Consider the following 72,089-nt stretch of genomic DNA (forward strand, 5'->3'; position numbering starts at 1 on the left):
AAGCACCCCCACAATATGATGCTGCCACCCCCGTGCTTCACGGTTTGGATAGTGTTCTTTGACTTGCAAGCCTCCCCCTTTTTAACTCCAAACATAATTATGGTCATTATGGCCAAACAGTTCTATTTTTGTTTCATCAGACCAGAGGACATTTCTCCAAAAAGTACCATCTTTGTCCCCCTGTGCAGTTACAAACCGTAGTCTGGCTTTTTTTTATGGTGGTTTTGGAGCAGAGGCTTCTTCCTTCCTGAACGGCCGTGGTACCTTCAGGCGTTTGGAAATTGCTCCCAAGGATGAACCAGACTTGTGGAGGGCTACAATTATTTTCTGAGGTCTTGGCTGGTTTCTTTTAGGTTTCCCATGATGTCAAGCAAGGAGGCACTGAGTTTGAAGGTAGGCCTTGAAATACATCCACAGGTACACCTCCAATTGACTCAAATGATGTCAATTAGCCTGTCAGAAGCTTCTAAAGCCATGACATCATTTTCTGTTTAAAGGCACAGTCAACTTAGTGTATGTAAACTTCTGACCCACTGGAACTGTGATGCAGTGAATTCTGTCTGTAAACAATTGTTGGGAAAATGACTTGTGTCATGCACAAATTAGATGTCCTAACCGACTTTCCAAAACTATAGTTTGTTCACAATAAATTTGTGGAGTGGTTGAAAAACGAGTTTTAATGACTTCAACCTAAGTGTATGTAAACTTCTGACTTCAACTGTATATGTTCACTGTTCAGAGGGAAAACGGATGTTCTATAGGAAGAGTCCCCAGAGAAACACATTCTCAGAGCCTAGGACCCTGTTTGTGAGCCTCCAATAATGAGGCAACTTGTAAAAATAGTCCTGCACTTCATTTTCACATTCTTTCACTCTTAACAATTATCCCTTTCCCTTCTTCCCTCTCCTGAAAAAATGTCAGGATGACGAGCGAGTGGACCTGCTTGATTGGGTTTCAGCACGTTTGAGTAGAATCTGAGACAAAGTGCCAAAAAGTGCTCCTCCAGATCTTATCGACAAAGGAAGAAAATCCCCAAAAAAGACAAATAAACAAATGTGGGCTCGGTGTTTCTAGTTACAGAGAACTGAGAGAGAGCAGAAGTGAACAGGGAGCTCTAGCCTAAGTGGTGTTAGAATGAGTTGAGTCTTGATGATGAAATGATGCTTAAGTGAGTGTCTCTGTTTACCTTGGTGCTGCTTGATTTGGCCTAGATGCTTTAGATCCTTCAGGTGCCTGGTTTTACCCATTGTCTGTGGAGCATGAGATCATCTTCCCTTCAAGTAATGTCATCAGATGGTGGTTATGGGTTTTTACATCTCTAATTGGGCCTGTGTTACTTGTCAGCACCAGTAGCTATTTCCACCATAGTAATGGTAGTAGTAGTAGTGAGTGTGTGTGTGTGTGTGTGTGTGCATGGGTGAGGTGTGTGTGTGTGGTCATGGGGATGGCGGTGGGAGGAGGCTGGGTGTTTCAGAGCACATAGCAACATTTTCCCACTGCTTTTGGAGCCACAGTTCTGTTGTCTGGGTTAGGCAGCCTCGTTGTGCATTGTATTTGTGTCCTGTGTATCACTTCCTTAGTGAGATTGTGGATTGTATAGGGAAACAATGGTGTGTTTCGCCTTGAAAGGACACTTATATCACTCACTATGCTGTAAATCTGAAGTATACAGTCACTCAAAGACAAAAAGTACTTTTCCCACTGTTATCATTTGAATACAACAATCATCATCATGAATCATAATTTATATGGTATGTAATAGATGTTTATATAGATTTTGATGTAACCCAACAAACTAACAGTCATCATTTGCAATAACTTACATTGAGATATAATCGATTAAGACATGTGTTCAAGTCTTTGATTGCAGCCATCTTAGCTCAGTCTGCCAAGTTTTTCATCTCCAAAAAATACATGTGGGAAAAAAATTACGTTTCGGCAGATATAATTCCCCAACATCAGATTGTCATCCTGCCAATTAGTACTTGAAAAGGCTGTTTTTATCTCTTCTGTTCTCTGATAACAGTGTCATAGTCATAAATGGTCTTGTCTGTAGAAAACCCAAACCTCTGAAGCAGCACCTACTTACACTAGGCTACACTACCTGCTCCCTCCTGCCAATACAACCATCTCTGCAAACAATAATAAGTTGTAAGGACGTTACAAAATGGTTGCCTAAAGTCGTCAGGACGTTGCGTCGTGGTCCCCTGGAGGTTTTGTCTAGTTCTCGGTTGATGACATGGTCACCAGTGATGTTCTGAGAACTTCCTAAAGAGGTCCTGACATAGTCCGCAGTGACGTCCTGGGTATGTACTAGACAAAGGTCCCCAGAGAACGTTCCCTTGGGACCATCACGCAACATTCTTAAAACCTTCTCAGGACGCAGTGAGATAATGTTGCGCTGAAACCCTTAAGGAAACTAATGGAAACATTGCCAAATGTCCTCAGGATGTCCCCTGTTTGCTGGGATGCCCACCTCCACAACTATGCAATCAAGCACACACTTGTTGCTCTTGCAGTGCCCCCCCACCACCCCAGCCCTAGCCCCCCTCTTAAACAGAATGTTATGTATTTCCCACCCACACTAAAAACCATTGGAATGGGCAAAACAGAGAGATAGTGCTGGCTGTCGTCCCACCATCTCTTAACACATGGAAAATAATCAGATGTTTATCTCAAAAGCCCCTATGTAAGTAACAAGGGGAGCGGTAAAATGGTAATGATTATTTTATGGTCTCAATTAAATGTAATTGAGATCATAAAATTGATTGATTCATTGTTTTGACGATTGATTTATCATTTAGAGTAGAATGAAATCGTTAACCTCCACATCCACATTAAAGTGTGAATAGCATTGCAATACTTATAGAGTGGGTATGACACCAAACCACCATCCAAATCCTTGGGAATGGATTATGCAATTAGGGCCAAATATCAGGCCAGTGCCTACTCTGTCTCCCAGTATGTGAAAGAGTTCAGCTGGAAAACTCGGCTCTGAGTGACATAAAGGCATTGTCTGATAAATGAATATAAAACAACGGATGGATAGAGGTGGCATCTGAACATTAAATAGTTTAATAGGTTCATTGTGTTGCATACTTTGGCTGTAGATACATCATAGAGTTGGCTGCTGGCAACCTAATTGGGGAGGACTGTTCATAGTAATGGATGGAACGGAATTAATGGAATGGTATCGAACACATCAAACAAGTGGTTTCCATGTGTTTGATACCATTTCATTCACTCCATTCCAGACATTATTATGAGACGTCATTACCCAGACCAGGGCTGTGTCCTACTGATCCTGTTATCTGCCACCCCCTCATCTCCATGTTAACACAGTACACCTTCAGAGGGCCTCTGTACACCAGGAGGCTCCTGGATCCTTTAGACCTTAATCTGTTTGGATCACATGGTTGCATCTCTTTGTGGCTCCAGACCTTTGGATCCTCCCAACACCATTTGGGGTGTTCCCTTTAAATTGAAGTGTCCATGTGCAGGGCAGTGTAGGGCTGAGGGCAGCAGGCCAGTGAAGCTGGGCTTTTATAGGTGGGGTCCTGAATTCCTTTGTGGTGGTGGTGCTGGTGGTATAGTTTAGGAGTGCTGTGTTTTCAAGGGAATGAACCAGGTGGAAGGGGTTGTTGAGCTGAGTGGCCATCACCTCCAATACCTTGGAACCAGTTAATTGTTTTTTAGCATAATGCTAGGAAGCGCTTAAAGCAGCTCTAACCTCATGCATCTTTCACTGCCCTCTTGGTCTTTGTGCCCAGTATTGTCCTCTCCCCACTGAAATCCCATCATAGTGAGACTCTTTGGAGCACAGTCACAAAGGCTGGAGAAGCTAATCTGGTAACCCCCTCTTTTGCCCCGTGACCCCTCCCAACCACCAATTATCAATAGTGCTGCACCGCAAACCTGTATTTCAAAGGGTCTAGGTTGTGTATGGGGATGTGTGCGTGCCAGTGTGTGTGTGTGCGCACGTATGTGCTGGAGACGTAGCAAGAACTTCAGTCGTATCTTTAAAACCTTTTCACAGAGTACAGGAAAGCCCCTGATCCTGTGTGTGCTGCGTGGGTTTTAATTTGAGGGGATGATTACCTTACCTATACCTTCAGAGGGCCTCTGTAGTGGAGCAGCAGCTCCTGGGTAATCAAAGACTGGGGCCTAATTGACACTGTCTGTCTGTGGGGGGATGCTGCTGTATTGTTCCTGGCTGCGTTTTATGGCCGCGTAGCTTCTCCTCAGTGCTTAATGAGATGTTTACATGGAGTAGGGTGTGGGAACAGGGCCCATATGCTCCAGTGTTAGATGACAGGGTCTGGCTTTGTGTTAAGGGGTTTGAGGAGTCAAATCAAAGCCCTCCGTCCGTACTGGTGACTCTCTTTAGAGCTGGTCAGAAAGTCACCTTTTCTGTACTCACCTAACTTTCATCATAACCCTGGAGCTTCCATATACTCTTTTTCTCCCCTATCTTATAATTCACCTTGCTAAAGTACTGTACATCATTGGACGAAGGGCTTCTATTCAGTGTAATTGTTTTCTAGACAACAATACATTTTGAAAAGCCATTTTTATTTCATATAAAACAATGGTATTGAACTTTGTTGGGGGTTTCATTTATTTTGGGTTTAGCCGAGCCTAATTTAGGTCATTGTTTCATGTAGACTTATTGTGGTCTAAAAATGCTTTTAGTTCTCATTGTATGTCTCCGCAAGTTAAATTGGGATTTTGTAGCTGGTGGAACTGTCCGCTTTTGCTTGCCTTTGATTTCTTTGTAATTTTTCCCCCCAATTTGCTCAGTCTTTTCCATCGTAAGCTAGTGGAACTCTGTTTCACTCCAGTTCCCCAAATATCACCCCTTCTCCTGAGTGGCGCAGCGGTCTAAGGCACTGCATCTCAGTGTTAGAGGCGTCACTACAGACCCTGGTTTGATTCCAGGCTGTACCACAGCTGACCGTGATTGGGAATCCCGTAGGGCGGCGCACAATTGGCCCTGCGTCGTCCGGGTTAGGGTTTGGCCGGGGTAGGCCGTCATTGTAAAGAAGAATTTGTTCTTAACTGACTTGCCTAGTTAAATAAAAAAATATCTAAAAAATGTATTACATGATGAAAGCTCCAAAAGAGGAAGTAAGTTTGATTGAGAGCAGTGCATATTGGAGTCCTGGAACTCTTTGTACTGTAAACGTCCCACTACGTTTACAGTACATACCAGTCTAGACAAACATTAATACAGCAATCTCCATGTCAATAATCATCCTCAGTATACCCACTAGGCTTAGCCCAGATTCAAGTAGACTAGAGAAGGCAGATGGAGCCAGAGAGACAGGTGTATACACTGTTCTTATCAGTCTCAAACTATGTTGCAGGGCAATAAATGCTATAAAGCCATAATGGGCTATTTCACACACCTTTGTGCAGGTGCACCTGCTGCTGTTCACATACTGACCCTGTGAGACTGCCAGTGGTCTGCCCGCCACTGAACACCTGCTCTCTGTCTGTGTGTGTGTGTGTGTGTGTGTGTGTGTGTGTGTGTGTGTGTGTGTGTGTGTGTGTGTGTGTGTGTGTGTGTGTGTGTGTGTGTGTGTGTGTGTGTGTGTGTGTGTGTGCAGGGTTGTGGTAGCCTCATACTTATCAGACGTGTGGGGTGGAGTTGAGGTCAGGTAGTTTAGTTGGCGTGGATTAGGAGACGTTCTAGCACAGAGATGCAAACTGCATTAACTGCATGCCTGTATTTACTTCACTTCCTCTGTTTAAGGAGTGTGTGATTCACAGTCTAGTCTCTTGTTGAAGTGGTGTGGTTGTTGGTGTGTGGATGGGGTGGTGTGGGGTGCTGTAGGTGTGTGCAGTATTGGGGTGTGCTCAGCTCTGTCAGCGGGCTGTCAGGTGATCAAACACTCAGGTCCTCCAAAAGCATTAGCACTCTTTAGCATAGGTGAGATAAAGGTCCCAGGGAGAGAAATAGAGACATGCTCCCTTTCTCCTCTCTTCTCCTTCTCCTCTCCTCTCTCTGACCTGTGGGGGGAATGGTCTGTCACTGTCAGGCTTCACTGTTTTTATGGATGGCAATTTTAGATTATTTGTCCACCACCTTATAGGAGAGACGAGGTTGGCAAGCCACAACAAGACTGACTAAAGTTTACTATTTTTTGAAGATAAGAGACTCTGTTTGCATTCTTCAGGATAGGACTTGCAAATGTTCCTGTTGCACCAAGAAAGGTAGATCATAAGAGAATAGGTGTGACACAGGCAAGTTAACTTGTTAAGGATCAGATGCATGAACAAATCAACATGGCAATGAAAAAGGAAAAGAGTAAGGGAGAGAAAGAGAAGGGTGACTCCTCCTGTGCAGGTACATACACGCCAGGCGTGTGTAGCAGCGTATACTCAGATATCTGAATTAGGGATTTCCAACACTGACCAAGAAGAGAGCAGAGATGGCCAAATCCTTGAGCAATGCAATAAAAACATGTTTCACAGTGACAGCACGAGTACTATTTCACTGTTACATTTGCTTGAACAAACAGATAGTTATGTCTGCATTGCACACCATCCCAGATCTTTAACACTGAGCATTACTGGGTCTATCTGTGCAGGCTTCAGCAGACAGATATGTTGTTTTGTCTTTGTTCTGCATTAGAGCAGGCCAGAAATGCAAGAGGGGAATTTATCTCACTCTGTATTTCTTCCCAGCAAACGGGGGAAGTCCTGAGGACATTCGGCAACATTCCCATTAGGTCCCTTAAAGGGTTTCGGCGAGACGTTATCCATGGAACATTCAATGACCACAAGGGGGAGTTCCATAATGGTCAAGGGGACGTAAATAATGGTCCCAGCGGAACATTCTCTTGGGTAACTTTGTGTAGTTTGCTGTAAGTTCCCAGGACGTCACCAAGGAAAGTGTCAGGACCTTTTTCGGACATTCTCAGGAATTTCATTTTTACTAGTCCTTAGGACATTGCATGATGGCCAAAGGGAACGTTCTCTGGGGGACGGACCTTTGTCTTGTTCCTTGCAAGTTCCAAGGATGTCACCGAGGACTATGTCAGGACATTCCCAGGACTTTAATTTTACTAGTCATTAGGATGTTGTGTGATGGTCCTAAGGCAACGTCTCTGCAAACAACAATTTGCCATAAGGACGTCCCCATAACGTCACAAAAAAGATGCCTAATGAAGTCATGATGTTGTGTCATGGTCCCCTGGAGGTTTTATCTACTTCCCTGTTTGTCCTGGGGACGTCCCTGAGGACGTTTTTTCGGACGTTGTGTTATGGTCCCCTAGAGGTTTTTGTCATGTGATGGTCTAAGGTGTACCAAACCATTATACAGTAGGTGAAGTAATTAAATGGTTTTTTGGTAAGTGGTTTGCTGTTTGGCTAAAATAGTATAAAAATCTTTAATGAATGACAATATGATTAAATTCGACATAATCACGTAGTACTGACTTTTCAATATGATCCCCACCTGGGATTTGAACTCTCAACCTTTAGGGTATGCTGATCTTTCTGCTGTGCCACAAAGTCTGTGAATGTATTGTAATGTTTTTAAAATTGTATAAACTGCCTTAATTTTGCTGGACCCCAGGAAGAGTAACTGCTGCTTTGGCAACAGCTAATGGGGATCCATAATAAATACAAATACAAATCACTTTGATAAATATACTTGTTTTTTCTTGAGTGTATTTATAACAGAGCTGAGATTCACTTTGAAGTATAGGAATACAGGTGAAATCAGTCAATCGCACATACAGTACATGGTGCGTAACAGGAAGATAGGAATGTGGTGAACCAAAAGTTTGTGAGGACATCCCAGGTGAGAACATGTTTATTAATAATTACTGTATAAATAAACCTACACAATGTAATAATATACGTCAAAGAGTGTAAAATATGTACGTTAAAATCTCTGCGTGTGTCCTCCTTGATGGGCTTGGCAATAGTAACAAGGTCTGAGATGTAATGAAACTAGGGTGCGCATGCCCGGGGTAGAATGTTTTTTTTTGGGGGGGGGGGTGTTTCTTTGCGTTTCTTTTTCTTTGTTTGTCCCAGGACAAACCGGTAACCTCTAGGGGACCATTAAACAACGTCCCATGAACCTAGGGGACAAACTGAGAACTAGACAAAACCTCCAGGGGACCATGACACAACATCCTGACCACTTTAGGTGACCATTTCATGACGTTCCGGGGACATCCTAACGACAGATTTTTGTTTGCAGCGTTAATCCCTCAGACGTTCAGCTCCACAAAACATGTTTTCAACATCTCTGTAAGAAGGGTTGGTTTAGAAGACACTCTCTCCCAGGTTTCTTTAGCAATTTAGAATTAGAATCACATTTATTTGCCAAGTTCATCTACATTACTAGGAATTTGACCTTGTGAAATGGTGTTGACCACAATGAACAGGGGAGACTTGTTTCTGTATATAACCAACAGCACTGTATGTGGATTTTCAGTATGAAGGTAGTTGTGCATACCATAAAGTGTTACTTAACCCTTTACACTTGTGAGAATTGGCCTATGTGGATAGGGCTACATTGAAATGTTTCTTACAGAATAAATATGAAATGCATAGGCATGGTAGCAATTGAAATGGAACAGTTTGGAGATTATGGGAAAATTATTAGAACAGTTCACTTGACACAAGACTGAATCCAAACATTACACTGGGGATTTTATGTGCATTTTACATTTACTGTACTTTTTGCCGCATTTGTTGATAACAAAATCTGAAGATTCTTTGGATACATTAAGTAACACGATAAGAATATTCCTGGAAAATGTGGGGTAGTTGCAACATAAGACAAAGAATTACAAGGGTTTGAGTGAGAGGACTAACTGGTGTCTCCAAGTCGCCACACACCTTTCCAGAGTGTGCACAGTTGCTAAGTAATTTCAATGCACTTTATGACCCAAAGAATAGTCATCAACTGTCTCCTAGCTGTGCCGTTGAGGAACTAGAGCAAGCACACTTCTAGTTGTTTGCTTGGAACACAACTCTGCATCCCCACCATCACACAATTACTGTTGTTGTTTACGCAATCCAAAAACATCCCACTATAAATTGACGCTGTATATGACATGAGTTTTATGATATGGAAATGTAAAGTTCACATTTGGTGTTTGGCTTGCTTGTAAGACATCAAAGCAGTATTAGTTTAAATCCTCAACATCTCATCTTTCAAAATACATTGAGTCCTCTTAATTTACAGCATTTCCCTCAATTAGACAACAACATTTTTGCAAAAGATGCCCAATTAGCAGGAGGGATGGGTGCAACTTCTTGTCACGTGCTGTGTTCATGTTCAGAACGTCGGTCCGTCAAAACCCATACAGAGCTGTGAAGCGCAGAGCCAGAGCTCTGACGTCATTTACAGCATGTTACTGTACAGGCACTGCGTTCCAATTTAGGTGCTTATCAGTGCCCAAATCTACCATTTTAACCCGTATACACGTACAAGTATAAAGGGCTACAGCTGTAATTTATCATAACCCACACATCCTACACAAGGAATAAAGTTGCGTTACTTTTTAAATAAATATACCTCACTACTTCCCCCAGTTTATCAAGACCACTAGAGTTTCCCATGGTTCTTTATCATGTGTGATAAGAGCCATGATAAAGGGATGAACAGGGGATAGCAGATGAGAGGAGAGGGCTGGGGGAGAGCAGAGGAGAGGGTGTGGGGAGAGGAGACACAGGGCAGCCGTCTGCACCTGCTTCCCTGGTCGGGAGGGAGGAAACATCTGCTGGAGTGTGTCAGAAGCCACCTGTTGGACTGTGTCCTGGTCTTGACCCGGGTAAACACTGCAGCCTTTAGCTACTGGAGCTCTCCAGTCCACACTGTTGTAGGCTGGCTGGCTGGTTGGCTAACTGCCCCGAGCCCAGGTTAAGAGCTTCTTACTGTTACTGTAAGCCTAGTCCTGGTCCTGGTCCTGGTCCTGGTCCTGGTTCTATCCAGTTACGGTTGAACCATCCAAAACACAGTTGTCACTCAGCCTGCCTCATTCCTCTGCTCCTCTCAGATGTGAGGTCTAAGGAGAGCTGTTGAATATTAAGGAGATCCATACAGAGACCATGTGTCTTTCTCTATGTAACCTATGAAAGGCCTCTGTCTATCAGGTTTCAGGTAAGACCCAAGTGCAGACTGTGTTGAAGTAACAATGTTTATTGCAACAACAGGGGCAGGCAAACGACAGGTCAAGGCAGGCAAGGGTCAATAATCCGGATAGTGGGGCCAAGGTACAGGACGGCAGGCAGGCCCAGGGTCAGGTCAAGCAGAGGTCGGTAATCCAAAGTAGGGGCAAAGGCACAGGACGGCAGGTAGGCTCAGAGTCAGGACAGGCAAGGGTCAAAACCAGGAGGACGAGAAAAAGAGAGACTGAGGAAAAGCAGGAGCTGAGACAAAACGCTGGTAGACTTGAACAAACAAGACGTGAAAACAGAGCGTGATTTTGGAGTAGTGGGGAAAAATCTCGGCTTCTGGGGGTGTAGCCTCCTTGGGTACCGGTCGGTGTTGTGGAAGCGAAGTGGCACGGGCCTTACTGAACCCCTCCCGGAGGTCCTGGTACTCCACGGGAATGGCGGAGAGGTTCGGGGCAATTTCCAAGCCCCCAGGAAGACGTCCCGGGGCAGGCAGAGCTGATTTCAGGCAATGGGCATGGCATAGCGGGCTCCAGCCCATGATGGCACCAGTAGACCAGTCAATCGAGGGATTGTGTCGCTGGAGCCAAGATAATCCAAATACCACAGGAACCTGCGGAGACACAATTAGCAGGATTTGGATCGTCTCGCTGTGGTTCCCCGACACTCGTAGGTTGATGGGGTGGTATGGTGGGTGAGCGAATGTTCAGCGTTCTAACATCCATGGGAATGGAGAGGGGTTGAGTGGGGATGCCCAGCTCGGACGCCAGGGTAACATCTGTAAGATTCATATGGTCCCTGAGTCGATGAGTATCTGCAGAGACTTGGACTGGTCGCCCCACAGCAGGGTGGTATGGAGAGGGGGGCGAGTAGGGGGAGAAGCAACATTATCTTTAAGACCCACCAGAGTACTCATTCCAACCAATGAGCTAGGTCTCTTGAAGGGACAGGTAGACACATAATGACCAGCAGTACCGCAATACAGACAATTCTGGGTGTTAAGTCCGCGCACGCATTTGGCTGGAGACAGCCTAGCCCTGCCGAGCTGCATCGGCTCGGGAAGGGGCAAATCGGCAGTCTTCAGAGGCTCTTGGAGGAACTCGGGTAAATTCGGATCCTCTCGGGGACGTTGGGTTGAGGTCGGGTAATTGTGGAGGCCAGGTCATCTGATGCAGCACTCCATCACTCTCCTTCTTGGTCAAATAGCCCTTCCACAGCCTGGAGGTGTGTTGGGTCATTGTCCTGTTGAAAAACAAATGATAGTCCCACTAAGCACAAAACAGATGGGATGGCGTATCGCTGCAGAATGCTGTGGTACCCATGCTGGTTACGTGTGCCTTTAATTCTAAATAAATCACAGACAGTGTCACTAGCAAAGCACTCCCACACCATCACCATCACAAGAAGAAATTTAAGCAAAGTTGCTGTTCCTCAAAAAGGTTATTGGAAATGTTCTTGCGTTTTTTATTGTTTCTCGTCAACAAAAAGTTAAGAAGAAATTAGATTCTTGAAAATAACATTATTGGAAATGTCCTTAATTCAAACACAGCTAAACCCTTAAACTCAGGGCAGTGAGAGAAAACAAGCAATTGATCATGTTAAATTCACTCACAAACTTCATCTGAAAGGTTTAGTAGTGATTAATTTAAACCCAATAACATGTTTTAGAATAGTAATCTCAGTAAGAAATATGCTAACAGGGGCCTCCCGAGTGGCGCAGTGGTCTAAGGCACTGCAGTGCTAGCTGTGCCACTAGAGATTCTGGGTGTGAGTCCAGGCTCTGTTGCAGCCAGCTGCAACCGGGAGACCCATGGGGCGGCACACAATTGGCCCAGCGTCTTCTGGGATAGGGGAGGGTTTGTCTGACAGGGATGTCCTTGTCCCATCGCACACTAGCAACCCCTGTACAGTGTTTCCTCTGACACATTGGTGTGGCTGGCTTCTGGGTTAATTGGGATTTGTGTCAAGAAACAGTGCAGCTTGGTTGTGTTCAGGAGGACGCACAGCTCTTGACCTGAGTCCATTCTTGGAGTTGCATCGATGAGACAAGACTGTAACTACCAATTCAATACCATGAAATTGGGGTAAAAAAAAAGAAAGAAATATGCTAACATTATTGCCATTGCTAGCTAGATAGCTAGCTAAAACAGTTGACTAGCAACAAACATCTTAAGAAGATATTTGAGAAGTTCGTAAGAAAATCATTAAATCTTAAGATATTGTTGAGGAATTGCACTTACGAACTATCTTGTGAACTTCTTACATTTTTGCATAAGAAGTGTTTCATGAATCTGGGCCCTGGCCTCCACAATCACCCAACCTCAACCCAATTGAGATGGTTTGGGATGAGTTGGACCGCAGAGTGAAGGAAAAGCAGCCAACAAGTGCTCAGCATATGTGGGAACTCCTTCAAGACTGTTGGAAAAGCATTCCAGGTGAAGCTGGTTGAGAGAATGCCAAGAGTGTGCAAAGCTGTCATCAAGGCAAAGGGTGGAGAATCTCAAATATAAAATAGATTTTGATTTATTTAACACTTTTTTGGTTACTACATGATTCCATACGTATGTGTAATTTCATAGTTTTGATGTCGTAACTATTATTCTACAACGTAGAAAATAGTAAAAATAAAGAAAAACACTTGAATGAGTATGTGTGTCCAAACTTTTGGCTGGTACTGCAAGTGTTTAATTGACTGCTAATTGTATAGCATGTATAGCCTTTCAGTTTGATTAAGTAGATTCCCCTTTGTCCATGTACTCATTCCTGTTATTGACATTGTTTCTGTTACCTTTAGTAAAACCATCAACAAAACTATATTTTATCACCTGTCAGCTGTGACATTTGAAGCCTACAAAAGACCAACAAACCTATTCTAAATAAAAGGTCAAAGGGCTACCCTCTCCTTGTGTTCTTGTAAACATACCCATTGTGTTGCCTCCCACCCATCCTACCTGGTTTCTTTGAGCTATTTTTCATGTATTTTCTCTTGACAACATGTCAGTAACATAGTTATTATACAGTATTTTCGCCTCAAACACATATCTTTGGTTCTAGTTTGAATGGACAAAGTACAGCAGAGAACAATCATACAAAGAGCATATGACTTCCCAGAAGTGAGAGAGAACGAGGGAGGAAGCTAAATAATCTTACTTTGACACGTTTTATTCAAGTCACTGCACATCAAGAATGCATGCAGAGTATGTGTGAAGGTGGGTAAAAACATGACACCAATGCTCTTCCTGGTTATTCTTTGGCAAGCTTGAAAGATTTCATTAAGAGATAACTGAGAAATGTCCCTAAGGCACACAACAGAGTTCATGGGTACTTGATGACAATTGAATGTGTGTGTGTGTGTGTGTGTGTGTGTGTGTGTGTGTGTGTGTGTGTGTGTGTGTGTGTGTGTGTGTGTGTGTGTGTGTGTGTGTGTGTGTGTGTGTGTGTGTGCGTGCTAGCTTGCTGGCATTTGGGCTTTTCCTCTTGACTTACATTCAGGCTAATTAGTATGTCCTAACAATAAGGAATATTAAGTAATTGTGGGTATAGAGCCACATTTTTGCAAAAATAAAAAACAAATACCTTGTTTACATTCAGTACCAGTCAAAAGTTTGGACACACCTACTCATTCCAGGTTATTTATTTTTGTACTATTTTCTACATTGCATAATAATAGTGAAGACATCAAAACTATGAAATAACACATACGGAATCATGTAGTAACTAAAAAAGTGTTAAACAAATTAAAATATATTTTATATTTGAGATTCGTCAAAGTAGCAACCATTTGCCTTCATGACAGCTTTGCACACTCTTGGCATTCTCTCAACCAGCTTCATGAGGTAGTCACCCGGAATGCATTTCAATTAACAGGTGTGCCTTGTTAAAAGTTAATTTGTGGAATTTCTTTCCTTCTTAATGCGTTTGACCCAATCAGTTGTGTTGTGACAAGGTACGGTTGGTATACAGAAGATAGCCCTATTTGGTAAAATACCAAGTCCATATTATGGCAAGAACAGCTTAAATAAGCAAATAGAAATGACAGTACATCATTACTTTAAGACATGAAGGTCAGTCAATGTGAAACATTTCAAGATCTTTGAAAGTTTCTTCAAGTGCAGTCTCAAAAACCATCAAGTGCTATGATGAAACTAGCTCTCATGAGGACCGCCTCAGCAATGGAAGACCCAGAGTTACCTCTGCTGCAGAGAATAAGTTCATTAGAGTTAACTGCGCCTCAGATTGCAGCCCAAATAAATGCTTCACAGAGTTCAAGTAACAGGCACATCTCAACATCAACTGTTCAGAGGAGACTGCGTGAATCAGGCCTGCATGGTCAAATTGCTGCAAAGAAACCACTACTAAAGGACACCAATAAGAAGAAGAGACTTGCTTGGGCCAGAAAACACGAGCAATGGACATTGATCATCCTTGAGTTGTTTCTACAACTTTATTGGAGTCCACCTGTGGTAAATTCAATTCATTGGACATTATTTGGAAAGGCACACACCTGTCTATATAAGGTCCCACAGTTGACAGTGCATGTCAGAGCAAAAACCAAGCCATGAGGTCGAAGGAATTGCCTGCATTGCTCCGAGACAGGATTATGCTGAGGCACAGATCTGGGGAAGGGTACCAAAAAATGTCTGCAGCATTGAAGGTCCCCAAGAACACAGTGACATCCATCATTCTTAAATGGAAGAAGTTTGGACAACCATCTCTGCAGCTCTCCACCAATCAGGCCTTTATGGTAATGTGACCAGATGGAAACCACTCCTCAGTAAAAGGCACATGACAGCCCGCTTGGTGTTTGCCAAAAGGCACCTAAAGACTCCCAGACCACCTGACAGAGTTTGAGAGGATCTGCAGAGAAGAATGGGAGAAACTCCCCAAATACAGGTGTGCCAAGCTTGTAGCGTCATACACAAGAAGACTTAAGGTTGTAATCGCTGTCAAAAGTGCTTCAACAAAGTACTGGGTAAAGGGTCTGAATACTTATGTGATATTTAAGTTTTTTATTTTGTATAAATTAGCAAAAATTTCAAAAAACCTAGTTTTAATTTGTCATTATTGGTTATTGTGTGTATATTGATGAGGAAAAAATACAATTTAATACATTTTAGAATTAGGCTGTAACCTAACAAAATGTGGAAAAGGGTGGCTGAAAAAACGAACTCAGTCCGGCTTTAAACTTACTCTTGACAGTTGTCATAGTAAAATACACACGGTGCAATTTAGAAATTGGTTAGTGCATCATCAGTTCCTGTTGTCATGTTAGTCATTGCATTTGTCCAGATCAACTTGCCCATGTCAGCTAAAGTTTTTATATTTAGGTTTTTTAGGCCATAGACATTGTTGTAAGTTTTCTGTCACTCAAATATCCCCTTAATACACATTAGACATATATATATATGTCAAAATATATAGAATTGCAAGAAAATTTGCTTTAAAATGGCAAAATGTTCTTTGCACCCCATGACAAAATGTGTAGATTTGCAGGAACTAAGCTTTAAACCTGCAAAATTCTCTCCACCAGCAAGAGGGGTGTGAACAGTTTGTGTCATGAACAGTGCTTGTCCTGATAGAAATAGATGTTGTGCGGGGGGAGAATGCTTTTTTTGTGAAAAAATAATTGTTAATTTTTTTTATTTATGTATTTCATATTAATATTTTTCCCCCAGATTTTTCAGGGGGTGCTGCAGCTCCCTCAGCACCCCTACCTCCCGCGGCTATTTATATAGCTGAACCCAGGGGTCCTGCAACATAAACAGTAGAGGGTGCTGATAGACACTGTTTCTCTATTTATGTGTAAAATAAGCTGGCTACTCAGGTCTCCTGTACCTGCATCTTGGAGCACTCTCCACATACTGGACAGCAATGTCTTGTAATTGTAAATATTGATAATTGATTCAAGCCACTTATATAATGTCAGACTATTTTTGCAACAATCAACCATTGCACTGTAACTTTGACATTATTCTGTAGCAACATAAGGCAAGCATTGTTTGTAAAAAGAAATAGTCAGGTATAAAAACTGTAGCCTAACCTTGAAAAGTAAAAATAAACAAATATATGTGAAGACAAACTATGTTTTCTGATTATAAATGTATCAAACTCAGGCATAATTTGTATGACACTCCGCCCCCCGCCTCTACGGCTGTCTCGTGGCGGTTCCTCAACAACTGTTTGAACCAAGACTTTGTGAATGGTTTGTTAAGCTGTCAATCAAAGAGTCATCACTGGGCTTTGCTTCAGCGTTCAAACCGATCGCTTGCCTTGCTGTTGAGTGATTCGAACGGTGGGGGAAAGTCGTGTGTCTGGACCAGCAGTACCCTGCCTCGGGTGTCCCTAGTACGCATCTTATGTTACTCTTCATTCGGAGATATAGTAGGGAATAGATCACGCTTTCACATCGTGCATGCTAGGAGAAGACGATAAATCGGCGGTCAACTGCAGTTTCTATGAAATAAGTACATTTTTCCTAATGTTAGCCTACACTAATCAAACAGAGACATGTGGAATTGTATGGGGATGTCGAATTGCCTGTCAATAGTGTGTGTTCTTCTGACCGTGTGGACTGAGGTGAGAACTTTTTTTATTTTAATATTGTCAGATCAAATTAATTGATCGGCAGTTGGGCGAGTGGCTCATGCAGACAACGAGGTCTTATTCATTTTGTAAATTCAATTTTTAGAATTCCTTTCCTAATTCAATTACGTGTTCGACAGTTAAATCATGTGATCTTGGAATTTCTAGTTTGGAGCGTCCTCATGGATGAATTCGTTTTGCATTCTTTTTGCCCTGAGTCATTGTAATCAGCGTAATGTATCGACAGTGTTCATACCTGGGTTATAATTTATAATCTAGGTATTATCAGTTTTCATGGGTAAAAACGTGATATTAAAAAAAAACATACATTTCTAGTATAAAGCAACATTAATAATATCAAATAATTATAAATTAAAAACACAAATCTCCCAAAACCTCTTCACTTACTAGAAATGGATCTAAAACCACTTTGTTCATAGCCTACTCAGCCTTAAACAACTAAACATTTTGAAAAAATGTAATGTTCAAGTGTGCAACATGCTTAACCTACTGTAGATTACTTAAATACTTTACGCGCTTCATGTATTTATTTTCTATTCAAATGTTATTTATAGGTGTCCCAGTCCTCGGGCTATTTTGAGCTGCAGCTGATTGCGGTACAGAACGCAAATGGTGAGTTGTCGGACGGGGACTGCTGCGACGGAGAAAGGAACACGCAGGATCTCCGCTGTAACAGCGATGAGTGTGATACGTACTTCAGAGTGTGTCTAAAGGAATACCAAACGGATGTCACGACCAGGGGCTTGTGCATCTATGGAACTGGATCTACTAACGTTATCGGTGGAAATAGTTTTCAATTTAAGAGCGCCAAAAACAACCAAAACCGAAACAACGATGGTGGAAAGATCGTCATCCCATTCCAGTTCGCTTGGCCGGTAAGTTGACGATACTTCATTATTACAGCTGTTGATCCACTGCATAAGGCGTGCTATTATTCATTGACTCATTAGTAGTCAAATATAGTCACTAGCCGAGTCCTAACCGGATGAGTCTGTGAGCTCTTCATCTTTATTGCCAGTGTCCACTTGGCGACTTTGGAGACCACCTCTATGTGTAAGACTGTGCGTCTGTGCGTAATAAGGTGCTAAATGTTTTTATCGTGTACAAAGAAATGGTAGAAATGGCCTTTACATCATGTCTAATGTCAATGTTAGAGCTCAGTTGGTATTCGGCCTAGTGCATTCCAGAAAAGCGCACATGATGTGCATAAACCTGTGTTTATTTTACGCAGCACGAATGCCATGAACACATACACTTTTAACTCATAGCAAATTACATGTATTAAATTTGGTTTAGCTTTGGTTTTGTAAGTCAATGGCTACACGTGCCTTTCTCCTAAGGTCTGAACATCGAAATTGCTCGACACAGTACAATTGGCGCATGGTGGTTTCAGTCATTCATTGGTGCATCATCACAGTAACCTAGTAGTTATCTGCCAATCATATCTTTGGTTGGTTCTACACAACAGAGATGGGCCTACAGTCCAGTACAGACATGGACACTCACAATGCATCAAAGTGATGTTGAACAAATACCTCTCCTCATAAACAAAATGTCTTTGCTCATTTTGGAAATGTGAGGATTGTTGTATGTTTGGTTGGCTGTGTGACCTATCCATTCATCAGTCCTCATGGTCAGCTGTCAGCAGGAGGGAAAGATGGAAGTAGTAACCTGGGGCCCTTGGCAGATACAATTACCACTAAGTTGTGTGTGACATAGGGAGTGGATATCGGTGTCACCACTACTCAAACAAGCGAAAATCCCAGAAGATCCCTATCCATCTAGGCTTGGGGATGCCTTTACTTCTGGCCTCTCAGGTTCACTGGTCTGCCATTATTTGGTCATTGTCTCTATTCAGCGGGTCAGTATTATCCTCTATGTACACAGGACAAAAGAGAAGATTGTGGAGCTGAGAGAACCCTTTTAAGTTTTCTATTGTTGTGATTGGGCAGTCAAGGGCATATTAGTGGATGTGCTCATCAATGTTCTGACATTGGCCTCGAAATAGTTTTTAAAAGTCCAGAAGAAGGTCATGTTCTCTCCCATTAACTACTGTAACTGTAGCAGCATGTCATAACCATTCAAGTGTTGTGCACTTTTAATGTTGGTCCTAAAACCACCAGGGTGTGCTGAGCTTGCCAGGTAGTATTTCCTGTGTTGATGAGGAGGTGACTTTGGTTACTGCAGTGGGGGTGTTTTGAGACCACCAGTAGGGCACAGCAGCAACCTCATACTCCCAACACTACATGACAGCTGCATTTGGTTTGAGGATTTCTGTCAGACGCTAGGAGACCCCTAATAGTTTGTGTCCCCCCTCTTTCCACATGTATCTTTACATGAAAAATAATAGCTTCCCAGTTTACGTTCAAAGCAAATTACAGACATTTGTAGTAAACAGCATGTACAGCATACTGGCAGGCCTATTCTGTTGACTGATAAACCTAATAGAGTTATCAAGGCATGCCTTGTAGACTATAATGGCATCACCGGTTGGTCAGAAAATCTGGGCCACTAGCTCCTGACATGAATTAAAGAGAAAAAAGCTTTTGTTCTGTCACTCAATGATCATTTCTTCTTCATGGTTAACCCCTCAGGCTGTTTGGGTCTTTAGTGACATCTTTCTCATGAAATGGAGTGAGGGAGGGATGGATGCTTGTAAAGAGAGAAGCTGCCTCTTCTCTTCCCTCTGTGAGGATTTTGTCACAAGGGAGAGGTATTTTTAGGACCCACCCGGCTCTTCAGTCACTTAATTTGCTACCTGCTCCTCCTTATTCTTCGATGTGTGGTATATTGAGAGGCAATCTGTACTCCCATCACCCCTATGGGAGTAAATCAAATGGATGAGGGGCTGTTACTCTCCAGTTTCATGGCTGTTTCTCTACCCCTCTATCCCTGGCCATATTTCTTCTTTCACTGTAAAAACTCTGTCAGCTTTCATCATTCTGTGCTTGGGTGCTACAGAGTTAGAACTTCGGCTTAGACACAAGGATGACCTTTTCCCTTCTGTCTGGTTAACTATCATGTCGTACAGTGGTGCATAACTCAGGTGCATAAGCATAACGTCTCTGGTTTCTTGGTGCTGATGCTTAGCATGTTATTACACAGCCAGTTACTTTCATTTCCACTTGCCTCCAGTACCCGTTCACATGGTTAGTGGAGCTCAGCTGGAGCCAGCCAGCCAGCCCACCAGGCCAGGAGGACTACAGCAAAGCCCCCATCCCTCCCTCCCTCTCTCTGCTGCTTTGTGTTCAGGGCTAATTAAATCCTAGGCTTTATGTATATCATTAACTGAGACCTCACTCTACACACCGCAGCTCTCTCTCCCAATACTTGACATCAGCAGCTGCCCACTGTAATGTCATTGTATGGCTTTTGTATGCATCTCTGTCTTATACCTTGGTGGTCAAATATTATGGCATTTTGTTTTCAGGTTGTATTTTTGATAGTTAAATGGTTAGGAACTCAGGAAGGGTGTTGTAACACTGCTCTCTCCTCTGGGGTGAAGGGGGTGAGGGTTCATCCACATCAGGGTTTCTCAACGATTACAACATCAGGAGCCTCTGTCTCAGTTAATAGCCTTGTTACTCAACCCTTGTTGTAGGGAAGTGAGGGAACCCCGGTACATTCTGGATTTATCTCCAATTTATCATCCAACAGTCGTCGTGTGTGTGTGTGTGTGTGTGTGTGTGTGTGTGTGTGTGTGTGTGTGTGCTAATTACGTATTACGTGAGAGCCTCAGTTTGCCAGACCAGCGTACATTAATATATGTTCAGTCTTATGATTGACATGCGAGCATAGGCCTACATGCAGTGATTTGGGTCTAAAACTCATGCCCTAGCTGAGTTTCCGCTGCTGTGCTGAATAAGTTGGGTTTTCCAAACATGAAATATCAGTTTTCCGAGCCCTTGGGGGAAAAGCAGGCTTCCCCTTTGTCAGTCTTTCAGGCCAAACAATGAGTTTATACCTCCACTTTTGTCTGCATGTATTGTGTTATTTATAAAAACAAGTGGAGAGATGGAGAGAGAGAAGATGGCAGCCGCACTGGGCAAAATGTCAGGAGTGGATTGGAGAGCGTTTACATAAGGCCTCTCTTGTGTTGCGCTCCGAAGTAGGCCTGTGACATATCTCGTGTTCAACGCCTCACTCTGGTGTTGGGTATCCTGTTTGAAGTGAGAGGCTGTCGGCAGAGGACGCTGACTTATGGCTGCATTGGTGACCATTACAAGGTCCTGGGGAAACAAACAACAATACTGCTCTGTGGAGAGGGGCGGCAGTTCTAATACAGGTAGTGTGTGTCACAGAGAAAGAGGGCATGTCAGGCTTCGTGTTTATCAGGATATCAACATGGGCACTCGCTACTTGGTTCATATACTGTATGTGGAGTTTGAGCATGGTGCCATTCTCCAGAAGTTCTCAATGTTTGTTATCTTGGTGTCAGAATAATCTGAAATGTTAAATTTAAAAGATATGTGTGTTAATCACTTGAGGATAACAAAAATAAGTTACATTAAAAAAATATGTTTTCCTGTTAATAAGTTGTGAAAGATAACCTAAGTCTTACTGTACAATGTGGAAAGCTCTTTTCTAATGTGACTGAAGGAGACCCTGAGAAATAGAGTTTCAACAGCTTGGCTAAGAAACATTAACTGGGTCATTTTGGTCTTTAATGGACGCCCATGCTATTAAAGGCTTGATTAGATTAGTTTTGACTTGATTGCGGAATAAGTAGCCTGTGTATGAATATCATGTGGAGGGTGTTGGTTAGGAGAGGCCTTCCTTAGAGCGGGGCTTCTCTGTTAATAACGTGCTAAATTAGCCAGCCTCACTATACCCTACTGGGTTCTACATGTTTTATTCATTTCAATATCCTAACAGGTGTGAGATGACAGGTGTTGCTGTTTTCCCCCCTCTCATCTCAATTCTACTAAAGTTGTAAATTGGGTGTTAAAAGGATGTCGGACAACTTTCTGTGAAACCCTATTGCTATTAGTGTTAAAATAGAATGTTGAGTCATTTTTATGTAGATGACCCCTAGTTAAAGCAGTACCTATGTATTTGCAGTGTGTTAGGACACAGTACCTATGTATTTGCAGTGTGTTAGGACACAGTACCTATGTATTTGCAGTGTGTTAGGAAACAGTACCTATGTATTTGCAGTGTGTTAGGACACAGTACCTATGTATTTGAAGTGTGTTAGGACACAGTACCTATGTATTTGCAGTGTGTTAGGACACAGGCGATGGAAGGGGGACAGTCATTTATTCATTGAACAAGTGAAGGCAGTGAGGAGTGGGCTAATAAACTCATATCCCTCTGACTCCTATAAATTGGCTGGGAGGTGTCAAGTATCTAGTGCTACGTCTGCTGCCCCTGCCTGGTCCATCAGGTTACACTACAGTCAGACAGACACCCCACAGCCCCACCCTCTGCTCCAGTCTCTCCCAGACTCCAGCCTCTCCTCAAGGACATATACCCACAGGGAGCCCATCAGTGAGTCAGAGCCCAGAGAGGATTCTGTCTGGAATTCAGTCATTGTGACATTTCAGATTAATTAAAGAAAGATTGATTAAGATATTACACTGTTATTATTATTATGACTTATTATCAAAGATGACACCTTTGGGTTCTTCAGTCTCATAAATCATGGCCAGTCATATTTGACTGACAGGGAAGGGGATGGGAGGTGGTAGTCTGATTTGTCATTCACAGCCAAGCCTTGTTTCCTTGCGAGAGTTATTGGAGCCTGGCTGGGCAAGTGGAAGTGGGGAGACTAGGGAGGCAGGGGAGGACAGCAGAGGGGCACGGAGGCAGCCTCTCTTTGTGTCACACCCTCCACTGTGTTTTTCATGAAGAACACTCATTGTGTGATTTCATTTAGCTCTGATGGCGGTAGATGGAGTATAACAATGTATTGTAGACTGAGTATTACATCACCGACTCTGGTGATGAGCGGTTCTAGGTGGCTCAGGTCTTGACCTTTGAGTACTCTGTGGCAGTGTGAAAGACACATGCCTGTGGTCAGAATGTGCCTCCTCATCCTCTCTCTATCCTGGTGACTGACTGAATCTTGAGAGATGGGCCATACTAGTTAGATGAATGCAGATTACAGTGACAGACAGAATATGTGTAAAGAGACTAGAAGTGATGAAGGGGTACTGTGTCATAAGTCACTTCTGGGGGGGTGGGAGAGGAAGGACTGGAACGAGACTCCTCTGCCTTCCACATACTCAGCAGTTTAGCATTCTTAGAAGTCATAGTTGTGGAAGGTTTCCTCCTAACAGCTTTGAGCATCCAAGAATCCAAATGACAGAAATGTTTGGCTCCTTTTTCACCTGTTTGAATGTTCTCATTTTAAGCCAGAGGAGATTTTTGGTGAGCTTAGGTCAGCTTTGTTTCGCTAGTTGTGGCTGTGCTAGGTGTTTTTGAGGTTGAAGTCATAAAAGGTTTCTCTGGAAAATTACAGACCACAGTCTACAGCTCCCCTCCCCCTTCTGTCTAATCTGACCAGTGTATAATTTACCTCTCCAACCTGGACCTGGGGCATGGGAACTCACATCTGCTGGACTGGCCCCAGTCACTTGACAGAAAGCCAACTCCTTTCTGGCTTTGCTGTACTGATACCCAAATAACTCCCCAGGAGTTTCAGTTGGAGTAAGCCTGCTGCTGTTAGATGTTGTATTGTGTTAGTATGTGTGTACCTTTCAAGGAAATGATATCACTGTACAATAAGTACAGCAGCGAGTCTTGAGCTAACAGCCTAATCACCTGTGTTATATTGGAATGTGTTCGGTGCCAGTCGGTGGTTCAAAGTAGATGTTTATCCCCACAGTAGTTGCACTTGTTAACTAACCTCAGGCTGATATCCAGCTAATCAGTGACATCAGTGTGGGAACCAGAGTTATTTTCCCACCAGGAGCATCCACATTTACTCACAAACTGTGTGTGTGCGTTATCATCATCATCATGTGTTCCTTATGTAATGCATTCCACATTTTGTAGGAATTTGCATGGGTCCATGTCTGTCCGTGTATGTTTGTGTCTGTCTGTGCGTTTGTCTGTGTCAGTGTGTGGGGAGTATGAACTCTAATAACCCCCTGATGATCCCCTGTGTGTCTCCCTTCCAGGTTTCGTACACTCTGATCGTGGACGCGTGGGACTGGGACAATGGTACACACAGCAGCAGTGGTAAGTACAGTAGGCTTCAGCTTTCCAGGTATTTACTACCACATGAAAGGAGAGCTGGCCAGGCCTCAGTGTCTCCCATGAAAATAAGTCATTAGGTTAGGGGTGAGGGACATATTTAGAAGTGACAAGGGTTCTACACAAACTTTTTCCACTGGTGGCACTGGCGCTACATACTTTTTCAGTTGGTGGCACCAATTATTTATATATATTTTTTGACCTAATAATTAATAATGACCTGGTCTGTGTTCCATAATGTGCCTGCATTTCAAACAGAACCAGGCTAATAATGAATAACCATCTTTTAAACTAGCACACTGATGAAGTCTGTCCATGTGGTAGCTAAGTTAGCCTCGCCATTTCCGATGTTGAAGAGTTATTGAGGGGTTAATGTATCATATTTTAGAACGAGAAAGCGAACCGGGTTCACTTTGTAATGGAACACTTTGTATGGAAAACCAAGTTGAACCAACATTCAATGTTGTCTTGCTAATGATAACTGCACATGGTTTTACTAAAACAAGCACAACCAACAAACTAGCGCAAAACCCTTCAATTGAAACAGTGTGAAACAAACGAAAACTCTTAAATCTCTCATAAAAACGGATCAGAAATGAAATCACGGAAGCAGTAGAATTTCTAAACCATAACTTCAATGACTTTTCAAGGACCAAAGAGCGTAGAGGTGAGATCAATGGCTTACGTAACTTGACAAGGCTTTTGTGTTTTTCCAGCCAGTAAACATGTGATACACACCAATCCAAGATTCTATAACACACTCCTGTTTTCAGTGCTGCGTAACTTAGCCTTGAGTCAGCTCTAGATATTCACAGGAACAATGCATCTTCACACAAAGCAGCTTCATAGCAGCACAAGAGGAAGAAACGTCCCCAATGCAAAGCCCAAGCTCTAGATTGAAATGGACTGTCAATTTGAGCCGCCATAGACCAACCACAGCAAACAGACCCATACAACAACCAGCTCACCTCTCTGTCTCAGTGTTTGACCCCTCAACATGCATGTGCACTATGTCAGGTCAGTCTGTCAGCTGTAATCCCTCCACTTTCAACTCCGCTCACTTTTAGTGGTGGTAAGTGAGCGCATCAAACCTTTGTCTCTATAAGTCACAAGGATTTATAACACATGTTTAATCTGTTGATGTACACAGCCATTGTCTGGGATGCTGTGCATTCCTATGCTGCAGGCTGGCCGTTCATATTGCCAGGCTAGTTCCCACCCAGCTGGTCTGAGGGACTGTTTGTGCTCCATGTCTCTATATAAAACCTGTGAGCACATCACCTCGTTAAGCCATTAATTATGGAACACAGCTCTTTTTTTCTTTCTGCTGATGTCTGTCTGCTAATTACCGTCCCAGCAGCTGCTGTGCTACTGCACACCACTTCATTATCGCAGCCTGGACACTGACAGGCAGCCTTGACACTCTGACAGCCCTACTGCTGCTAAATTAGCCTGGACACAATGACAGGCAGCCTGTTATAGGGCGCCTCTGGACTAGAGGTCTTCAAGGGTCCAAAAAGCTTTCCCCACTGCCCCGATATAAATAAAAGGAAACCCGTTCCCAATAGAACAAGGACAGTCGACCTGTTCTGAAAAGCCCTGTGGAAAAACAGACCCAAACAGACCCATGCTGGTTCGGATCCCAGAGACCCATTCAGATCTGAGAGTTGAGCGAGAGATAGAAACCCCCAACTGGGCGCTGCCAGCGACATCAATAAACAAGTGATATTGGCCAAATTATCCACAATTACTGAGGTGTCCTTAAAAAGTGCCTATGACAAAACAAACGTTTCATTGTGCTTCAATATATAGCATATTAAAAACGGTATAGCCTATTGTTTTATTTTTTTTAAATTTCCTAAAAAAAGAATTGTCCACCTCACGGATCAGCTGTCAGAGATTTGAACACTAAATGCATCAGAGCATTGCATGACTATAGGCCTAAGCGTATGATATGAATATTTAAAAAATACATCTAAGGGAAGAGAAGCCCTAGAGAGAGCGAGAGAAAGATGGAGCTATAACGGGGCTATGTTCCTGACACCAACATGCATTTCTTTATCCTTTTCAGATAGGCTACTATTATACAGATAGGCATACAACAGGAGGCTAATTCATACATTTTCTATCAGAATATGAAGATAAGCATTATATTGTTAGATTAAAGGAGTAACTCTGGTACACCTAAAACATTTTTCCTCACCAAGTTAACCTGTCGGAGATAGTTGGAGCGCCTGTGCACACTGCCTTCATAGGGCTGCAGTAGCTAAGCCTAATAATAGACATGCCACACCAAACCTTCACAAAAGTTTCTGAACTTTATTAGGGTAATATGAAAAGTAAGTCAAGTCACTGTTTACAGGGAAAATACGAACAGGTTGTTGTATTGCTCCCGAGTGGCGCAGCGGTCTAAGGCACTGTGATTGGGAGTCCCATAGGGCGGCGCACAATTGGCCCAACGTCGTACGGGTTTGGCCAGGGTAGACATTGTAAATAAGAATTTGTTCTTAACTAACTTGCCTAGTTAAATAAAGGTTAAAAAAAGTGCTGCATTAAATTACGTTAAATAAATAAAGTTAGAAAATTGCATCAAACCTGAATAGTGAGTTACACACAGTCCATTTGGCCGCACCAACATTCTTCTCATCTTTGTCCACCCACGGAGGACATTCCACTTGTCGGCTTCTTTTCACGATACACTTTCTCCTCTAACTTTCATTTTACTTCAACGAAAAAGGCCTCCATCTTCGCAATCAACAGTAGCCAAAGGCCAAGGTTCCTTTCACTCGCTCTCTCTCTCCTCAGCAGCAGGCGCTCGTGAGGTGAGTGGCCGGAACCAGTTTCAGCTATACATTTTATTGAGTTGCAATTGGCTGACACAGATAACAAGCTCACAACGTTCTCACCACCTCATACATTAAATTAACAGAGGACGGGTCCAATTGGGGCTAGTCGATAGGGCATTGGGGGCAGTGGGCTGGATAGGGCAGTGGGTTGGATATGGCAATGGGTTTGATAGGGCAGTGGGCTGGATAGGGCATTGGGGGCAGTGGGCTGGATAGGGCAGTGGGTTTGATAGGGCAGTGGGCTGGATAGGGCAATGGGTTTGATAGGGCAATGGGTTTGATAGGGCAGTGGGTTTGATATGGCAATGGGTTTGATAGGGCAATGGGTTTGATAGGGCATTGGGGGCAGTGGGCTGGATAGGGCAGTGGGCTGGATAGGGCAATGGGTTTGATAGGGCAATGGGTTGGATAGGGCAGTGGGCTGGATAGGGCAGTGGGTTTGATAGGGCAATGGGTTTGATAGGGCAGTGGGCTGGATAGGGCATTGGGGGCAGTGGGCTGGATAGGGCAATGGGTTTGATAGGGCAGTGGGGGCAGAGGGCTGGATAGGGCAGTGGGTTTGATAGGGCAATGGGTTTGATAGGGCAATGGGTTTGATAGGGCAGTGGGCTGGATAGGGCAGTGAGTTGGATAGGGCTCAGGAAAAATAGTCTATGTTAGTGCTGTTTATCCTCCAGGAAGCCCCAGCAACTGGCTCTGTGTTTAAACACTAAACAGACAGGCTACCCGTTGTTTCTTTATTAGGTGGTGGCATGGCTATTAGTTTGAGTGTTTCTTAACACACAGTTTAACACCATCAGAGAACGATAGAGGGGATGGATAAATTGAATATGATCAGTGGGCTGCTATCAGGACTACTGGTAAATGAAGTTTAGAAAAGGTTGTCTTGAGGATATCTTGTTAATGAGTGAGCTAATGTTACTTGACTACTAATGATGTGTCCATATCTAAGTTTAGCATGCTGAAAACAGCCTGACAACAGACATTGGCTTAAGACAACCATGCCACTAGTCATGCACGACTAAATTATCTTGGCTGTTTGAAAACAGACAATTATGTCGCTCTTGACTTGGTCAACTGCTCGGTATTGAAGCCCCCTCATTGTTTGTGTAAGCCCGTGTTGTAGTCACCACACACACACCCCTTCTGCCTGCTCTCCCTAGTAACAGCGGCCTCTCTCTGAGTGTCTCCTTCTCCGCTGAGAGAGCCCATGATTGGTCTGTATTTTTATATCTAATTGCTGGAAATGAGCAGAGTGAGTGCTTGAGTTTTCAGGTGGGAGAGTGACTGATAATCTGTGCCCGTGTGTTAACTCTCAGTAAAATTGAGAAAATCAGGACAGCAAGTGACAATTTAAATAATTGTCAGTGTTTTTTAACTTCTTTATCATGAGTTAACTTTGGAAGTAAGCATGGCTGCCTGGACTGTGTAGTAAGTAAGATAGAAAGAGACAATAAAATAGTAATATCTGCATAACTGAAGGGAGGCTATACAGAATCCATCTAATGAAGAGGAGTATAATTCCTTAGAGTCCTGACCACCTGTCCAATATCAGCACACTATCCATCTAGGGGTGAGTACCTGTTTGCCCCCTCTTCAGTGCCCAGTCCTGGGTTGTGGATGTGGCTGTAGAAGCCAAGCCAGTTGGGTCATGGTGTTTCTGTTTCTTGAGAAAAAGCTAAAGGCCCTTTCCTATGTCGCCCTTCCTTGTCTGTTCCCGTCTCGTATTATTTCCGTCCTGGCTCCGAAGGAGTCATAGCTGGATTTCCTGAGAAAGGGGAGAGAGGGAGGGAGACGGACAAAACACATTTCACAAGCATGAAAAGTTTAAAAAGCATTTGGTTATCAAGCTCCCGCAGCTCTGGCCCTACACCCTCTATTTGTGTTTATTTTCCTTATTTTTTCTTTCATGCTCTTGGAAACAGTGGTGTTTGACCTCGGGTCACCCTCTGATCTCCAGCAGCAGATAAACAACAGTGTTCTCTCAGATTAGTTTCTCTCCTGCTTCTAGACACTACTAGGACTTGTACTGAGGCATACAGGTTCTAACATTGAATAAGGGGCTAGCCGGAATTCCCTTTTTGACTATTAAGTTGTATGCATGTTGTCAAGCGTCCATTAAAGAATGATGATCAAATCTCTTGGTTTTTGTTTGTTCATGCAGGTGAGGATCTGTTGATTGAGCGAAGTGTCCGTAAAGAGAGGATCAGCTCTGGAGACGATAGACAGACTATCCAATACAACGGTCTTACAGCCAGCTTTGAGTACAGCATCCGCGTGCGCTGTAACGAGAACTACTATGGCAACAAGTGCAACAAACTGTGCCGGCCACGCGATGACTGGCATGGCCACTACGTGTGTGACCAGTTTGGGAATAGAGGATGTATGGAGGGCTGGATGGGGACTTACTGTACAACTGGTGAGTAGATGAGCAGCCTGATACAATCCATGTGCAAGACATTTCAGAGTCAAAATACACACAGTGAAACTAATGCTTAGATATCCGTCTAATGATATTAGGAGTAAATGTGTGAATCCTTTTGTCAATGTCTCACAGCTATCTGCAAGCAGGGCTGCAACCTGCTGCAAGGATTCTGCAGTGCCCCAGGAGAATGCACGTGAGTCTGGGTTAGCTTCATTCTTTGTACCACTGTGTCCATTGACATCCCTTTGACAGAGATTTGTGTCTGGATGTATGGGCAGGATCTCTTTTTGAGTTCAATGAGGATGATAATGATGACACAGGATTGATCGCATACCAGAGCTTGACCCCCACATTCCCCCCTCCCCTCCCTGTCCCACCTCTCTATGGAACGTACAGTGTGTTACCCCCCCCCCCCCCCCCAGTCTGATCCAGGAGCTATTGTTCTCCTTCCTGTCCCAGACCTGGTCTGTAGCTCTAGCGGCAGCCTGTTTTTCACACAGCGTTTCCTCCCCTCCTCCATCGGTGTGTCAGGGCCCCTCTGCCCATGTCTGCAGCCCCAATCCCCTCTTCCTATCCTGGGCCTGTTTTGGCTGGCACACCCCACATGGGAGTGTGGACTCAATCCAGCAGCCTTAGTCACGTACATGTTAGTCTACACGGCTGAACCAACCAAGTATTCCATTTCAAATCCTCTTGTATGACCACCTTCTTGTGTATCTCTCTGATGTGAGTACTGTACCACACCTATAGATCTGTTCAGTAGGGATAGCTGTGAGTAAGAGCGGTTTGATTTAGTTCTCATAAAAGAAAGCATTTCTCATTGAAAATGGCAGGAGGAGTGGAACAAAGATTTTAACTGTGGCTGAGCTAAGAGCCCTTCATTGATGGGGCTGTGGTAAGGTGGTTGTTTGGTAATGGTAATGCCACCCTAGCCTTGTGGCCACCATGGTCTCTCCCTGCTCCCACTGTGACCATGGCCTCTCAATGCTGCTACTGCTACTGCTGCTTATTTTGGGAGAGAAAAAAACTCCAGGCCACTCTTGAACGTCTAAAACTATGGAGAAATGATAATGGTCCTATACGTTTTCAATAATTGCCCTTTTTCTGTCCCGCAAATTGCTTTTGACGAACAAATCGGTCCAGAAAAATGATGTGCTGCCCTCCACTGAATTTTGAAATCCCAATATGGCCCTCGAGCCGAAATGATTACCCACCCCTGTTATGTAGCTACTGTATACACTAAACCTCAGCACACTAACATACAGTAGCACACCACTGCACACTTCAGTACTTTTACACATGTACAGTAGTAGACTACAACACAAAGTAGTACTGCACCACGTCTTGTGTGACTGCAGTGCCGTATACTACAGAACATGTTAGCACACAGCACCCAGCAGTACATTCACTCCCTCCAGTACAGCATTTCAACTAGTAGTGTAGGGTTTGGTTGGTGTCCATTTGCAGGAGAGTGGTCTTAAAATAGCCCATGGAGAGAAGTGACAGGACAGGTGGGGCAAGGTTACCGCTGGCCTTGGAATAACAGAGTGCTGCCATAAACCAACAGATTAGCTAACCCTTCACCGTCCGCCTCCGCTAGCTTGCAATGCTGTCTGCCTCAGGAGGCTCCGTCCCCGTCCCTGGCCCTCTGTCTAAGATTAGGAGCCACAGAAGGGAAGGGGTGTCACTGGTCACCTTGATGAAGACACAATGTCTGGCTCCTGATGGAGATTACCTTGAGATTTACATGAACCCCTACTCCTAGGTTTGTCATGTGGTTGATGTATTGCAGAAGGCCTTGTCCTATGAGTCTTGGTTCAATTATGAACCATCTATTAATGAGACTGATGAATGATGTATTTCTCGAGATGTAGCAAGGCCCAGTGTCACAGTGTCTGTCCTGATGACATCCGTGCGTCTTTGACTCCTTCCATGTTTTGCACAAAATATGCACATCATATTAAGACCAGACAATCGGTCGTCCGTTCCTAATGTCTAATGGTGTCTCTAATCTGTCTTGCAGGTGTACGTACGGGTGGCAGGGTCCATTCTGTGACAACTGCCTGCCATACCCAGGCTGTGTCCACGGGACCTGTGTCAAGCCCTGGCAGTGCACCTGTGAGAAGAACTGGGGAGGCCTGCTGTGTGAAAAAGGTGAGAAGACAGAGCAGACCAGACCTGTCCCATTGTACTTTTAACACATCCTCTACAGTGACCCCTGACCTCACTGTAGTGTCACAGAGCACAAGGTCACCTCTGAGAGCCCCTCAGCAGCAGGTGGTCAACAGAGGTCAGTTTAGGTTGACTGCTAGAAACAGGATATCACTTACAGAGTTACAAGATGGAGAGGAGGATGGAGAGACTACATTTAGCAATGTGTAACAGTACAGAGGTAGGATCTTAATTTGAGCCAGTTTGCTACAGCAGGAAAATAATCCCGCAGCAACAGGAAATGTTCATTGTTTTATTGATTATAATTAGTGGAAATTTTTTGTAGGGTTTGATACGTTTTTCATTAGCGCAAATCAAGTCTGACATTTTAAAGTGGAAATTACAAACTTTAGAAGCCCTTTAAAACCTTGAATACACAACACATTCCTGCAACAACAGGATGAACAAATTAAGATATGGCATCTGTATGCCTTCATGTCCGACCCTATGAAGTCTTGTTATAACAATGTATTCAATCTGAAACATATCGTTTACCATCTTAACCCTTTGAATGTATTCCTATGAGACCATTAAAGTGTAAATGTAATCCTTCCTGTATGATTCTCTCCAGATCTGAACTACTGTGGGACGAACAAGCCGTGTAAGAACGGAGGAACGTGTATGAACACGGAGCCAGATGAGTACAACTGTGCCTGTCCTGACGGCTACTCAGGCAAAAACTGTGAGATAGGTGAGTCAGTCATTACTCCTCAAACAACTGGTCAAAGATCACAAATTCAATTATGTCAGTGCCAATGTCCTAGGGTTGATAGTTTGCTTGTATATTTTGTTATATTTGTGCTATCCATGTCATCTGTCACTTTGACACATCTCTCTTCACCTGTCTGTCCACTTATCTCTAGCGGAACACGCCTGTGTGTCTAACCCCTGTGCCAACGGGGGCACCTGCCACGAGGTACCTTCTGGGTTTGAGTGTCACTGTCCTGCAGGCTGGGCAGGGCCCACCTGCGCTAAAGGTGAGTGAGTCACGATCTTGCCCCTCCCAAAGTGTGTGCGCCCCCATGTTTTTACAAAGCTGAGCGTTAACATCATTGTGTGTGTGTTCCAGACACGGACGAGTGTGCATCCAACCCTTGTGCTCAGGGTGGGACCTGCATCGACATGGAGAACGGATTTGAGTGCCTCTGCCTCCCACGGTGGGCTGGGAAGACCTGCCAGATAGGTAAGCCTGAAATGGAGAGGTGATGGGGGAGAGGACTGGAGCAAAGCATGTCCAAATGTGGAGAAGATTATGTCCTGGGGAGCATCATTTGAGACCGTTTGCATGCTAAATTCAATTACGTGTTTGATTTGAAGTGATTGTGATATGTTGTGATGTGTTTTTGAATCTTGACTTGAAATGTTATTGATAATGCCTTGTTCCATCGTATGCCAGGAATATGTGCTCGTCTAGTATCTGGTTGTTTGTGTCTCTCACCCTGTTGGGCCTGTACTAGTACTATGGCGTGGATACTCATTTGAAATCGGTGTATGCATGTCCATGTAGAAAGCTGGACATTATGTGTAACCCGAGCCAGGTGACTTGAGTAAAGCTATAAATAACACATAGCCTGGCAACAGCTAGCCTTGGGGACTGATATAGCCTGACAGGGGGTTATCTTTGGCTACAGACTGGGGTAAAAGAGGTATGTACTCTAGTCTCCACCAAGAGCAGAGCCTCACCCCGCCACTGTTTAGCTACGTGGAGAGGAAACGCTTTATAACCTGTAAACACGCTGAGGGAGGAACACAAGCTCCGGGTCTTGTGTTACGCGCTCCATTATTTTCAGTGCGCAGGCGGTTCCCCTTTCAGCGAGCGAGTGGTACCTGAGAGAGGGGTGTCAGGTGTCCGCAGCCCAACAGGTGCTCCTCACTTCAGAGGGAAAGCAGTTGTGTTCTGGTCAGTCCAGGGAGAGGGTGTTAGTGACCATTGCCTTGTGAACTGACCACTGGGAGAGCTCTGGATGTCAGAGAATATGTCCATTCAGAAATAGTGTATGGAACTAAAATAAATGGTCAGGGAAGGAGGCAGAGCCAGCAAAATGGATGGCAAAAAATGCAATCAAATGTAACCGAGTTGAGAAAGTTCTCTAAAGGCAGCCTTGCACTATAGAGATCTGCTGGGTGGTGGGGCTTGGATGCTGGCTCTTAGGTCTATCTCTTTCCTTTCTCTCTCTCTCTCTCTCTGTCTCTGTCTCTCTCTCATCTCTCTCTCTCTCTCTCTCTCTCTCTTTCTCTCTCTCTCTCTCTCTCTCTCTCTCTCTCTCTCATCTCTCTCTTCACTCCGCAGACGTTAATGAGTGTATGGGGAAGCCTTGCCTCAATGCTTACTCTTGCAAAAACTTGATTGGTGGATATCACTGTGCCTGCTTTCGAGGATGGGCCGGCCAGAACTGTGACATCAGTCAGTATCAATCAATCATGTGCCTCTGTCCCCTTTGCCTGCAGCTAGCTCTGTCACCTACTTGGGCCACTGGCCTACTGTCCTGTTCCTATCTCAGGCTTTCTGCTTTATTATGGCCTACAATGCTTATCTAGATCCATGGATCGTGTTTTTACATGGCTATGAGAAGCACATCCTGTAGATATCTTTGAAGGTTTTTGTCAACCTCACTGGCTTTCACTGCATGCACTTTAACCAACAGCATCATGTCTTCCTGCATCTTGATAGTTTCTTTGAAGCATTAACCAAGTTGCACGTTCTATGTTTTGTTTGTGTGTCACATGCATGCTACCCCTGCATGTTCCCCTGTCCTATCTGTTGTACTGTATTTGTAAGTTCTCTCTTTTCACCTCTGCAGATGTCAACAGCTGCCATGGACAGTGTCAGAATGGAGCGACTTGCAAGGTAGGAAACTGTATTTAATAAGGCAATCTGGCCACCATGTTTGATGCCCTCCATTCATAGTATATCTGATCCCTAACATCATGAGTATGAAACCCACTGAGTGACATGGGTTTTTCTTACGCTTCATACAGGAGGGGCAAAGAGGCTACGTGTGTGCCTGCTCACCGGGGTTTGTGGGCCGGCATTGTGACATCCAGAGGAACAGCTGTGCCAGCGGCCCATGTAGGAACGGGGGCAGGTGTCACACCCTGCTGGACAGCTTCATGTGTGAGTGCCCACATGGGTACACTGGCACCACCTGTGAGGTGAGCTATAGTCCGTCCCAGACCTTCGACAAGTCTGATCTTCTCTTTTATACACAACCATTATCTATTTATACATCTGTCTATCCATTCATCCACCCTTTCTTCCGTCGGTCCATCCATAGGTGCAGAGCAACCCGTGCAGCCCTAACCCATGCCAGAACAAGGCCCAGTGTCACAGTTTGATGGATGACTTCTACTGTGCCTGTCCTGACGACTATGAGGGCAAGACCTGCTCTGAGCTCAAGGATCACTGTAAGACAAATCCCTGTGAAGGTACAAACCAATCTATAAACCTATTGTTGTCATCTCAACTCCAATAACTCAACCCCTTGTAAAAGTGCTCACCAGGCAGTTCTCTTGTCTAGCCTAAACTGAAACCTGCTCTTAAGCTGCTTAGTCCTCCGGTCAACCTCTAGACCAACACTCATTTCAACCCAATCCTCTCAGGCCTATCTCACCAACAGTCTCTTGTCGTTCCTTCTGTTTTGATCCCAGTGATTGACAGTTGTACTGTCGCCGTGGCCACCAATGGCACAAAGGAAGGGGTGTGGCACATCTCGTCCAATGTGTGCGGCCCACACGGACGCTGCATCAGCCAGCCTGCTGGGAACTTCACCTGCTCCTGTGAACCGGGCTTCACTGGAACATACTGTCACGAGAGTGAGCAGACACACACCATCATCATCACACTTCATTGTCATAATCATCACCATCATCATACCATAAGACTGAACATCCTGGTCCTTACTGTTACACACCACTGACTTACTGTATGAGTATCATCATCGTCTTCCTCATCCTCCACATTCTCTTTCATATGTCTCTCCTCCCTCACAGACATAAACGACTGTGTGCCGCCTCCCTGTAAGAATGGAGGAACCTGCATTGATGGGATCAGCTCTTTCAAGTGCTTTTGCCCTGACGGCTGGGAGGGCACGCTGTGTGACATGGGTAAGTTGGAGTGTGTGTGTGTTTTGTGTACATGTGTGTGTGTGTCCCTGGGTGGTTTTAATGTACCTCTCCATGGTGTGTGTGTTTCTCTAACTGATCCGTGGTGTGGTGTTCCAGATGTGAATGAGTGCAGTAGGAACCCCTGTAAGAACGGAGGTCGCTGTGTGGACCTGCTCAACCACTTCTACTGTCAGTGCCAGGACAGCTGGAAGGGCAAGACCTGCCACTCACGTGAGAGCCAGTGTGACTCCAGTACCTGCAGTAATGGGGGGACGTGCTTCGACCACGGGGACACCTTCCGCTGTACCTGTCTCTCAGGGTGGGGGGGCAGCACCTGTAACACAGGTGAGAAACCATTATTGCACCGTTCTGCCTATGTCGTTCAAGGAAAAGTCCAATAGACTGCTCTGGTCCATATGCTCCATAGGAGTCCTATTGCTTATACATTTTGTGAAATATAGGTTCTAAACTCATCATACTTTATTTCTCTTGTCAGCCAAGAACAGCACGTGTGACTCTAACCCGTGTGAGAATGGAGGGACCTGTGTCGGAGGGGGTGATGCCTACACCTGCATCTGCAAGGATGGCTGGGAGGGGCCCACATGTGCTCACAGTAAGGCACCATATACTGAACTATATCCAGGTTATAATCATAAACTAACACACTGATTTTAATTCTGTGTTATCCCCTTTTTTCACAGATGCAAATGACTGCAATCCTCAACCTTGGTAAATTGAATTTATTAAATGAACTGAAATACTTGTAAAAGTCTTTTAAACCTCTTGGCTCCTGTACTGGTTCTATTACAAGTGATGAGAGCTGTTTATGAGACCCAGCCTTCTTATCCCATTCCCTGTCCAGTAGCACACACACCCATATAAGATCATATTCCCTCAGTGTTCTGGTTTTAAAACAGGAACACATGACTCCCACACACCGCTCATCTCACAAATCTAATTTAATGCTCAGAGATTTCCCATTAAAGTTTGTTCTGTGAAGGTGTGTGTGTGAAAGGGGAAGTGTGTGTATCCCTGACTCCTCTACAGAACACTGCAGGGCCTGACAGCTGGGTATTCCATGGTCCCGTGGATCAGAGGGGCTGAGTGGACAAAGGCTCCCGCCACCACAATGACTGACAGGGGGATTAGCACAGGGGGGCAGTGGGGTGGAAAGAGACGCCCCTCTCCCTATTCTTCACCGCTGACCCCTGAGCATGGGGCAGTGTAGGCAGGAGAGGGGGGCTGGGTAGCAGGGGGTATAGGGCGAGCACGGTATGGGGTCAGTTTGGGATTTACATATGAAGTCTGAACATTGATAGGGGATCAGCTTTAGAGACCACAGTCTCTAGTCCCTTGCCTTGGGATTCTGCTGCTGGGATCTAGACCTGAGAATGTGAATGTATTCTCTTTGTAGTCTGAGCCTTCAGGCTTGTGTATGCTGCTGCACCTGTGCCAGGGTTTCCTATGGGATAGGCTGACGTATTGATGTGTGGCTCTGTTTCCTCCCTGCAGCTATAACGGTGGTGTCTGTGTGGATGGCGTGAACTGGTTCCGCTGTGAGTGTGCCCCGGGATTTGCCGGACCAGACTGCCGGATCAGTGAGTCCCTGGGAACCAGAGGGGTGTGGGGGGTCAGATTGGAGGGGTCAGGGGTGAAAGGGGACGGGGGGAGTTTGAGCTGATTGTTTGTGAGGGACAGATTAGGAAGCCTTTAGGAAGCCTGTCTTAACCTCCGACCTCTCTTGTGAGGAGAGGTCAGCTGTATTCTGCAAACAGGTCAGTTCAGTCTTACATTCTCAGGGACAATCCTCTTTCCTTTCCCCCTTTTCAGAGAAGGTCTATTTTTCACGTGGGGATGCCAGACATGAGAACCAATAAGCCTATCCCCTGTTGTGATGATATTCTAGCTAGGTGCCTTGCAGTAGACTAGAGATATGTGTATAGTAATGTCCTCTTGTTTCCCCATCAGACATAGATGAGTGCCAGTCATCGCCCTGTGCCTATGGTTCTACCTGTGTGGATGAGATCAACAGCTTCCTCTGTGTGTGTCCCTTGGGCCGGACTGGGCCTCACTGCCAAGAGTGTGAGTACACTGCAGCTATACACTCTTAGGAAAAAAACGTGCTGTCTTGAACTGAAAAGGGGTCTTCGGCTGTCCCCGTAGGAGAACCCTTTGAAGAACCCTTTTTGGTTCCAGGTAGAACTCTTTTGTGTTCCATGTAGAACGCTTTCCACAGAGGGTTCTACCTGGAACCAAAAAGGGTTTTACCTGGAACCAAAAAGGGTTATCCTATGGGGATAGCCGATGAACCCTTTTGGATCCCTTTTTTCTAGGAGTGTAGAGAGAACACCTTTATTACTGTATCCATGTAGTGGGGGAACTTTCTTCCTTTGACCTCATGCGTGGTAGGAAGAGTTTCTAAGGACTGAGCCTGATATTGCCTTAGTCCTAAACCTGCTCCTCTCTCTCCTCTCTGCAGTCATAGGGATCGGGAAGGCCTGTCGTTACTCCGGCCTGCAGTTCCCTCACGGCAGTCGATGGGAGGAGGAGTGTAATACCTGCCAGTGTGTCAACGGCATTGTGCGCTGTTCTAAGGTGAGACTTGCTTTTATTACACATAGTGACGGTGTGTGTGTGTGAGCTGCCTCCATGAACTCTGTTTGTGTGTACAGGTACGGTGTGGCCGACGGCCCTGCCTGCTGCAGAGAGGTGGTGCCGGTCCAGACACTAGTGCCCCGTGTCCTAGAGGACAGGAATGTGTGGAACACCAATTCCTCACCTGCTTCGCCAAGCCCTGCCACCAGTGGGGCGTGTGTTCCACCCCCGACCCCCCTCCGTCCCTCCACACCCAGTGTGAACCCAACAGTGGTTACCTGGACAACAGCTGTGCCCGCATCACACTCATCTTTAACAGAGACAAAGTTCCACAGGTGGGTAAACGTCATCATCACCTGACTGACATTTGATGAGAGATTTCATTTAAAAAAGACAAGATCTCAGTTGCAGATATTTTTTACTAGACTTGAATCTCCGACAACACCTTCCCGAACCTTTACCTGAGAATTCAAGTGAATGGAATTAGCGAGGAGGTGGCAGTCACTTCAGCTGAAAATGCTAATGGTTATCTCTTATTATTCTGTGTGTGTTTGCTAATCAAAGGGCACCACTGTGGAGAACATCTGCTCGGAGCTGAGGTACCTTCCCATCGCCCAGACCCTGGCTAAAGATTGCACGCTCCTCATTCTCTGTGACCTGTCCTACTCCAACAGTGACGCCGTGGAGGTTGCCATGGTGAGTGCCTGACATCCCCCACCACCCCTATCCCACCTCAGCCCCCCACGTTCAGACTCTGAGCTGTTGCCATCTGCCAATGATCCCCTCTTACCTCCTCCTCACCTCCCACGGTCGCCTGCAAGAATAGTCTCTCTCCCATCTCTTTTTCAGTTATCCCCGAGGACCACACCCCTTTAGGTTCTTTCTTTTACTTTATTAAATCACACACTTAATTGGTCATTGTAAATGGGATCCAGGGTAGACTTGTAAAAGTGGGGACTTTTGAAGCGCATCGTCCTTTGCCTGAACATCTGGATGCCATTTAGCTTTACTTTGGTCCACCTTACTGTTACTGTGCAGTCGCTCCTCCCTCGCTTCTCATAGACCGTGTATATGAAATACCTCTCTCTCGCTCTTTTTCCCTCTCTCTCTCCCTCACTTTCTCCCTTTCTCTGGGACTGGCGTGGCCACCCAGGCTCTGCTCTCCAGTCAGACACAGGGGAAATCAGACGCTACAGGGCACTAAGCCCTTAATGGAGGGGATTAGGCCTTTTCTTGTGATGTAGTCATGTTTGGGGACGTACAGGAAAAGGAGTGGTGCGTCTGACGTCCTGGTAGCTTTGTACTGAGTTCAATAATGAAACTCCTTAGACCCTATCAGGCTTACAGTCAAATGTTAGTTGTGCTTTCTTAGACCATTATGAAATAGTCTTGATCTCAAAGTGAACTCAACACGAAGTCACATCATTTCAACCTAATATGTATTGTGGATCTGGGTTTGGCAGAGTAGTCCCATCCAGCGGGCTCTATGTGAGTTCTCAGTAAGAGGCCTGTAGTCCATTCTGAAGCCCATAGGCTGTTAAATTTCAGAAAGTGGTGTGTGTGTGTGAATGAATGAGCTTCTGCTTACCCAGAAAGAGGAGTATTGCTGACTGACTGGCTACTGACTGACTAGCTAGCCAGGGAGCCACATCTCTGCTTGTTCTCCATTGTTCCTCCTAATTGAAGTGCACAGCATCCAGCTAATCTCCCTCTGCTCCCCGTGGACTCTCTGGTCCACTTATTAGGCAATTAACTAGGCCCGCTGGGTGTGGGTGGGGGGGTGCTCTACTGTGTTGACTTACCATCTCTCCTCCAGTCGTATGATCAGGATGGTCAGGAGCAGAATGGAGACCGTGGTCAGATCCAGGAGGCTGCCAGTGCCATCGTCGGTGCCCTGTCCAAACGCCACAACAGCACCGTCATGCTGGCCGTGGTGGAGGTCAAAGTGGAGACGCAGGTCATGCCCCAGTCTGTGGGTAAGTGACCGGACTAGACTTTGTTTCACTGTCTGCATGTTCTTATACTGTGCTTTGATTAGGTAGCATTACAATACATGATAGTAAAGTATAATTTTATGGACTTTCTGTCTCTAGACCACCTGGTGCCAGTGCTGTGCGTGGTGTTCAGTGTGCTGTGGATCTTCTGTATCGTGGTATGTGTGTGGTGGACCCGTAAGAGGAAGAAAGAGCGTGAGAGAGAGTCTGCAGCAGAGGACAGCACCGTCAACAACCAGCTGGAGCCACTGAGGGTCAGCCTGCCACAGCACAAAGACAACCGAGGCAAAGACATTCAGCACGAATGTAAGAAACTCATGAGCCCTCCAGACCGAACGTGTGACGGGGCTGAGGGAGACGAGGAGGAGGACGGCGAGGAGGAGGAGCTGAGGAGGGGAGGGATGGAGCTAGACAAGTTCTCCACCCAAAAGTGCTCCTTGGCAGGAGTGCAGGACAAAGTGATGGACAAAGGGGGAGTGATCTGTACGACGCGTAGTGCCCCTGTCAAACCCCCCCACCGGACAGCGTACAGCCCCAAAGACAACCGGTGTAAAAACCTCAACGCTGCCAACGTCAGTGAAGACGTCAAAGACCATTATGTATGAGCACAGCCTAGAGGTGGGACCTCTCAAACTAAAGACAATGTCTCCATCTAATAGAAAAACACAAGCACCAATAGTGAAGATTTCAGACACGTTTTACATTTAATTTTACATTCTTTGTCTGCAACATGGAGGCTTCTTATCTACTAAAAGCATTGCAAATGAACATTTCAGCAACAAAAAGAGACCTGAATTTCAGTTTAAATCACACTGTTGAAAATAGGAAAAAGGACACCTTTTTTTCTTTTCTTTTTTTTGTTTACAAACTGTCGCTCCCTTTAAAGGAGAGCTCTTCTTTTCACAGCATGTCACTGAGCAGTTTGTGTATTATGTGACTTTGGCGTGAGCACTGCCATTGGAGGACTATGGAGAGCCATTGAATGGCAGCTGTTGTTGTACTACTACATTACTACTAGTGCATTTAGTCCATATCTGCCTTAACCCGCACTGTGGGCCTTTTCTTTGTTCTCTTGGTATAATAATGTCATTTGTATAAGTAAAAAGTTACATATATATATAAGACCCTTTGAAAGCTATAAGCAGTATATAACACCTGACGTCAGCATTAGTTTATAAACATAAACATATTTTCCATGACATGTCAATGCTTCTAAAGATTTTCTGTACAGTATATCCCTTTAACATGCATTTTACTCTACCACTTCCTGCAAGCCTAGATGCTTTATTATTTGCTTGGTAGAAAGTGCCTTCAGCCTTTTATTATTTCATCTCATTCAAAACATTTATCCAGAACTTAATTAATATAAAGGGAAAATATGTCCTTTCACAGCTCTTCATATCACCATAAAGGTATTTCTTTGAACAATGTATATATGTAAATATAAAAATGGCTGTGTATATTTGAATTTAGTAACTTAAGTGACCCTTTTTATTATAGTTATTCGAAAGAATAAGATTGTTTTGTTTGTTTTTTATGATGTCATTCCGTTTTATTAGTGTCCGTTGACACAGGGCTGGTTTTATACAGATATATGGACAATATCAAGGGTCCCACTTACAGAAACAAATTAGCATTGACAGAAACAAATTATTCTAAGTGCTTGTTTGTTTTGCTTTATGATTTTATTTTGTTCCAACACTTAAAATTGTGAGTAAGCAGAGCTGTTAGTTCTAGTTCTAGGCTTGTCCTCGTCTGTTGCTTTAGTAGGAGCTATCTGTTGGGAGTTTCCCTGGCTCACCATGTCCCATTCACTATGCTACTGTATGTGAACATTAGAATGTCCTATTATATTGCAGGGGTGTACCAGTGCATGGAGGGGTTAGGTTGATCTGATACAGAAACAGTGCTAGCAGGCTTTCATCAACGTGATTTAGGTCGGAATCAGGAGTAACTACAATTCAATTCAAGGCCATTATCAGATCAATCCTATGGTTTAATTGTTGTCTGGGATGGAGCCTGATGATTACACTGCTGCTTTTCAGCAGCACTCAGTTACCAAGCCCTGCAGTGGTGCATTGGATTCCTGCTTTCAATACTGGTCTAATGAAGGGAACAAGTTTTATTGTTGTTGTTGATGTTGTGGTTGTTGTCCAGTGTTTGTTTTATATCCTGTTTCTGCACTAAGACAGGAAGATAACCCATTGAGCATTACCTCAGCGGTGGTAGTGAAAAGGATTTTTGTTGTTCTTTACAGTTTAATATTGTTATTCTCTGACAAGAACTGTCTTTCAAATGTTTTGATGATAAAGAAAATTCAAATCATTATCCAGTCATCATAATCCCACTAGCCCCAGAGCATGGGCTGAATGTGCAGAACATTGTAATTATTTTGTACAAAAGAGCAGTTGCATCTTGGTTTGTTAGTGGAATTTGTGTTTGTTCTTAGAACAATCCATTTATTTATTAAAGTATTTTATACCAATATCTTTGTTTTGTCCTCTTTATAGCATTGGAATTTGACCTTACGTTTCAGTTTTCCCACTCATTACCATTAACCGTAGCTCTGGAAATCAAATCAAATATGTTGAATTTGATTTGATGTGTTTACACTTTATAGATGGAGCTGAATCTGCTGTTCCTATAAGATGAATCTTTCTCTAGCTGATTGGTTGTCTATCTACAGACAGACACCAATTCAGAACCACTAATAAGGTAAGTCCCTTGCATGCATACATTTGCCCTTATAGGCCAAGTGCAATCAAAAACTAGATTTTCCTGTGTTTTACAGTGGCAAGAACAAGTATGTAAACCCTTTGGAAATACCTGGATTTCTGCATAAATTTGTCATAACATTTGGTCTGATCTTCATCTAGGTCACAACAATAGACAAACAGTGTTCTTAATAACACGCAAACAATTATACGTTTTCATGTCTTTATTGAACACACCGTGTAAACATTCACAGTGCAAGGTGGAAAAAGTATGTGAACCCTTGAATTTAATAACTGGTTGACCTGGTTGGCAGCAATAACCTCAACCAAACATTTTCTGTAGTTGTGGATCAGACCTGCACAACGGTCAGGAGGAATTTTGTACCATTCCTCTTTACAAAACTGTCTCAGTTGAGCAATATTCTGGGGATGTCTGGTGTGAACTTCTCTCTTGAGGTCATGCCACGCCACAGCATCTCAATCGGGTTGAGGTCAGGACTCCAGAAGGTGTATTTTCTTGTGTTGAAGCCATTCTGTTGTTGATTTACTTTTGTGTTTTGGGTCGGTGTCCTCTTGCAGCACCCAACTTCTGTTGAGCTTCAATTGGCAGACAAATAGCCTAACATTCTCCTGCACATTTTTCCATCAATGATAACAAGCTGTCCAGGCCCTGAGCCAGCAAAGCAGCCTCAAACCATGATGCTCCCGCTACCATACTTTACAGTTGGGATGAGGTTTATGACGTTGGTGTGCTGTGCCTTTTTTCCTCCACACATAGTGTTGTGTGTTCCTTCCAAACAACTCAACTGCAGTTTCATCTGTCCACAGAATATTTTGCCAGTAGCGCTGTGGAACATCCAGGTGCACTTTTGCAAACTTCAGACGTGTAGCAATGTGTTTTTTGGACAGCAGTGGCTTCTTCCGTGGTGTCCTCCCATGAACACCATTCTTGTTTAGTGTTTTACGTATCGTAGACTCGTCAACAGAGATGTTAGCATGTTCCAGAGATTTCTGTAAGTCTTTAGCTGACACTAGGATTCTTCTTAACCTCATTGAGCATTTTGCACTGTGCTCTTGCATTCATTTTTGCAGGACGGCCACTCCTAGGGAGAGTAGCAATAGTGCTGAACTTTTATAGACAATTTATAGACAATTTGTCTTACCGTAGATTGATAAACATCAAGGCTTTTAGAGATGCTTTTGTAACCCTTTCCAGCTTTATGCAAGTCAACAATTCCTAATCTTAGGTCTTCTGAGATCTCTTTTGTTCGAGGCATGGTTCACATAAGGTAATGCTTCTTGTGAATACAAACTCACATTTTGTGAGTGTTTTCTTAAAGAGCAAGGCAGCTCTAACCAACATCTCCAATCTTGTCTCATTGATTGGACTCCAGGTTAGCTGACTCCTGACTCCAATTAGCTTTTGGAGAAGTCATTAAACCTAGAGGTTCACATAAACTCAGCAAAAAAAGAAACGTCCCTTTTTCAGGACCCTGTCTTTCAAAGATAATTTGTAAAAAATCAAATAACTTCACAGATCTTCATTATAAAGTGTTTAAACATTGTTTCCCATGCTTGTTCAATGAACCATAAACAATTAATGAACATGCACCTGTGGAACAGTCGTTAAGACACTAACAGCTTACAGACGGTAGGCAATTAAGGTCACAGTTATGGAAACTTAGGACACTAAAGAGGCCTTTCTACTGACTCTGAAAAACACCAAAAGAAATATGCCCAGGGTCCCAGCTCATCTGAGTGAATGTGCCTTAGGCATGCTGCAAGGAGGCATGAGGACTGCAGATGTGGCCAGGGAAATAAATTGCAATGTCCGTACTGTGAGATGGCTAAGACAGCGCTACAGGGAGACGGGACGGACAGCTGATCGTCCTCGCAGTGGCAGACCACGTGTAACAACACCTGCACAGGATCGGTACATCCGAACATCACACCTGCGGGACAGGTACAGGATGGTAACAACAACTGCCAGAGTTACACCATGGAATTTCCAATCCCTCCATCAGTGCTCAGACTGTTCGCAATAGGCTGAGAGAGGCTGGACTGAGGGCTTGTAGGCCTGTTGTAAGACAGGTCCTCACCAGACATCACCGGCAACAACGTCGCCTACGGGCACAAACCCATCATCGCTGGACCAGACAGGACTGGCAAAAAGTGCTCTTCACTGACGAGTCACGGTTTTGTCTCACCAGGGGTGATGGTCGGATTAGCGTTTATTGTCGAAGGAATGAGTGTTACACCGAGGCCTGTACTCAGGAGCGGGATCGATTTGGAGGTGGAGGGTCTGTCATGGTCTGGGCGGTGTGTCACAGCATCATCGGACTGAGCTTGTTGTCATTGCAGGCAATCTCAGAGCTGCATGTTACAGGGAAAACATCCTCCTCCCTCATGTGGTACCCTTCCTGCAGGCTCATCCTGACATATCCCTCCAGCATGACAATGCCACCAGCCATACTGCTCGTTCTGTGTGTGATTTCCTGCAAGACAGGAATGTCAGTGTTCTGCCATGGCCAGCGAAGAGCCCAGATCTCAGTCCCATTGAGCACGTCTGTGACCTGTTGGATCGGAGGGTGAGGGCTAGGGCCATTCCCCCCAGAAATGTCCGGGAACTTGCAGGTGCCTTGGTGGAAGAGTGGGGTAACATCTCACAGCAAGAACTGGCAAATCTGGTACAGTCCATGAGGAGGAGATGCACTGCAGTACTTAATGCAGCTGGTGGCCCACCAGATACTGACTGTTACTTTTGATTTTGACCCCCCCCCCTTTGTTCAGGGACACATTATTCAATTTCTGTTAGTCACATGAGTGTGTGGAACTTGTTCATTTTATGTCTCAGTTGTTGAATCTTATGTTCATACAAATATTTACACATGTTAAGTTTGCTGAAAATAAACGCAGTTTACTTTTTCCAACCTACACTGTGAATGTTGAAATTATGTATTTAATATAGACAAGAAAAATACAATAATTTGTGTGTTATTAGTTTAAGCACACTATGTTTGTCTCTTGTGACTTACATGATGATCAGATCAAATTTGATGACCAATTTATGCAGAATTGCAGGTAATTCCAAAGGGTTCACATACTTTTTCTTGCCACTGTAGATACATTTTCACACTATGAGGTTGGAATAATACTGTGAAATTGTGAAAATCATGACTATGCTCTTTTAGTGTAAGCTGTTTGAAAAGACCGCCTGAAGTTTCAGCCTGTTTTAGTGGGATGGAGTTTTGGCATTCCATGGTGACAACACCATGCCGTAAATTAGTTGATAGGCCAATAAGCAAGAGTTCCAAACCTCACACCAGCTAACTCCCAGACAGTTCTAGCAAATTCTTGCTTGAGAAATTTCCCTTTGGTAGGAAGCTATTTGAGTTTATTTTTTAAAATTTTGATTTTAAAAAATCACAGTAAAGTACTTAATTACTTTACATTAAAGTACCTAAAAATGATTTGATATTGAGATAAAAACGTCTGCATTGGATCTTAAATGTAGTGATTTGCATTAGAATCATCCACTATATGATGGCAGTAATGTAGCTGCATAGACTCTGTAACGCTCCATGGTTTGAAATGTCTGGAATCCAGGATCAGATATCAGTTAAGTCACGTGTGTACAGTACAGGATCACTGACCTACTTGGTAGTACAATAAAAGAGAGAGCGAGGAGAGGGGGGAGGAGAGGAGGAGCCCATGGCACCCAGTACATCTCACTGTACAGTATGTGTTCCTACCATTCAGTATGTGCTATGTAAGCCAACATCAGATTCCACGAGTCACTGGCTACAGTCAAAGTGTCTGTCTAAGACAGGTTAGCCACCTCCACTCCACATATATCTAGTATCACACTGTTTTAGCTGTGATTACAACAATGCTGTCTGTTACTAGGAGCAGGGTGTGATACTACATATACTGAACAAAAATAAAAATGCAACAATTTTATTATGCCCTAATGTAATAAATTGATTTGGCCCTAATGTATGGATTTCACATGACTAGGAATACAGATATGCATCTGTTGGTCACAGACACCTTAAAAAAGGTAAGGGTGTGGATCAGAAAACCAGTCAGTATCTGGTGTGACCACCATTTGCCTCATGCAGCGCGACACGTCTCCTTCACATAGAGTTGATCAGGCTGTTGATCGTGACCTGTGGAATGTTGTCCCACTTCTATTCAATGGCTGTGTGACGAATTGGTGGGAACTGGAATATGCTGTTGTACACGTCGATCCAAAGCATCCCAAACAATCTCAATGGGTGACATGTTTGGGGAGAATGCAGGCCATGGAAGAACTGGGACATTTTCAGCTTCCAGGAATTGTGTACAGATCCTTGTGACATGGGGCCGTGCATTATAATGCTGAAACATGAGGTGATGGCGGCAGATGAATGGCACGACAATAGGCCTCAGGATCTTGTCACGGTATCTCTGTGCATTCAAATTGCCATCGATAAAATGCAATTGTGTTCGTTGTCCGTAGCTTATGCCTGCCCATCCCATAACCCCACCGCCTCCATGGGGCACTCTGTTCACAACGTTGACATCAGCAAACTGCTCGCCCACACAACGCCGTACATGCTGTCTGCCATCTGACCGGTACAGTTGAAACATGGGTTTCATCCATGAAGAGTACATTTCTCCAGTGGCCATCGAAGGTGAGCATTTGCCCACTGAAGTCATTTGCGACGCCAAACTTCTGTCAGGTCAATACCCTGGTGAGGATGACGAACACGCAGATGAGCTTCCCTGGGATGGTTTCTGACAGTTTGTGCAGATATTCTTCAGTTGTGCAAACCCACAGTGTTATCAGCGGTCCGGTTGGCTTGTCTCAGACGACCCCGCAGGTGAAGAAGCCAGATGTGGAGATCCTGGGCTGGTGTGGTTACAATTGGTCTGCGGTTGTGAGGCCGGATGGACGTACTGCCAAATTCTCTAAAATGACGCTGTGTTTACCTAAAATGGTAGAGAAATTAACATTTAATCTGCTGGGGAGGAAGATGCATCTGGTGGAAAATGGATAGCCCATTCCAGGATCTCATTCCAGGGGTATCCACATGAGGTAAACACAGTAGTGGTGATGGTGGTGGGTCAGTGGACCAGGGTTGTGTCCAAAATGGCATCCTCGTCCCTATGAATAGGGTACCATTTCATACACAAACCCCGGTCAGTAATAGAATGATCCAGGGTAATGCAGTGTCCACATCAGGTAAATACATGACACTGGGTCAGTAATAGACTAACCCAGGGTAGCGTAGTGAGGGCTATCGCAGTGCCAGGGCATCCCATACAGCACCGGAGTACCCAAGGTATTCCCTGACCTGCTGGTGCTTTTAACCACAATGACCCAGATACACAGGCCTGAACCCACCCAGGCCTTAAGGAATTTACCCGCCGATACTCCTCATAGAAATCACTTAATGAACAGATAAGTACATTTTTATTGAAGGGATTTCTCAATGGCGTCACCAGATTCAGAATCAAGTAGCATAGAGTAATAATGGTATGAATTCTAAGTGGAGGGAGTGTCCTGGATAGCGTGTGTGGAGAGAGAGAAATATTTAAGTCCCGAGGATAGTGGGAAAGGGAAAGAGGCTGGGTTCAATGAGATTCCTCCTCGTCTCAGAGGTGCTGCCACACCTTGGTCTGTGCTGGCGGCAGGCCCACAACTCCTCCCGTGATGGCCCAGAGAGGGTTAGAGCTGAATCCACATGTTCAAACAGAGATGAAAGGCGTTGTTAGGATGGTGTCAATGCCAATACAACCGCCTGCCAAGTAAGCCTTACTTAGTGCAATCCCAGATGTTCCTGACACTGAATATTCTCCTGTGAAATGCAGAGGGGGCTTCTGCCCGACCCTTCACATCAAAGTCTGGGGAGGAGGACTAAAACAATGAGCATTTACAGTCCTCCTGCAGCTCCAGGCTGTTCATGCTGAGGAAAAAATGTATATGTGATTTAGTACAATAAGAGGGTAGGGTCGTACATAGGAATAGCTGACGTTGATTCCTATTTCCTGTGAGTATGCATTTTTAGGCAGAAGGAAAAGTAACGTGAGCCAAGACATTCTTTACAGTAAGGCGACCCCCGTATCCCCTTCCTAATAACTTCATTATCTATGTCAGGGGATGTCCGTCAGTCAGTCCCCCCTCCTATTACAAAAACATCTGTATTAACAACACAACATCTGCCTTATGGAGCAGTCAGTCGCTCCTGTCTAACAAAGCCCAGTCAGAGCAGTGCTAGGTTTGAGAGTTTCTGCATTGGAAAACATGCAGCTCTCACTGACTACTGTAAGTCATCAACTTTTTAAGTTTACTTATGTAGGTATAAACAGTTTGAAAGTTCAATCAAAAAAGTAAAACCTTTACAAAGCCATATCAGGTAAAAATCCACCTGGTTTTGGTTCAGCAGATAGTAACAAGAGCTCAGCACCTTATAAAATCATAATCTATTTATTTATGACACAGCCTGCCTCTCTTACATGCACATTATCCCCAAGGCTACATAATTACAGACAAGCCCAAACCAATAGACCAGGGATGTGCAACAGCAGCCCTTCTGAACTCATCATGATGAGCTGCAGTGGGTCCTGGGTCTGCATACCCATATCCATACCCACACATGCAGCCAGCCCTAGCCTTTTGGCGGCCCCCTACGTTAAGAGCAAAACATTCTAGCGGCCCACATCTTGACAGTGAAGTCAAAAAAAAAGTTTTGAGTGAATCTCCTGCAATTCTACACATTTTACAGTTTTAAAGCAAGTGTGATGCAATTCTACACATTTTGCCATGGGGTTGAGAGAAGATTTAGCAATTGTATAACTCATTTCATGCAATTCTACAAATTTTGCTATGGGGTTGAGAGAAACATTTGCAGAGTTCCTCTGCCCAGTGTCTGTGTTCTTTTGCCTATCTTAATCTTTTCTTTTTATTGGCTGAAATGGCTTTTTCTTTGCAACTCTGCCTAGAAGGTCAGCATCCCGGAGTCGCCTCTTCACTGTTGACGTTGAGACTGGTGTTTTGCAGGTACTATTTACTGAAGCTGCCAGTTGAGGACTTGTGAGGCGTCTGTTTCTCAAACTAGACACTAATGTACTTGTCCTCTTGCTCAGTTGTGCACCGGGGCCTCCCACCCCTCTTTCTATTCTGGTTAGAGCTAGTTTGCGCTGTTCTGTGAAGGGAGTAGTACACAGCGTTGTATGAGATCTTCAGTTTCTTGGCAAGCTCTCACATGGAATAGCCTTCATTTCTCAGAACAACAATAGACTGACGAGTTTCAGAAGAAAGTCCTTTGTTTCTGGCCATTTTGAGCCTGTAATCGAACTCACAAATGCTGATGCTCCAGATACTGAACTAGTCTAAAGAAGGCCAGTTTTATTGCTTTTTTAATCATCATGACAGTTTTCAGCTGTGTTAACATAATTGCAAAAGGGTTTTCTAATGATCAATTAGCCTTTTAAAATGATCAACTTGGATTAGCTAACACAATGTGCCATTGGAACACAGGAGTGATGGTTGCTGATAATGGGCCTCTGTACGCCTATGTAGATATTCCATAAAATTCAGCCATTTCCAGCAACAATAGTCATTTACAACATTAACAATGTCTACACTGTCTTTCTGATCAATTTGATGTTATTTTAATGGCCAATTTTTTTGCATATATATATACAGTGGGGAGAACAAGTATTTGATACCCTGTCGATTTTGCAGGTTTTCCTACTTACAAAGCATGTAGAGGTCTGTAATTTTTTATCATAGGTACACTTCAACTGTGAGAGACAGAATCTAAAACAAAAATCCAGAAAATCACATTGTATGATTTTTAAGTAATTCATTTGCATTTTGTTTTAGATTCCGTCTCTTACAGTTGAAGTGTACCTATGATAAAAATTACTTTGTAAGTAGGAAAACCTGCAAAATCGGCAGTGTATCAAATGCTTGTTCTCCCCACTGTATATATATAATTCCAAAAATGGATGTAGCAACTATAGACTGCCCCTTTAAGTCTATCAAAAGTGTGCGAGTTCGAACATGTGTCCATTAGGCCTATGGATTGTTTTTTTTATCAGCATGAATTAGATTGAGCAATAAAAGCCCCACTTTTTTTTCCATAGGCTGGGATCCGCACTATGCAGCTGTTGCAAGAGTGCATTTTTCACTGGCTGTCCACTGGTTTCAAAGACAATGATTGATAGGCAGCTTAAACTTTTTGAATTCAACCATTATTGGGTTCAAATACACATTTAGATTTGTGAAGAGCCATCCACAACAACCACAATCCGTAAGGCGCAAATAGCTCAATGAGAGAGCAGCAGTGTGATTCACATCATTGCGCTATGTACATATCAATAATATGTGATATCCGTACAGCCGTAGACTACACCACTGCTATCATCCTTACCTCCAAGCATTTGTTTATAATCTTTGGATGCCGACTGTAGCCTACAAAAGCCTATTCCTGCTCTTATCTCGCAATCCATCAAACCCATTTGGTGTGTCATCGTAGTAGTCTCTGACTCATCGTAGTAGTCTCTGAAGTAATCATCTAGTTTTTCAAAAGTATCTGTAATCTGATTACAATATTTTTGCTGGTAACGTAAGGAATTACAGTTACCGTTTTTTTGCAATCCCTTAATCCTCAACCTCTGGAAACAGGAGACAAAGGGCTGTGAGATAGAGGTATGAAAAGTGGGATGTATACAGAGAGCCGATAAAACGAGGGTAAAGTTTACGGGACTCCACCCGGAGGTTCAGATCCCGAGTGGACAGCCATATCCTCTGCCCGAGATGATAGCAGGGAGCAGGGGTCCGGTGGCGGTCCGCCTTTCGCCGATACCTGGAGGTGGTCTTGAGAAGAGCGGACCGGGCTCTGTTCCAGATACGGTGACAGAGGCGGACAAACATCTGGGCCGAGGGTATGCTGACCTCTTCCTCTTGTTCAGGGAAGTGCGGGGGCTGATATCCCATGGAACACTCGAAAGGCGAGAGACCAGTGGCTGAGCAGGGAACGGTTTTGCTGGCGAATTCCACCCACACGAGTTGCTGGCAAAATTCCACCCACACGAGTTGCTGGCTCCAGGTGGTGGGGTTGGCGGGGACGAGACAATGAGGAGCCGTCTCCTGGTCCTGATTGGCTTGCTCCAACTAGCCGTTGGACTGGGGGTAAAACCCGGAGGACAGGCTAGCCAACGACCCAATGAGGGTGCAGAACGCCTTCCAGAACCGTGACGAGAACTGATGACCGCAATCGGAGACCATATCCACCGGAAGTCCATGGATCCGGAAGACGTGATGCACCATGAGCTGGGCCATCTCCTTGACTGAGGGTAACTTAGGAAGGGGAATGAAATGGGCGGCCTTGGAAAACTTATCTACCACCGTAAGGATAGTGGTATTGCCATCTGATGGAAGGAGACCAGTGACGAAGTCCAGGGATATATGGGACCTGGGTCGGTGAGAAACAGGGAGTGGTTGAAGGAGGCCAGCCGGAGCTTGCCGCGGGGTCTTATTCTGGTTCAACATGTCATGGAGCACATCGCTAACCAGGGCCTGGAACACTGCGGGAGCATTGGTCAGTCCAAATGTTATAACAAGGTACTCGTAGTGCCCTCTAGCCGTGTTAAAAGCTGTTTTCCATTTGTCTCCTTCCCGTATCCGAACCAGATGGTAGGCGTTCTGAAGGTCCAACTTTGAGAAGATTGTCGCCCCCTGGAGAGGCTCGAAAGCAGAGGAGATGAGTGGTAGAGAGAAACTCCTTTAACCGTGATGTCATTAAGGCCCCGGTAGTCAATACACGGGCGCAGGGTTTTGCGCCGGCGTGGGAGGCAGAAGGACAAATACTCCCTGCAGCAAGAGAGTCCTCAATGTACTTTCCATGGTCTTGGTCTCCGGACCTAACAGGGAATAAATCCGCCCCAGAGGCGGTGTAGTTCCCGGGAGAAGTTCGATAGCGCAGTCGTGTGGTTGATGCGGAGGAAGAGATGTAGCGCGGGCCTTGTTGAAAACCTCCCAGAGATCCTGGTTCTCCGTGAGAATGGCGGAGAGATCCGAGGCTTCTCCCAAGCCCACAGGAAGACATGCCGGGGCAGGCTGCGCCGACTTCAGACAATACACGTGGCAGAATGGGTTCCAACCCATGATAGAACCAGTAGCCCAGTCAATCAGAGTATTGTGCCTCTGGAGTCATGAAAACCCCAAAACCACGGGTGCATGAGGGGATGAGCAGGAACTGCACAGACGCACTGTGATTACCTGACACTCTCAGGTTAATGGGAAACATATTGTGGGTGACTCTGCCAAAAGAGCGCCCATCCAGTGCTCTGACGTCCATGGGAATAGAGACGGGTTGTGTGGGGATTCCCACCTCCGACACCAGGGTAGCTCCAACACCAGGGTAGCGTCCATGACGCAGTTGCAGTAGCTTACGAGCAGCCTCTCAATCCGGACAACAGAGAATCTAACACCTTTCTAACCTCCGCCACAGACTCCTCCAGCCTGAGGCATACGGTGGATTGTTGCTCCCACACCGCCGTAGCCCAGGCGAGAGCCCTTCCAGACATCAGCGTTATCAAGTACGCTGTCCTGGAGCGATCTAGGGAAAACGAAGAGGGCTGCAGCTCAAAGGTGAGAAAACACTGGGAGAGAAACGCCCAGAAGGATCCTGGATCTCCAGCGTAACGCTCCAGAGGAGGTAAGATGGGTTCTCGGGAAGCCGGGGTAGATTGGGGAGAAGCTCCGCTGGTAGTGGGTTAACTGACAGTCTGGGTGGTTACTGTTGTGGCTTGCTACTTAATAGATAACCTGCGGAGCTGCTCCAGCAACGGAAGTGAAAGCGTGATCATGGCATTCCGCCAAGGTCTGGAGTCTTTCCATAAGATCTTGAAGTACTTCCTCGTGTCTACCAATGGTGATTCCTTGGACGACGACAGTTATGCTTAGCTGGTCCGAGTCTGCTGGTTCAGTCGGTGCCAGTTCGTACTATCACGACTCAGGATATGACCCAGATGCAGACACCATCGCCTGGATGGTTCAGTTCTCAGATAATGTATTATAACATGGGGGGACAGGCAAAGGGCAGGTCGAGGACAGGCAGAGGTTCGTAACCAGGTCAGCGTCCGACAGGTAAAGGATGGCAGGCAGGCTCAGGGCAGGCCGAGGTCGGTAATCCAAAACAGTGTCAATAAGGGACAGAATGGCAGGCGGGCTCAGGGTCAGGGCAGGCAGAATGGTCAGAACCGGGAGGACGAGAAAACATAAACTAGAGATACTGGAAAATGGGAAAACACGCTGGTAAGACTTGACAAGACAAGACGAACTGGCAACAGACCAACAGATATAAGTACATAGGGGATAATGGGGGAAAATGGGAGACACCTGGTGGGGGGTGGAGACAAGCACAAGACAGGTGAAACAGATCAGGGTGTGACAGATGTGATGCAAAGTGATACAAGAGTATGCACATTCATTTTGTAAATTATATACGTAGATGTTTTACAGTGTTTTGTCAGTACAATGGTAGAATACATTTATCCGTTAGAATTTTAGTAAACATTAGGGTAACACTATTGTATGCATTCGCTAAAAAGCCCAGCAATGTGTGATGGCCCTTAAACTGCTCTAGTCCAGACATCATAGCAAGCTTCTAGTTCAGTGGATGCTGCAGACAGACACCGGGTCGCACGAACGTGTTGACTTTCTGACCTCTCTCTCTCTCTCTCTCTCTCTCTCTCTCTCTCTCTCTCTCTCTCTCTCTCTCTCTCTCTCTCTCTCTCTCTCTCTCTCTCTCTCTCTCTCTCTCTCTCTCTCTCTCTCTCTCTCACTCACTCACTCACTCACTCACTCACTCACTCACTCACTCACTCACTCACTCACTCACTCACTCACACAGACTGAACAGCCTTACGTCATGCCATTTGCACTCACGGTGGCCGAGTGGACAGAGCCTGAGGGGTTGGCCCAGGACATGGTGACCGTGGTGCGATCACCGGATTGACTGAGCTCTGTGTCAACAGTTGGCCGGAGGTGCAACAATAAGGCTTAATGCGTGATTAAGTCCCAAATCGCCTGTCATAATGGGACAGCATGTCAAGCGTGAGAGTGGTGTGGCTCTTTCACAAAACCCTGTCAGTGTCAAAACCTGCACTGTGCTCTGCTGCTCATTCTGTGTCTGTCTCTCTGGGCTTCTCTCTCTGTGTCTCTCTTTGTCTCACTAGTCTGTCTCCCTCTGATTCAAAACATTACTTTCACTCTGCAGTAAAGGTATGAAATCCATATTGCTGCTGTCAGAGTACTGAGGTGCATTTTTGTACATGTGGTTACAGAATAAATTAAATGAAATCAAAACCTACAACCACAGGCAGCAGCTAAAATGTGAAAATGTACACCCTCAAAGGAAGACGATATTAGAAAGGATGATACAAATCATACATTTTTTTCAGAGTCATTCATTAGAATCCACCCACATGTTGAGCCACTGTGATATTTAAATGCATTTAAAAAAAATAGTATAAAGGAGTGGGCCTTTTTAGAAGGAACAATGTATTCTGATTATTACATCAAACACAGTATATGGCTACTGCGGTATCAGGACATGACATTATTGGTTTGATCACAGTAGCAGTCTAGCTCCAGACAGGTTCATGTATAAACACGGATCAACCTGACACATGAACATGACCAGCATTAAAGAGGTTTCCTTTGATGTCCGAAACAAGAAAGAACCTGTGTTTTTCCACCGTGTGAAACCAAATAACTAATTTGGGAGTCAACTTTCTGCTGACGTCTGACTCTTAGGCCTTTGAACCAAACACCTCTTTCTCTCTCCATATGCCTTTCTCCAATATTCCCCAGCTTGGCACTGGATTGCTAACTTCCTCTGAAAGGGTGGACCTTCTCTTCGGAATGGCAAGCTGAGACAAAGGAAACATGTTAAGTGACTCCTGTGAACTCACCCCTGCATAGAGTGGAGTAGGCTACAGAGGAACACTTTGAGACAGGTCACGGCTCTCTTCACCCTTCCCCTTCATGTCACCTCTCTCTCAGACAGCATCATGCCTTTAAGGAGGAGACATGTCATCATAGCCAGTGGCATACCACAGTTTCGCAGCCCATCAGATGACTGGCCTGTGATTATGTTCTGGTGTCAGTTAGTTCAATGATTAACACAGAGCTGCAGCCATAATGTGATGGATCATCTGGTCTGTTCAATGTTTAACCAGCCATCTAACCTGAAGAACTTCACAGAGGTTACTGAAGGAATTTGCAGAGGATCTAGCTCCAGTGGTCACTCACTAACATCTGCCCTTTTCCTAAGGTCCCCATTCCTGGAGAGAAAAGGGATTGGTGACCAATCTCTATAACATCCTGTCTGGGCAAAGTCAGGAAAGGCTCATTGTCAAGAAGCACATACCATTTGCTCTTGAAGAATGCAAAAAACAGTATGCATACTTGCCTAAACACAACACAACAAATGTGCTGGTCATAGCCTAACACACCTGGCTTATAGAAACAGACTCAAAGAAACCCACAATGATCCAGATTCTGTTGGCAGACGTGTTGACCATGTTTAACTCCTCCAGCATCTGGCCAGTCTGTGTCTGTGTCCAAGGCTATTAACCTGGCTTCACAACTCCACAACAGGGGGAACACAGAGGGTGACTACAAATGGAATGTACAGCTCATGGACAGCGGTAACATCTGGGGTCCCACAGGGTGGGGTCATCTTGTCTCTTCCTGCTCCACAAGTCCACTCAGAGAGTCATCTTTGGTGGTGGTGGTAGAGGTGGTGATGGTGGTGGTAGAGGTGGTAGTAGAGGTGGTGGGGGGGTGGGGTGGTAGAGGTGGTGATGGTGGTGGATGTGGTGGTGGTGGTGGTGGTGGTAGTGGTGGTGGTGGTAGAGGTGGTGATGGTGGTGGTGGTGTTAGAGGTGGTGATGGTGGTGGTGGTGGTAGTAGAGGTGGTGGGGGGGTGGGGTGATAGAGGTGGTGATGGTGGTGGTGGTGGTAGTGGTAGAGGTGGTGATGGTCGTGTTAGTAGAGGTGGTGAGGGGGTGGTGGTAGTGGTGGTAGAGGTGGTGGTGGTGGTAGAGGTGGTGATGGTGGTGGTGATGGTAGAGGTGGTGGTGGTGTGGGTGGTGGTGGTGGTAGAGGTGGTGGGGGTGGTGGTGATGATAGAGGTGGTGATGGTAGAGGTGGTGAAGGTGGTGATAAAGGTGGTGGTGGTGGTGGTGGTATAGGTGGTGATGGTGGTGGTGATGGTAGAGGTGGTGGTGGTGTGGGTGGTGGTAGAGGTGGTGCGGGTGGTGGTGATGGTAGAGGTGGTGATGTTAGAGGTGGTGAAGGTAGTGGTGGTGGTAGAGGTGGTGGTGGTGTGGGTGGTGGTAGAGGTGGTGGGGGTGGTGGTGATGGTAGAGGTGGTGATGGTAGAGGTGGTGAAGGTGGTGGTGGTGGTAGAGGTGGTGGGGGTGGTGGTGATGGTAGAGGTGGTGATGGTAGAGGTGGTGAAGGTGGTGGTGGTGGTGGTAGAGGTGGTGGGTGGGTGGTGATAAAGGTGGTGGTGGTGGTGGTGGTGGGTCAGTGGACCAGGGTTGAGTCCCTATGAAAAGAATGATCCAGGGTAATGCAGTGTCCACATCAGGTAAATACATGGCACTGGGTCAGTAATAGACTAACCCAGGGTAGCGTAGTGAGGGCTATCGCAGTGCCAGAGCATCCCATACAGCACCGGAGTACCCAAGGTATTCCCTGACCTGCTGCTGCTGCTTTTAACCACAATGACCCAGATACACAGGCCTGAACCCACCCAGGCCATAATGACTTTACCTGACAATACTTTTTGTAGAAGTCACTCTCTACACAATTATTTTTGCCCAGATCATTTGCACAGATCACAGTCAGGAAAGACAGCAGGCTGAACTGCCTGAAATTCTACACATTATGCCATGGGGCAGAGAGAAACGTGCAGTTTTATAGCTAATCTACACATTTTGCCTTGAGGATGAAAGAAAATGTTGCTGTTTTTATATAGCTAATTTCCAGGGGGCCCCCAGCTTGTGGGCACCCCCGCATTGCGAGGGCTGTGGGTGTGTGTGGTACGCCACTGACCATAGCTCCACACCCTGTGCTCTAGTCGAACTCCTAGGCCTACTGGCTAGACAGAACAGGCTAGTGAGTTGGACACTATTCAAAGGCAGCCCCACTCTAAAGATATTCACCTATGAAGATGATGTGTCTGTCTGTTTGGGGAAAGTTTGAATCCCAGCTGTTCCACAAGTTCAGCAGCAGAATGACAGGCTGGACATCCTTCTACAGCCATGGGCTCCAGGCCAGCTACAGCCTCACTCCCTGTCTCCCCCTTAACCATCTGCAGACAGGGTTAGCTTCAGCATTATTAATTTACCACGTTTTCCCTGCATGTGCTGTACTTTTTTGTCATTTTAGTCATAATGCCATATCCAGGCCAGAACATTTAGAGAAATCATAAAGTGACAGTCGCAAGGAGAAACAGGTTTACCTCAGAATTTTCCCCCCCATATTCAAATATTAGGGATGAAAGCTTTAAGAGGAGCCAGACACACCAGGACAAAGTACATATTATCCTCTGGTGTAGGAGTTAAAAATCTTGTACAATGTTACAGGTCAGTAGAGTTTGTGGTGATCCTAATCTCAAACCTTGTGGGCGTTTGGCCAGGTACCCTTGTCCTCAGTCCTTTCCCTATCCCCCATTCCTCCTGTTGTTGATCAGCTCCAGTCAGAGTGTTCCATGCTGGGCTTTAGCTGACAGCATCCAAGACCGTGGAGCCTCACCAGGTCTCCCAGCCAGCTCCTCCTCCTCCACCTCCCCTTACTTGAGATCCTGCAGGCAGCCCTGGACAGACAGGTTAGATGGGGCTATACTCCACTCACTCCTGACCCAGGAATTTCCAGCACATGGTTCGGATTCAGACCCAGGCTCCTGACACATGGATGGTGTGATTGGTAACAGGCTCACTCATCACTCCAATAGAAACTCAGACAGAGAGGGATGCTTCCAAAATCTGCTTGGCTTGTGCTGATATTATCAGAAAAACAAACCTTAAGAAAGTCACAGCTGAGCTCTGCAGTCTGTTGTGATGCACAGACCTTTGACCTGAAAGGGAATCTGAGACTCCACAGACAACCCCAGCTCACAGATTCCCCTTCATGTTCCTGCAGTGGTTGGCCCTAGCAGCTGAGTGAATACATATTAAAAACACTGTGACCTGGGTATGGTAACAGGAGTGTGTTGGTGTTGATGCCGGGGACATTGTGTGTGTCGGTGTGTGTTGGTGTGTGTGTCATGTGTCAGTGTGTGTGTGTCAGTGTTCGTTAAGGTTGTTAGGAAACTGGTCAGGCATGGGGTCCACAGCAGCTGCTGCCCTCAGGAGTGTGTGTGCATGTTTCTGGCAGACAGGGCATCAATTATACTAGAGTTTGCACATATAGCTTGAGATCCACTAGGTGGTGGGTAGCCTTGACTTTAGAGGGTTGGGCGGTAACCGAAAGGCTGATGGTTTGAATCCTGGAGCCGACAGGGGGAAAATTCTGTTGATGTGTCCTCGAGCAAGGCACTTAACCCTAATTACTCCAGGGGCACTGGACAATTGTGACCCCGCTCCCTGTGGGTGTCTCAACAGCAGTTGGGAAACACATTTCCATTACACTATTGTGCAAGTGTGTACAGGACAAATATAAACACCCTCCCCATGATTAAAAACCCTAGAATCGATTGACGCACAGGTGCCTCAATCTAAGTAACATAATAAAATAAAAAAATCTGTCAGTTTAAGCTAAAGATATCAGTTTTTTGTATTGGATGCGTCTTAATCCATCACATCCGCCGATGTCTCACTTCAGCATCTGTGGTGAAAGGTGGTAGAGCAGTGTTTTATTTGATTTGACCATGAAACATCCCAAAAATTGGTCTTCTCACGAAAACGTCTGTAGCGTCTGAGCGGTATGACCTAGAAACTTCTCACGAGCACGATGATGGTCTCCGTTTTGCTCTACAACCCCGACAAGCATCAGGGGACTCGCCTGAAGTCGGTACCATCGATGTGCCAACTTCTGTTTGTAGCATCCAAATCGTTTGAGCTACAAACTAATTTTATTTTATTTACTTTGATTTCACCTTTATTTAACCAGGTAGGCCAGTTGAGAACAAGTTCTCATTTACAACTGCGACCTGGCCAAGATAAAGCAAAGCAGTGTGACACAAACAACAACACAGAGTTACACATGGAATAAACAAATGCACAGTCAATAAGGGGTAGGGTAGATGAGGTAGTTGGATGGGCTATTGTCAGATGGGCTATGTACAGGTGCAATGATCTGTAAGCTGCTCTGATAGCTGATGCTTAAAGTTAGTGAGGGAGATATGAGTCTCCAGCTTCAGTGATTTTTGCAATTCATTCCAGTCATTGGCAGCCGAGAACTGGAAGGAAAGGCGACCAAAGGAGGAATTGGCTTTGGGGGTGACCAGTGAAATGTACCTGCTGGAGCGCGTTCTACAGGTGGGTGCTGCTATGGTGACCAGTGAGCTGAGATAAGGTGGGGCTTTACCTAGCAAGGACTTATAGTTGACCTGGAGTCAGTGGGTGCGGCGACAAATATGAAGCGAGGGCCAGCCAACGAGAGCATACAGGTCGCAGTGGTGGGTAGTATATGGGGCTTTGGTGACAAAACGGATGGCACTGTGATAGACTGCATCCAATTTGCTGAGTTGAGTGTTGGAGGCTATTTTGTAAATGACATCGCCGAAGTCAAGGATTGGTAGGATAGTCAGTTTTACGAGGGTATGTTTGGCAGCATGAGTGAAGGATGCTTTGTTGGGAAATAGGACGACGATTCTAGATTTATTTTTGGATTGGAGATGCTTAATATGAGTCTGGAAGGAGAGTTTACAGTCTAACCAGACACCTAGGTATTTGTAGTTGTCCACATATTCTACGTCAGAACCCTCCAGAGTAGTAATGCTAGGCATGCGGGCAGGTGCGGGCAGCGATCGGTTGAAGAGCATGCATGTAGTTTTACTTGCATTTAAGAGCAGTTGGAGGCCAGGGAAGGAGAGTTGTATGGCATTGAAGCTCGTCTGGAGGTTAGTTAACACAGTGTCCAAAGAAAGGCCAGAAGTATACAGAATGGTGTCGTCTGCGTAGAGGTGAATCAGAGAATCACCAGCAGCAAGAGCGACATCATTGATGTATACAGAGAAAAGAGTCGGCCCGAGAATTGAGCCCTGTGCCACCCCCATAGAGACTGCCAGAGATCCGGACAACAGGCCCTCCGATTTGACACACTAAACTCTATCTGAGAAGTAGTTGGTGAACCAGGCGAGGCAGTCATTTGAGAAACCAAGGCTGTTGAGTATGCCGATAAGAATGTGGTGATTGACAGAGTCGAAAGCCTTGGCTAGGTCGATGAATACGACTGCACAATATTGTCTTTTGTCGATGGCGATTATGATATCGTTTAGGACCTTGAGCGTGGCTGAGGTGCACCCATGACCAGCTCGGAAACCAGATTGCATAGCGGAGACGGTACGGTGGGACTCGAAATGGTCGGTGATCTGTTTATTACTTGGCGTTCAAAGACCTTAGAAAGGCAGGGTAGGATAAATATAGGTCTGTAACAGTTTGGGTCAAGAGTGTCTCCCCCTTTGAAGAGGGGGATGACCGCGGCAGCTTTCCAATCTTTGGGGATCTCCTACGATACGAGAGAGAGGTTGAACAGGCTAGTAATAGGGGTTGCAACAATTGCGGCGGATAATTTTAGAAAGAGAGGGTCCAGATTGTCTAGCCCAGCTGATTTGTAGGGGTCTTTCAGAACATCAGCTATCTGGATTTGGATGAAGGAGAAATGGGGGAGGCTTGGGCAAGTTGCTGTGGGGGGTGCAGAGCTGTTGACCGGGGTAGGGGTAGCCAGGTGGAAAGCAAGGCCAGCTGTAGAAAAATGTTTAAATGCATAGATTTATCGGTGGTGACAGTGTTTCCTAGTCTGGGAGGAGGTGCTCTTATTCTCAATGGACTTTACAGTGTCCCAGAACGTTTTGGAGTTTGTGCTACAGGATGCAAATTTGTGTTTGAAAAAGCTAGCCTTTGCTTTCCTAACTGCCTGTGTATATTGGTTCCTAACTTCCCTGAAAAGTTGCATATCGCGGGGGCTATTCGATGCTAATGCAGTACACCACAGGATGTTTTTGATCTGGTTAAGGGCAGTCAGGTCTGGAGTGAACCAAGGGCTATATCTGTTCCTGGTTCTACATTTTTTGAATGGGGCATGCTTATTTAAGATGGTGAGGAAAGCATTTTTAAAGAATAACCAGGAATCCTCTACTGATGGAATGAGGTCAATATCTTTCTAGGATACCCGGGCCAGGTCAATTAGAAAAGCCTGCTCGCTGAAGTGTTTTATGGAGCGTTTGACTGTGATGAGGGGTGATCATTTGACCGCGGACCCATTACGGACGCAGGCAATGAGGCAGTGATCGCTGAGATCCTGGTTGAAGACAGCAGAGGTGTATTTAGAGGGCAGGTTGGTCAGGATGTGAGGGTGCCCGAGTTTACGGATTTGGGGTTTTACCTGGTAGGTTCCATGATCATTTGGGTGAGATTGAGGGCATCTAGCTTAGATTGTAGGACGGCCGGGGTGTTAAGCATATCCCAGTTTGGGTCACCTAACAGTACAAACTCTGAAGATAAATGGGGGGCAATTAATTCACATATGGTGTCCAGGGCGCAGCTGGGGGCTGAGGGGGGTCTGTAACAAGCGGCAACAGTGAGAGACTTATTTCTGGAAAGGTGGATTTTTAAAAGTAGAAGCTCAAACTGTTTGGGCACAGACCTGGATAGCATGACAGAACTCTGCAGACTATCCCTGCAGTAGATTGCAACTCCACCCTCTTTGGCAGTTCTATCTTGGCGGAAAATGTTATAGTTGGGGATGGACATTTCAGAATTTTTGCTAGGACATCAGGGTTGGCGGAGTGTGCTAAAGCAGTGAAAAAACAAACTTAGGGAGGAGGCTTCTGATGTTAACATGCATGAAACCAAGGCTTTTACGGTTACAGAAGTCAACAAATGATAGCACCTGGGGAATAGGAGTGGAACTGGGGACTACAGGGCCTGGGTTAACCTCTACATCACCAGAGGAACAGAGGAGGAGTAGGATACGGGTACGGCTAAAGACTAAAGGCTATAAGAACTGGTCGTTTAGTGCGTTGGGGACAGAGAATAAAAGGAGCAGATTTCTGAGTGTGGTAGAATAGATTCAAGACATAATGTACAGACAAGGGTATGGTAGGATGTGAGTACAGTGGAGCTAAACCTATGCGTTGCGTGATGAGGAGAGAGGTTTCGTCTCTGGAGTTATCAATAACATAAGTGAGGTCTCCGCATGTGTGTGGGGTGGGACGAAAGGGCTATCTAAGGCAATTTGAGTGGGACTGAGGGCTCTACAGTGAAATAAAGCAATAAAAACTAGCCAAGACAGCAAGGCATATTGACATTAGAGAGAGGCATAAAGCAATCACAGGTGTTGATCAGGAAAGCTAAGACAACAACGGGTAAATGGCAAAGAAAGGGCAGAGCGGGTCAGTTAGACACATACAGGACCTGAGTTCGAGGCTGGGGCCGACAGTTAAACAAAATGAGGTATCGTGTTATTGAAACAGTCCAGGGGGCATCAGCTGTGTAGCCGAGTGATCATAGGGTCAAAAGAATAGCAATAGGTGAGATATTGTGCTGTACGGTGTTCACTACTACACTGGGCGAGCAGGAGACACAGTATTCAGAAAAAGCTAATGGGCCAGGGCTAGTAGATGGTTCTGCGGCGATATCGTAACAGAATAGCCTGTTGAGTCCACATTGGGCGATCACGTCGGCAGTCCAGTCGTGATGGATCGGCGGGACTCCGTGTCGACAATAAAGGGTCCAGCCAATTGGCAAAGAAGGTAATTGTAGCCCTAGAATTAGTTTGTATATGGGCCTCGCTTGAGGCAAGCTGGTGGTTGCTTCAGGACAGAGGCGTTAGCTAACAGTAGCCACTCGTTTGCAGCTAGCAGCTAGCTAGGAGTAATGATCCAGTGTAATGATCGAGAGCGGCAGGAATAACGTGATATGGTAGAGAGATGCAGTCCAATATGCTCTGGGTTGATATCACGCTGTGCAGACTGGCAGGTGATTGTCCGAGCTAAGGCTGGCTGATTCCGGGGAAAGCTAGCCGTGGCTAACAAAGACTAGTAGCTAGTTAGCTGGCTAGCTCCTGATGGAAGTTCCAATTATAAGGAATAAAAATAACAGATCCGCACCACATTGGGTGAGGCGGGTTGCAGCAATCCAGTGATATGGTAGAGAGACGCAGTCCGATATGCTCTGGGTTGATATCGCGCTGTGCAGACTGGCAGGTGATTGTCCGAGCTAAGGCTGGCTGAATCTGTGGGAAAAAGGCGAGGACAGCTAGCCGTGGCTAACAAAGACTAGTGGCTAGTTAGCTGGCTAGCTCCTGATGGAAGTTCCAGTTATAAGGAATAAAAATAACAGATTCGCACCACATTGGGTGAGGCAGGTTGCAGGAAAGTATATTTAGTTCGTAGATAGAAGTGAGATTAAGATATATACAAAAAAGACTGGCTATTTACAAGGGATAAGACAAAGACAGATATACACGTCCTACTGCACCGCCATCTTGGTTTAATGTCACCCACTGTGGAAAAGGGAGATTCTCACGAACACGATGGTGTCCTCCGTTTGTCTATTCAACCCCCACAAGTGTCTGACGGTAACCAGTACCAGTTTTAAAAAATTTATGGAAGTATGGAGGTCATTTTGTGCCTACCCCAAAAAGGGGCTAAATATGTGTAAAAAAAACTAAAAACAAAAATCCTGAGATATTGGAAAAACACTTCAAAACCTTGTTTCTAATGATGTATCTTTTGACTCTCTTTTTTTGTCATTTATGAGTGTTGTTCAATGTGTTTCTCTGAGCAGGCCAAAAATGTGTTATACCTAAAGGGGTCCTAAGATCCATAGTATGACCATCTTAAAACATTTCCATATGTCATTTTAGAACCCCACACCCCAACGGCTTAGACGTTTAAGAATTAAAGTCAAATTTCTCCCACAAATTTCTCATTAAAGGCCTCGTATACAACTTTGATTCCATGACACACCACAGACTAGTCCAGAGAATAGATCAGACATACTCACTCATCACAGTGTCACCATTAATATTTATTCTGCCCTACCTTATCCCAGAACTGACGCTCCTCATCCTCCTCACGCCCTACCTGTCTTACCTTGTGAAAGTGCATCACCTACATCATGTCCGGATATGCAGACAGGAGATTGGAGCTGGTTGGTATAAAGTGCCTCTCTCTACTGTATAGCCAAGTCTCTCCACTCTTGGTGATTACCCAGCTCGGCTTGTCTCTGCCAACACAAACCCATCTCTTCTCATCTCCAGCCTGGACCATCTCTTCTCATCTCCAGCCTGGGCCTAAAAAATTTGGCAAAGCTTAAAATAAACACGTTCTTATCTCATCACTGATCTCAAACGCCTGTAAGAGGACGACATCATTTGAGAAACTGTAAGAGGCTTGTGAACCCTTAATACATGAAGGCGTGAATTCTCCTTTGTTCCCCTCTCACACATTACTGTCAATGCTAAGCCACTTTCTGCCTAAACAGCTACTTTCTGTCTAAGCTTGTCTGGACAAACAAGAGAGCGCAGGCCCGACATATATAGATAGATAGTCTGCATTGATGAGTGAAATACTTTTGCGTAGTGTAAACCTCTGAACACATAGCCTGAGGGTATGGTATGTGACTCAACAAAGAGCAGAGCTTCTATGAGTGGCTGATTTACTTCTTACTGGCTTTGATCAATGGGGGACTACCGCCACACCCCAAATCCAAACTTTTCACTGTACTTCCTGTGCAAAGAAAAGAACATTGCTTCTTTCTGTCTTGACCTTTGCGAAATTGAATTAGCAGTGCTTTAGACATCACTATAGCCACTACGATAAGAGCCTCTGCTGTTTTTTCAATCTGAAGCGTCTTGTATCCATCTCAGACATGTTTCTCTCTCTCGCCCAACTAGCTGCATACGGACTGGCCCTTCAGGTCATTAGCGAAGTGATGGGAGAGGAGCAGGCAGACATGACGTGGATTCTATGGGCTGGATGACATCATAGACCCCCACCTCTCAGACTGTGACTGTACCACAGAGTTTGCACCAGGGCTTTGTTCTTACATGTTGAGCCATTTGAGTGTAAGTGGATGAATGGGATCTACATTCAACACTAGGGAAAGCAGTTTACTTTCTGTGGTGAGGATAATAATCATAGCACAGGTCTTGATGATTTACTCAGCACTTGGAAACCAATTTCCCTTCTCTAAATCATTTGTTTGTTGAAACTGTTGTGACAAGTTGTGATAAGTTCAGGAATTGGCACCGTGCCAATGGGCGTGGTGGGGTGGGAGTGAGTGTGTGTTTCAGTTGATTGTAAAGCAGTAGCAGCAGTAGCAGCCTGGGAAGGCCTTGGGTGTGGTAGTGTGGGTGTGGGTTTGGTTGTGTTGTTGGGGGCGGGGGGGTATACAGCTCCAGACTGTCTGTGGGAGTGGCAGGCAGGGAGACCATTGCCAGACTGTCTCCCCCAGTAAGACTTCCTTGGCAAAGGAGCCAGTCTCCTCAGCAAGCCCTTAAATAAACTACTGTTTACCACACACACACACACACACACACACACACACACACACACACACACACACACACACACACACACACACACACACACACACACACACACACACACACACACACACACACACACACACACACACACACACACACACACACACACACACACACACCACTGTCATTAGCGCACACACACACCCTGTCATCCCTCTTATTATCAACAGACTCCGGCACCGAACCAACAGGTGAGGGAGAACAGAACCACAGTGAGCACCATCAAAGCTAATGCAATAAATCCAGTATGTGTCCCTGATTCTTAGTCAGCACCGCAACAGTATGGAGTCAACCCCCCCACCACACCCCACACCACACCACCCTTAGCATCCTGTTCTCACAGTAACAATGACAGTGGAGGAGTGAGGGAGTCGGTTCGAGTGGACTGTGTGAACAGTTCAGTAACAGGGAAACTGTCATGATTGACTGATTATGATTATAGCCATGAAAAACTGGTCAGGTCACGTGGTGAGGAAAAAGCTCCTTCCCCTAGTTATGACACGGCAACACAGCAGTGACATGCAAACATTCTCTCATGCACCAGCTTTGACATGTCTGTCCCTGGTTATGAATCTGTCGACAACATGAATGGAAAAGGAAAGATTCTCTTCCAGACCCCCGCCACAGCCAGAGCAGGCGTCTCTCTCTGCCCACCAATCACCTTTCTGTGTGGGGGGGCTAAATTTAGCGCTGGCTTCAGTGGGACTGTCATTCCTGCAGTGTTTATGAAAGGCCTCCCAGGCCCAGCACTGGGACCTGGAGGACGCCTGCTGATGTCTTCTGGGTCGCTGCCAGGTATCACCGGAAACATTTGTTGCAATTATTTTAGGGTCCTCCCCCCACTACCCCCGTCATCAGGGAGCATGGAATGGATTCGTGGGGATGTTGGAGGAGTGAGGGTGGGGCCTAGGCTACAGCTGGAGTTTTACGGTAGTAATCTTCCTCTGATTTGCATACAGTGGAAGTCGTATAACTCCCACGGTGATTTAGTCAGTGTTTAGGCTGTGAAGACTGTCATTTCCACACCACATCACTGGGGGGTCTACATGTCATATTCCGCTGATCTCTTCTGGCTTTAAATGTGAGATTCCGACCGCGTTGGATATGTAGTGAGTCCTGAAGCACAGCTTGTAATTGTTGGATAGACCTACTCTTTGTTTATAGCTTGTGACAAAGCCACTCTTTACTGTTCCATTCATCAAGCCCCATTACTGATTAGGCCCTTCTGAGTTATGGTGGGAACCAGTAACATTTCCTCTCTCGTGTAGACCCAAGTTCCTGCTGATAACAAACAAAGCCCTTACATGTGTGTACGTGCACTGTAGGCTGTATTACAGGCTGAAAGAATGGTGCATTGAAGACCCAATGCTGGAGAATAATGCCTTGTGTATTAATAGATTCATGAGACATTGGCCATTATATAAAACAGGAAGCTCCCAATGAGTTACTTCCTCACAGGTAGGGGAGAGTGGGGTAAGTTGTGGTATTTTACATTCAGCATCACTTCATCAAGGGACATATAGTATTATTTCTAACAAAGATATCTACATATATTTAAGGATGTTGCGTATCCCTGGAAATTGTAAGAATTAATGTAAACATTACAGTTTTGAAAACATAGCTCATGCAAAAAAAGTGGTAAATTGAGCTGTGGGACAGGGTAAATTAAGCCACCATTTCTGTACTGAAGGAAATATTATCACTACCTTTTTAAAACCATGTCTATCTTTATTTCCCAAACACAATTCAACACAATCACAATAGATTTTTTATCTTTGAATATTTTTTCAAATCTTTTAACACAGGCTAAACATGTAAAAAACGCTTGTTTTTTGTTACCTCATATCCCAGCAATAATGCCTTGCATTATACCTAGGAAGAAAACACTTCAATTTGCTCAACTTGCCATTGACTCAAGGCAAACATTTGACTATATTAATTTACACAGCTACACGGATTCACTTTTATTTTAGGTTAAGGACCTCATATTGAAGCTTATAGAGACCCAGACTGATGTATAGACCAATCTTAAAATCATCTACTTCGGTATAGATACAAGCATCCCCTCTAACACAATAAATTAATTTGATTTGGTGTAAATTTGTTTTTTGGACCTAACTTGCTTACCACTTTTTCCAATTTCTTTATTCACAGACTCCATTAGATTATGACCTCTTCCTAAATATTTGGTCAAATTATAAATTTTGTGTATGGTTTCCTAGAAACAAGGGTGGCTCAACTTACCCCTTTGGCTTAACTTACCCCACCCCCCCCTACCAGTCATTATGTTAGCTCACAGATACAGTCCTACACTCTTAGAAAAAAAGGTTTCAAAAAGGTTCTTCGGCTGTCCCTACAGGATAACACTTTTTGCTTCCAGGTAGAACCCTTTTGGGTTCCATGTAGAGCCATCTGTGGAAAGGGTTCTACATGGAACCGAAAAGGGTTCTTCAAAGGGTTTTCCTATGGGGACAGCCAAAGAACGCTTTTAGGTCCTAGATAGCACCTTTTTTTCTAAGAGTGTACCTGAGCAGACGTCACAGCTGTGCAGGGAGTGTTTGTTCAACTGTGTGTGAACAGTATCACATACACACAAGGCTAATGTGCAATGCCATGGTGGAGAGGCCTGAGTACTCAAACTCACTCTCCTTCTCTAATACCTTGTTCACACTCCAGGCCTTAATGCTCAAATCAGTTTTGTTTTTCAAATCCGTTTTGGAATACTGACTGTTCAAACAGCAAGTCACAAGTGACCAAATCGTGTTTGTGTGTGTTCAGACAGCAGTCATTAGCTGACATGACTACGCTAGTTGTCATAGTAATGAAGGGTGTATGCACAATGGTGTAGGCTGATTGGTGGTGGTGTCATGCTTCCAATCCCTCAGAAGTTATGTAGCAAGCTAATGTGTCAACAGTGCCTGCCATGGACGTTTCCCAGTTGCCTTGAATATTAAAAATTACACTTTTATAGCCTCAAAGGATGAGTTGATCCAACTTTCAAAATGAGTCCTGTTTGGCTAGCCACTGCAGTCAACTAGCTACAGCTGCAGTCAACTAGCTACAGTAACTAGCTACAGTCAACTAGCTACAGTAACTAGGTAGCTGTTTAGCTTTCTAGCACATTCAATGATTTGTTTGTAAACAATTAATAAGCTAGTTAACTATCACATGTTCTTGAAAAACGTTCAACAGATTAGCTAGCAAGCAACAAGATATGCAAAATAACAACTTGAAATATCTGATTTCATGTGCTTTTTGGCTGTTCAGACTGGAGAAAAAATAACAAATTCGAATCGGATATGCAAAAAAATTGGATTTGAATCACTTCAAAATGCCAATGTTTACCTGTGCCTATTCTGTGTCTGTGTGTCTGAGTTAGTTAAGTAGTTAACCAATAGCTACCCAGAATATCTGCATTGACCCTTTTTTGCATCTCTTTTGACGTATTACATACGCTGCTGTTACTGTTTATTATCTATCATGTTGCTTAGTCACTTTATCCCTACTTACAGTGCCTTCAGAAAGTATTCATAACTTCAGAAACGTATTCCCAGCCCTTGACCTTTTTACACATTTTGTTATGTTACAGCCTGAATTTTTTTTATGAAATTGAGATTTTTACACACAATACCCCATAATGTTTTTTTTTTTTTTTACATTAATTAAAAATTAAAAGCTGAAATGTCTTGAGTCAATAAGTATGCAACCCCAGGAGTAAACATTTGCTTAATAAGTCACATAATAAATTACATGGACTCTGTGTGCAATAATAGTGCTTAACATGATTTTTTTATGACTACCTCATCTCTGTACTCCACACATACAATTATCTGTAAGGTCCATAGGTTGAGTAGTGAATTTCAAAAACAGATTCAACTAAAAAGACCAGGGAGATTTTCCAATGCATTGCAAAAACGACATTGAATATCCATTTGAGCATGGTGAAGTTATTAATTACACTTTGGATGGTGTATCAATACACCCAGTCACTACAAAGATACAGGCGTCCTTCCTAACTCAGTTGCTGGAGAGGAAGGAATATGTTTCTAAGCACTTCTACCTTAATGTGGTTGCCACCATGATTTCGGATAGTCCTGAATGAATCATCAATAATGATGAGTGAGAAAGTTACACACGCACAAATATCATACCTCCAAGACATGCTAACCTCTCACCATTATAATAACAGGGGAGGTTAGCATTTTATATCATACCTCCAATACATGCTAACCTCTCACCATTATAATAACAGGGGAGGTTAGCATTTTTTGGGTGGTATGATTGTCACGCCCTGATCTGTTTCACCTGTCCTTGTGATAGTCTCCACTCCCTCCAGGTGTCGCTTATTTTCCCTGGTGTATTTATCCCTGTGTTTCCTGTCTCTCTGTGCCAGTTCGTCTTGTATGTTCAAGTCAACCAGCGTGTTTTTCCCCGTGCTCCTGCTTTTCTATTCTCTTTTACTAGTCCTCCCGGTTTTGACCTTTGCCTGTTTTTGGATTGTTAATAAACATCTTGGACTCTGACGATCTGCCTCCTGTGTCTGCATCTGGGTCTCGCCTTGTGCCCTTATAATGATAGAGTATTTGTGCATCTGTAACTCTCTCACTCATCATTATTCATGATTAATTTAGGATTATCTGTAATCATGGTAGCATCCACATTAATGTAGAAGTGTTTATAAACGTTATATTCTTATTTACATTTAAAGTGACTCCAAAATGACAAAATACATTATTTACCATTAATTTCAATTGGGCACAAAATAATCTGAAACACAACCAAAACAAACAGATAATGCATCTAACAAATTTGTAAAGTCACAAGCTTAATGTAGTCATTGCGTGCTATGAATATGGGACCAAATACTTAACCTTTTACTACATGTAAGTGAATTAGTCCCAATTCTTTTGGTCCCCTAAAATGGGGGGACTATGTACAAAAAGTGCTGTAATGTCTAAACAGTTCACCTGAGATGGATGCAAATACCCTCAAATTAAAGTTGACAGTCTGCACTTTAACATCATAGTCATTGTATCACAACAAATGTGTCACTGTCCCAATGCTTTTGGAGCTCACTGTAGCTGTAAGGTCCCTCAGTCTATCAGTGAATTTCAAGCACAGTATCAACCACAAAGACCAGGGAGGTTTTCCAATGAAACGATATCAACCACAAAGACCAGGGAGGTTTTCCAATGACTCACAAAGAAGGGCACCTATTGGTAGATAGGTAAAATAAAAATCAGACATTGAATATCCATTTGAGCATGGTGAAGTTATTAATTACACTTTGGAAGATGTATCAATACATCCAGTCACTCCAAAGATACAGGCGTCCTTCCTAACTCAGTTGCCGGAGAGGAAGGAAACTGCTCAGGGATTTCCCCATGAGTCCAATGGTGACTTTAAAACAGTTACAGTTTAATGGCTGTGATAGGAGAAAACTGAGGCTGGATCAGCAACATTGTAGTT

General features: G+C 44.7%; 1 protein-coding gene across 2 annotated transcripts; it reads left to right on the plus strand.

Moving 5' to 3' along the window:
* The first annotated feature begins 16,421 nt into the window (after window positions 1-16,421).
* Window positions 16,422-42,603, plus strand: LOC139553491 (protein jagged-2-like). 2 transcript variants are annotated; one of them, XM_071365877.1, is made up of 25 exons: window positions 16,422-16,716; window positions 17,298-17,618; window positions 23,868-23,928; window positions 28,954-29,208; window positions 29,347-29,407; window positions 31,238-31,368; window positions 31,997-32,116; window positions 32,289-32,402; window positions 32,495-32,608; window positions 33,716-33,829; window positions 34,227-34,273; window positions 34,405-34,578; window positions 34,701-34,851; window positions 35,074-35,238; window positions 35,416-35,529; window positions 35,647-35,874; window positions 36,026-36,142; window positions 36,231-36,258; window positions 37,042-37,127; window positions 37,498-37,611; window positions 38,009-38,124; window positions 38,202-38,459; window positions 38,689-38,820; window positions 39,941-40,100; window positions 40,218-42,603. In XM_071365877.1, the coding sequence occupies exons 1-25, from the start codon at window positions 16,648-16,650 to the stop codon at window positions 40,721-40,723; spliced, it is 3,756 nt and encodes a 1,251-aa protein (XP_071221978.1). In that variant the 5' UTR covers window positions 16,422-16,647; the 3' UTR covers window positions 40,724-42,603. The 2 variants fall into 2 exon arrangements, with proteins under 2 accessions (XP_071221978.1, XP_071221979.1); XM_071365878.1 differs by lacking the exon at window positions 33,716-33,829.
* The last annotated feature ends 29,486 nt before the right edge of the window (window positions 42,604-72,089 follow it).

This window comes from Salvelinus alpinus, chromosome 25 (assembly GCF_045679555.1).
Source record: "Salvelinus alpinus chromosome 25, SLU_Salpinus.1, whole genome shotgun sequence".
Lineage (NCBI taxonomy): Eukaryota > Metazoa > Chordata > Actinopteri > Salmoniformes > Salmonidae > Salvelinus > Salvelinus alpinus.

Bases quoted from the DNA above. Each gene is read 5' to 3' on its own strand.
- LOC139553491 (XM_071365877.1), top strand. From the start codon at position 16,648: ATGTGGAATTGTATGGGGATGTCGAATTGCCTGTCAATAGTGTGTGTT. The intron at 29,408-31,237 runs GTGAGTCTGGGT...TCTGTCTTGCAG, and splicing joins AGTGCCCCAGGAGAATGCAC to GTGTACGTACGGGTGGCAGG. The intron at 34,579-34,700 runs GTGAGCTATAGT...GTCCATCCATAG, and splicing joins ACACTGGCACCACCTGTGAG to GTGCAGAGCAACCCGTGCAG.